Below are 72,089 nucleotides of genomic sequence, written 5' to 3'. Positions count from 1 at the left end.
TAGACACCGAAGCAGTCATAAAAAGCAAAGTTTATGAAGCCACCAATTGATTCAAGCAAACAAAATTTTTTTTAATCATAAATTGCAATACTCAGACTATTGTGTTGAAAAATAATAATATAGTAATTGTGGTGTTTCCATTGGCCCATGGACACAAGTCACAAAAAAAGAGTTTACATGACTTTCAATTGTTATGTACCCCAGTAAAGTGTTAACCTACAATGTTATCTATGTTTACATTGCTACTCCGCAAAACCCTTCTTTGTCGAGTAGGAGGGCAATCATTCACCTCAATGTTTTCATTCATTCCAAGAAAAGTACATCCACCAAGCTCACAAAATTTGAGTTGTTCGACTATCACCTCTTTCCTTTTGCCCCTGGTCATCTTCATTCATATCCACAGTCTATCATGGTCTATCTTCTTCATACCTTTCTGATTGAATATTGCAAATAAGCCTGTGATTGCAGTATAGGTACACCAATTTCCCGAGTCGATTGCTGAGAAGCCGATTACAAATAGTTGAATGCACATAGTTATAGGTACTCCAATTTTTCTTAGAACTTGAATTAGCAGCACATTGTGCAAGAACCCTAACTGCCAATCGACGTAATGTAGGAGCCGAAGCACCGTTCATGAGCCACCATCTCCATGCCGGCTGTTCCGATGCAAGGTTCTACACAAACTCTCAACTAACAAGGCCATCCTTTAACCTATAGTTTGTCAGATTGGCAACTGCTTGGGCTTGATCATCTAGATTGGTGTACAAAATTACTGACCACGTTGGATGGGGGGAAAGGAGAAGGCACCCGGAACCCAAGTAATCTGCCTCTCTATAGCCCAGGACAATCATTGCACCCCGATCCACTAGAGTTCACCTTCAAAACTCACACAATAGATAGCAATCCACACCGGTACGTTTACGATCGTGCGGCAACACACACCACTCTCTTACATATGCAGAGGCCCGAGGAGGCATACACATCTCCAACATCGACACCAGATTGTCTGAACAAAGAAAAGAGAAGGAGGGGGAAGGGGGGGAAGAAACGGCACAAGAAATCGGTATGATTTGCTTCAATTATGGCAAAGAAACATCATCTACAGCACCATCAAAACTTGCTACAACTGGATTGGCATGGAAACCTCGAGCAACAAGAATACAAAACGGAAATTTTGGCTTCGCTGTTTGTGCACCTCTCCTCGTTGACAACGGCAAGCAAAAGTCCTTTGATGTCGCCTTCGTCGATGTCGCCTATCTTTGAGCTTTGTCTCGAGTTCATCCAAAAAAATCTTTTCTCTTTGACTCCTCCTGCCCAACAGCCCCTCATTGAGCCCTCTTTGTGCCTAGAAATCCGACTTCTCCTTCTCCTCAAGGTAACCTCACCTCCTTCGTCTATTCTTCTTGCCGAAAAAAAGACCCCTCAAAGCTGCAAAAGACTAGCCCCTTATTGGGTGTGTGAGAGATGCTTTTCTATTTTTGGCTCTCCCTTTCTATTTTTGGCTTTGCATGGAGTGTGAAAGACCGCCCATCCTTCGGCCCCTTTACTTTCACCCCAAGCATTCCATATGACCAATCCCTCCAAGTGGGGCACGGACGGTGCCATCGGTGCTCCCACTCCCTCTCTCATAAAAGGTTTTCCCCGAGGGGCATGTGAACCCACCACCACGGGAGCTTTCCATGCCAGCATTTCTTGCACTCTAGCAGAGCAATCAACATGCCAACACAATGCTGCCTATGAGCGCTAATCATGCAATCGACATGCCAACACAATGCTGCCTACGGCCTCAAAATTGCCACCAGAACAATGCCAACCAAGATCGCCATGGCTACAGCTCTTGAGAAGCTCCCTCACCACCTTATGATGCCAATGAAGAGGCTACGCTCCAATATACATACCCTTTAATCCTCATGCCCGTTTACTCATGTGGGATTTCCCATTCCGCCACATGTCATCCCCTTGTGTGGCCACCCTTCAAGTTCCAAAAAGTTAAACACAAAATCTCTAAAAAGTCCCCATTTTTTGCCCCAACTTCAGACAACAACCAACTATCGCTCATGGTCCCTTTGCCAACCTGTAAAACCATGCTTGTGCACCTGGTCTGCGACTTTGGCCCGTGCAAGCACCACCCCATTCCAATCTTGCCGGGCCTCCCAACGGTTGCACTCAAAACTGAGAAAATTTTGTTTGGCATCACACCACCGTCACTTTGCCCAAAATTCAACTCGCAGGAACTTGCCCATCCGGAATCCGTTTGAGACATTGTAGCTTCTTATGACCTTCATTTGCTGCATAGAACACATAAAAACCCTAGCAAAGCTGCAAACTCATCAGATTGTACATCTCCCAAGACGGCCAACTCGACACAAACCGGGCCCAATCAAAAATTTGACTGCTGATAACTCGACATTCGAGACTCAGATTGCCAATCTAAAAAGACCAACATGCTCCATAAACTGAGCTCTACACACCCATAGCTCCAAACTAGCTTGGACCACCTTGAATCACTTAGTCTATCCGTCTCACATTTGCAACCATCTCCAACTTCAAAGCCCCGTATCTTGCATACCGTGACTCTGTTTGATGCATTGTCTGGACTTTCTCCTTCAACACTTAGATCTCTACATTCTCAAGCCAAAAACCATCATCTTAATCCCCTTTCATCTGTCACCCTATCATGTCCTATCTGGAGCCTTTTTTGTCTAGAAAACCACATAAAGCATACATCTCCGCTGTCACTTGCCTGCTTAGGCTATTCCCATCTGCTCTAGCCATTTTCCATGCATCTGTTAGCTTACATTCACCGCATGTGCCCTCTGCTAGGGTCAACACACTTTGGCTGCACCAACGTCATAGAAGTCTTTAATCACTTTCTCATCTAATTCATCACAATCCATGTTTCAGTACTTTGGATCAAGCAAAAAAGCAACACTATGGAGTGGACTATATGCACTTACCCATCGAGCATCTACATGCTTATTTAAGATATCCCTTTTGGCCTTATTAAAAAGTGCTCTCCAGGGCTTTATCAAACAATTTGCAACCTCTAAAGGAGAGTTCAAGCTCTCCTGAACATTATACCAACCCATGTAAACCTTTCTTATATTGGATAACTTAAGATCAAATTGATGCAAGGATATCATCACAGGTCTCATCACCAAGTATGTGTCACCAACATCAGACCAGAAGTTTATGTAGTCAATAAGCACTTTCAAGGACTACACCTTTTTTTTTACTCTTTTTGGTTGCTCTGCTTCCCACTCATAGAAGCCAGCACAAACAAATGTCTCCAAAACAGCATATTCGTTTTGCAAAAGTCTTTCCAAATTATAGAAGTTAGTGCAAAGTATTGTTTCACGTGGAAGCTTCAATATTGTGGACACACGTTGTCGATACATGTTTGGCACACATTGTCTCTTCAAAATAAACTTCACTACCTTCCTTGCTTTATATATAATGGTTTTCAACCAATCACTCTTGTATTTTTTGTACCAATACTACAACACAAGATTCAAGTTATTTGCATTGCAACCAAATGTGTGCAAGCTAGAAAAGCGCTCCTCCAATAGCCGACCAGCTGCTCTATAATTTTTGGCATTATCCATGGTCACCTATACTACATTGGGATGCCAACTTGATTAATTGTCTTTGTTATTACATCAGCTATATAGCTCCCTAACTTTATCTCACCCAAGCAGTCAACCCCTTTAATAAAGCACTCCCCTTGAAGACTAAATAGCATCACATTAATTAGCAGCCTACGTTGGACATTTGACCATCCATCACTGACTATAGTGCATCCTCTTTGATCAATCAATTTTAAGGTCAATATATCAACTTCCTTTTGGTGTCTACAAAGAATTTATTTAAGAACATCGTGTGCATCTGGTGATATGATGGGAGTAGAAAATTTAGCAACATACTTACCAATATTCTTTCATGCATGCTTCAATCGCTCTCGTGTGACCATCAACATAGAACCCCTTGTAAAATAGATAGGTTTTGCAAGAGCAGATTGTGTCTCTTCAAGAGCTCTTGGTCAAAAGATTTTCTCTAGACTTACTTGCCTCATTCTATGCATTCCAAACTGGTACTCGGGCGATCCATATTGAGTGCTAGCTCCTTGTGTGTGTATGTGTGTGCTGGCCAGCATGGAGGGTGCACCACTATTTTGTCTGCCTTGTGTCGAGGAAACACTGCCTTGGTGCTCTAAATTTAACCGGGTTGGAGTTGGTATTCTAGGTTTCTTTGCATTTAGTACACCTCTTAATAACTCTCTTAAACATTTTTTAGCACTCTCATGACCTACGCCATTACATATGCCTCCATTTGACATGCTAGTTGTTCCATTCCGTGATCCAAGGAAGTGTTCCCTGATGCAAGGTGCACGTCTTGATTTTTCTTTGCCACATAATTTGTAGCACCAATCTACAAATGATCTTACATTCTCAGCAAATTGCCACTCATGCCCTGGAACCTTACCACCGGCCTTGTGCTTCCCTTTACCATTGTTTGATCCTTCACCACGGGTGACTAGAAGTAGCCGCATTTGATAATTTGGGAGCAAGCATTAGCATCCATGACAAGTACAGCCACGTGTGCATTCATACAATCATAGAAATATAGTTTTTTTAAATTATATTTAATTGAACAATTGTATAATAAAGTAAAATTATATATATATATATATATATGATATAACAAGAAGAAGTGAAATCAATGGTAATGAGGAGCCTTCTATTCTAGCAATAGAAATAGGTAGACAAGAACGCTGGTGTAGTGATGAGGAGCACTCCATTCCAACCATAGGAATGAGCCTTAGGCACTTGCACCATCTAAACCCTTCATCAAGATGCTCATTATCCAAACTTGTTCCAGATGGAAAGACACCCAGGGATGGTAACCAAACATAACAAAAAAGTACGCCAATGCAATGATAAGAAGCATTCCATTCCAACAATAAAAATGAGCCCTAGGCACTTGCACCATCTAAACCCTTCACAAGGATGCTCCCTATCCAAATCTATTTCCAAGCAGCGAATAGACACCCAGGGGACGTAAATAAATGTAACAGACAAGTACGTCAATGTAGTGAAGATCACTCCATTCCATCTATAGAAATGAGCTATGCTCATTTTATGTCTCAGTAGCCCACCGACTCTGACTATGCCAAAGAGTGTTTTTTGCACCCTGACGACTTGACTTAGTACAAACATTTATTCAGGTAAAAGTCAGCTTGAATCTTCAAAAAGAGGATTAGTGAAGGACCAAGCTGGCATTGAATGTTTCTTTTGCCATACCTATTTTATCTTCTTTGAATTTGCATTTGCGTTGGTAGGGTTGTCTTTCTTTGACTGCAAAGCCTCCATTGTTTGTGTGATTCTCCAATTGGTCCTATTGTCAGCGTAAGGAGTCTTTGAGGTTGTTGTATGCCTCTGTTGGCTATTGGCATATGGATTTTGACTCGGTTCATTGGAAGACTTAGGAATCCAAATCTCTTGAGGACCTTTGTAGCTCCTTTGTTGACTTTGCTTAGCTCTAGGTCTTGTTGAGTTCTTGAGATCTTCATGCAGGTCTGGTGTAGTTGCAATTAGCTTGTGTTTGACTGGTAGCCAAATCTTTGTATAACCTGTGTAGAATCCTTGTCCAAGAGAAAGATTCTTTGAGATTCGTCATTGTTCTGTATCCTCTTGAAAGTTGTGGTAGACTTTAGCATCGTTTGATGTTTTTCTGTTGTATACCTACTTCTTAGGTATCCTAGGATATTGTCGAGGTTGATACCTTGTGGGCCTTCTTTCTTGGGAGGGACTTGACGCTACTTCATATGCCCTTACCTGAGGTTTTGGTATCCATATCTGTATGTTACCTCTATAGTACTCATGTTCCTTTAAGCTCCATTTTGATGCTATCCATCCCATGTGTTTGTTTTTCTGTGTTGATTTCCTATCTTTAATCCAAACCGGATCATTGAGACTTTGACTAAACTACTCAAAACAAACACTTGCTTGACTATCATTTGCTTTCTTGAGTACTTTGGCTAAAATATCTTTGTTTTTATGGGTGTCTTCCTAGAGGTTCCAGTTGCGTCAGCAAACTGACTTGACGTTTTGAAAGTTTGACTTGCTTGAAGAAACTGATTCACAAGGGTTCTTTGATGTAGAGTCATATGTTGTCACACCTTTTCTGCTAATTGGTGGAAGGTCCACTTTGGCTTTACCTTTGTCTGCAAGATTTGTCATTGATTCTTGTGACTTTAGCAACTCTGAATCTAGCATTAATGGTATTTGTATTTTTTTCTTGCTAAAACTCTTTGTGGACTTTAAGAAAGACTTTGATATGATTCAACATAGCAATTTCTGGAGAAGGATGGAAGAACTCCAAGTACTAAGTGAGTTTATGCTTGCAATTTCTCGAATCTATGAGAAGGTGATGTGTCAATTTCACATGGGAAGAGGAACTTTAGAAATTTTTGCAAGCATTATTGGGGTTAAACAAGGATGTACGTTGTCACCAACTCTCTTTGGTCTATGCGTCGATCAATTAGAACAAATGGTACTTGACTTTATGCAAGAGGAAGGCATAGACCAAAGAGAGTTGTCACCAACTCTCTTTGGTCTATGCCTTGATCAATTAGAACAAATGGTACTTGACTTTATGCAAGAGAAAGGCATTGAAAAAGTCACTATTTGCAATGAATTAATCATGCTTTTGTTGTATGTAGATGATGTAGTGCTTCTAGCACATACTTTAGAGGATGCAAAAAAGCTTATGGTTGTCCTTGAGAACTTTTGCTAGCATAGTGGGCTGATTGTGAATAAAACAAAAACAAAGGTTATGCTTGTGAAAACCGACCATAAGGAGAAGCCATGCATTGTGTACAACAATGAGACACTTGAAGTTGTTGAGAGCTTTAAGTACCTTGGTCTTGAGGTTCCGGCCAATCACAAGTGGCATGAATGTGCTATGTGTCATTTGCAAGACAAAAAAAGAGCATAGTATGCATTTGAGAATATGTGTAATGTGGTAAACATCAATTGTTAGGTTCTCAAGTGGTACCTTTTTGACACTTTGGTGGCACCGATCTTCTTTACGAAGTTGAAATGTGGGGCAAGAGCATCTCAAAGACTACCTGGAAAGAGTTAGAGAATGTCCAAAATAATTTTCTTACAAACTTTCTCCAAGTTAAGACACAAACACCATATATGCTCCTATTTCTCGAGTCGGGATCTCTTCCAATTGAGTTTATGGGCATGGAAAGGGTTGTGGAGTATGCATCAAAACCCCTCACATTGACTTCCTACAATTGCTTGGGAAGTGAGAAAAAATGTTCAAAAGATGCATAAAAGCAAGATCTTGAGCACGGGATGGATGCAGGATAGAAAGAGGTGGTTTGGAAGATGGGATGCATTACACTTGCTACATATGATGCCTCAAAAGACTCCCAAGTGAATGAAGATTTTCTACAAAACCAATGTATTACAGGTTGGGAGAAACCTGGTGGGTCATGCTTCATACATTACACCATCCATATTGCCCCCAATTACAGAACCATGTTCTTTGCTAAAAAAGGAAACCATACCCAACCTTACATGTTTGAGCCTATCCCCTTGTCAACAATACGCACTATTGCAGCCATTCAGCTTAGCTCCCACTTCCTTCAATGCAAGACAGGGCGTCGGGGAAATGGAGAAGAGCCAAATCGAGTGTGCACATTATGCTCACTGTAAGTTCAAGAGTCTCACCACCACACACTACTAGAGTGCTCAGTTTTTGGTCACATCCTAACTTGCTTCCCTCACATTTTCCACCATGACTTAGACCTACAGACTTTTCTCTCCCAGCCACAGTGTGGACTCTCCATTATGACTCTTTGAGAATCACTCATCCAGCCACACACATACTACATCACATGTAACTTTGGTCCCATAGGTCATATTTCACCTCCGAGGACCATAATAAAATCTCTCTCTCTCTCTCTCTCTCTCTCTCTCTCTCTCTCTCTCTCTCTCTCTCTCTCTCTCTCTCTCTCTCTCTCTCTCTCTCCCCCTATACTCTCTCTTCCCTATACTCTCTCCCTATCATGTCACATCTCTTGCCTCCTTTCTTCCTCTTGCTCTCTCTCTATATCTACCCATGATCTCTCTATCTCTCATCCTCTCTCACCTCTCTATTTCTCTTTGTGCCCATGCAAAAGATCACAAGAATTGCATATAAAGGGAGAACCATTTAACAGAAGGGAGATTGAACAATATTTATTTGTTGAAGGACGAGAGGAAACTTTGCATGAAGATGGGTGGTACAAGAATTGAATTGCAAATTTTTTTCCAATTGCATCGACAAGTATGCAAGGCTTCCCTTGTTCCAATATGAACACTTAAATTAAGTCTCATAATTCAAATTTACAACACTCACAAAAATTATATAGATTTTTCAAGAGATTTCTATCCATAAATATAGCTAGCAGCCAATCTTGGGAGAGTTCATAGTATTGGAATACTTACTTAGAGAATGACATAATTTTAGACTATGTGGGCGTGCTTAAAGAGTTTGGGATAAAGTAGCAAAAGTAGCTTTACTCTCACCCAAAGTGGTGAAACATGGGAGATAACTTTTTTGTGGTTTGGGATGGTAGCCACCGAGCGAAATCCCATATTAATTTTTAGAGCAATGCCCACACCAAAGAGGAAGAGGTTTTGTGTGTTCATTTTCATGTGATAAATTTAAAGCTTTTAGAAATGACAAATATATTGGTCAAATTACAATGATCAACAAGTAAATAGCCAACGTACTCCTACACTTTGTGTGTTTCATTGACCTAGTTTAGTAATGTATCTATGTTTTTTAAGCTTCCTTGGTGTTTAGAGCAGTTAAGGTGAGTATCCCTTAAGCACCACCCATAATAGTTTCATGATGCAATGCCTACGGCTTGCAAAGCCCACCTCTATCATGGATTTTTTGCTAGAGCCTGAGTTGCAATATTAAGCACAAAAATACATGAATACAAAGATACTGCAAGGTCAAAATTGATCAAAATGGGGGCAAATATGAGTTATTTTCATTGCCAATTGCCATGGAAGATAGGTAATGCTTTATGAAATCTGCTTTAAAAAATCATTTTATTGTTTTTCGTTAATGTTTACAATTTATTGAATGAGCTTATGAAGAAATCTTAGCATTCAAGTAAAGAAAAGGTCCCACATAAATAGAGCATTGAGTACAAAGAATTGTAGGATCTTTGTGATGACAACAAAGAGAAGTATCTTTCTAATGTGGAGAAAAATTCACACAAAGAGCCTACAATTATGTGAACATAGACAATCCCATCCATGGCCTACCATCGTTAAGCCTATGAGTTTGGTACACCAAATGGTATGATAAGGCCAATAGATTCACTATCAACAAAATCATCGAGCTTGCAAGGACATCACTTTTGCCGAAAGAGGAAGGATTCTTCTTTTGTCACTACCCAATAGAATTAGGCTTGTTAAAAGTAGAGTTACTATAGAAAACAAGGAATTTACCATTTTGTAGCAAGTAAAGGAGTCACTAAAATAAGAGTTACTATAAAATTAAGGGTTTTTACCATTTTGTAGTAAGGGGAGGAGGCACTAGAAATGGTTTCAGTTTCTCACATGTACATGACTTTCAAAGAGTGGCTATCACTTCATATCTATTGGTTTCACCTGTTTGAGACGGTTCGTTTGATTAAGAGTGCCAATGAGGATGGAAACCCCATTTGGACTCAAGTCCATGAAAAGATAAGTAGCGATGCTAGTTGGATGAGTACCTTGTACAAATGTGTCGAGAGAATTTTGATGACTCATTCATGGTGAGTTACTTGAAAATGAAAGCTAGCTTGCCTATAAAAGACCAACCTCATATAGAGTGAAGCATGCAACACCTATTGTACAAGTCCATGATATATTTGAATCATGGTTGATGGTAGAAGAATCAAGATACTTTTATGTTGAGGTTGCTATGATTATGAGTCTTTGGAGTTGCATTTGGTGGATCAATGGCCTTGAGGTAGGATTATGGATAAATGAGAATCCTAGTCAAGCAAAAAGTTGAGTGAGTAAGAGGAGATCCACATGTACACCATGTAGCAAATCAAGCTTATCATAGGGAAAGATCAAGCTTATCATAGTGAAAGATTATTGGTGCCCTTGACCTTGGTTCATTGACTACTCCAAAGGCATTACCCACCAAATGAACTCAATAATAAAAAAGATACAAGTCTTGATGTAGATTGAGAATGTATTGTAGCAACAATGGAATGTTTCTTTCCTTCTCATGTTTAAGATAGGAGAAAGGAGTGGAGGTCAAGGTTCCTAGCCTTGCAATGAAGAAGGTAAGGGAAAATAAGTGATTATGGCTCTCTTCCTAAAATTTGTTGACAAGCCTCCAACTAAGAAACGAAAAGGTACATAGATTTCAAAGAAACCAATGAAGAAGAGAGCATCTGATTGAGGAGAGCACACACCATTTGGAGAAACTGATTTGAGCACCTTCAATGTAGGCTAGCTACTGTTTTGGAAAAACCTAAGTTACTACCAATGTGGTCAACGTACAGTTCAAGTTACTAGGGACAAATGTTGTGAAACCCTACCACTTACCACCGGCATGCAATGTTGGAATGATTTGTAGATTATAAGCTGGTTGATAGATATTTAGTGTCTATAATGGCTCCTAACACAACCACAAATCCTTTGGCAAGTCATACATACCCAACCCAAGATTTATATTGGGTGATTTGACTACAACTTCTAGCTTTGAAAACCTTCAAGGAGCATGTCCTTGAAAGTTGGTTATGTATCTAGATCTAAGATCTTCTTCTCTTTTTCCTTGTCTTTTTTCACATCAAATTCTTCAAAGAGGCCATCTCATCTTTACATCTTTTCATGTGATAATATTTTTCCGCATTTGTGGCCTTAAATTTAAAAATCATTGCTTGTATTTGTACTTTCTCTTCTTTTAGCCAATCTTGCAATCTAAATGCTTCCACTTTGCTGGCCATAGAGGCTCTTGAGTGGGAAGCCACTCTAGTGTACATTGGATATGGCAGCATGTCAGAGAGGGTTGTTTGGATGGAAGCATGCATTATTTCCAAACTCCTCATCTGCTTCGACATTTCTTCTATCTTGATTGAAAGTTTATATTTCTCTCATTGATATTTTCTTTTTCTTCCTATTTATACTTTATTTCCTTGAAAAGTGATTAATTTTTTGACATAGTTCAACAAGAATGTAGCCTTTTCTTTCTCTACTTATAAGTGGTTTTTTAGAAAATCTGACTCCTCTCACTGAATTTTGTTAGGGTAGCTGGAAATCATTCTTATGGTTTTTACCTTGGGGTATGCAGATGTTTCTGTGGTGGGGGGAGAGAGAGAGAGAGAGAGAGAGAGAGAGAGAGAGAGAGAGAGAGAGAGAGAGAGAGAGAGAGAGAGAGAGAGAGAGAGAGAGAGAGAGAGAGAGATAGAAAAGGCAACAACGAGGGTTGCACAAAGGAAAGAAACCACTAAATTTAGAAAGAAAAGAGAGGTTGTATGTGTGAGGCATAAATAGAGAGTGAGAGAGTGTAGCATAATGTGTGTAATGACAATTGTGGAGATAGGCAAGAGGGAACATGCACTTAGGTAGCCAAAACACATACTCTACTTGTGAGCTTCATGCATTCCATGTGAGGTTTAAATTAAATGAAATAATTTTAGTTTTTTGGTATTTGTGGCCTACCATTAAGATGGGCACACCACTAAGCGCTCATTTTGAAATTTGTCGAGGCAAATCCAACGTGCTTGTTGCCATTGTGTTGGTCTTTGAAGTGAGATTTCACGATCAAGATCATGGTTCCCTTGGGGGGTGCTTGGTGATTAGGTACCTGATGCAATGATGGTAGGGATCTGGGTGGAAACTCTTTCAGAGGTCACTCTTTTCTGTGTTGTGCCACTAGTGCCACAAGAATACTGCAAGCCATTTCTTCCTCTCTCTCTCTCTCTCTCTCTCTCTCTCTCTCTCTCTATGAAGCTATAATGATCTCTTCCTCTCCTTCTCTCACATCTTCCTTGTGTTATGTGCCAACCTCCTACCATGCGTCCTAGCCGCATTCCAAGCTAGGTGGTTCCCCTATTGTGTACCTCCCATGATGAGACTATTGTCGATAGCCTTGGTGTAGAGATCATTAGGTCTATTTCATGCTTCCACCTCTCATTTGGTGCCCCCACTGTGAGGAGGGATTTGCAAAGACCTTCAGTCAACAAAGAGTAGCAATACATGCCATCAATCATGAACGAGTGGCTACAAGATTTTTTAGATTGGAGGACTAAAGAAGAGGATATTGTAGAAGCACTGAAGGCCTTCATTGAAGTGATACTGTCAGGTTGTAGCGTCATCGATATCCAAGAGGTCCCATCTTGCATTTCTCATGCTAATTGCAAATCCAGAGCATTAAGAGGGAGGGATACGAAATGTCATCTCACTGTTGTCAACCAGAGCATTTTGTCAATGAGTGCCAACAGAAGAAGTGAAGAAACAACGGTGAGTTTTGCTTTTGAGAACCGCCTCAACACTCTCACATCAGTTAGATTTTGTGTAGCACCAAGTGTTTCCTCTCAACTGTCAGAGAAGATTTTTCAACTACATCAACAACAAAGTCCAATCCATAAAGCCTAAAGCATTTGGTGGAAGCAAGCGGGCCTATGCTCTCTCTAGGCTTAGAGTACAACCACCCAGCCTTCACCGCTGCATGCAAAATGGAAAGCCGATTGAGGTAGAATCTTCTCGCCTAGTCTGTTTTGAACCCAATATGGGGGATTTATGTGGACTTCAACAAGAGGTAAAGACTTGTGGTGAAGGTGTCACCTTGTCAAACTTAAGGTATACAACTCCAGTCTTTGAAGCCTTGCCCTACACCCAAGATGCATCGGATATGGCTATTGGTGTTGTCCTCATGCACGAAAGAGTTAGGGGATGGTTCAGACATGTCTACTATGCTAGTAGGGTGTTAACATCAGCTGAAAGGAATAAGGGGAGTTAGATATCAATGGAGTATTGATGTCAGAAGGGGATGTGCAGGTACTTAGGCAACAATTGAAGAGTACAATGCAAGAGGCATGGACAGCAATGAAGGATATATTGACCACTCTCTTGAAGCACCCCTATGAAATGGTCAGAATTGGTTTTGTCAGTACACATGAAGTTGACTTGATGATGGAGGTAGAACAGCTCAAGAAGGAAAGAGAACATTGGATTGAGCAAGTCCAAGAACTTAAAGCAAAACAGAAGGAGAAGGTGGTAGTTGAAGAGGAGCAACAGAAATCAAACTTAGCTGAATGTTCAGAAAAACCATTGCAGGAGATGAAAGAGCAAGAATTAGAGCAGAAAGTGAATACTGAGAAATAGAATTACATGACATTAAGTTAGTAGATTTTACAATTCAAGTTGATGACAATTCTCAGCAGGTGGAGCTTTGTTTTGATGCAGTTGGTTGCAGGTGGGGATGTTTTTGAAGCTACTAAGAAGTGAATACAGCTTTAGAATGTATAATCTGAGTAGCATATGTAATATTTGAAGCTGTTTTGGTCATACTTTGTTTTGGATCAAGGGATATGTGAATCCGTGTCCAATTTCTTCAAAATCCACCAGTGGGATGTGCCATGTGTTGAAAGGGTAATAGAATTGTCATAGTAGTGCTCAATCGGATTATGTCATGCTGTTCAAAATTAGACTTGGTCAGAATATGGTTAGGTCGGATTTTGCTCATTCAGATAAGTATGCCAAGAACATTCAATTAGAAAGTTGTAACTCTTTTTATGGTGAAAGTCGTGGGTAACAAACACACAAGAGTCAAGATGTAACTAAGATTTTTTATCAATGGAGTTTTCTTACTGTGTCTGATCTTCTTCTCTTTGCTTTGACTTTGCTCTCTCTAAGTTGTCTGACTGTGTTCTCTGATGAGTCTGATTATGGAGTGAAGTTTGATTCTCTGTTGAGAGTATGTTTGTTGAGAGAGATGATTGTGTTGTTGAACCCCAGCAGCAGGATGCCTAATGTACCAAGTTGTTCCCATTGGCAAGATGGGCTTGCACTATTGCAAAGGTGCCATTACATAGATAGTATAACAAGGTCATGATGAAAGGTATTAATGGGGAAACACACTCACATTCTGTGCATTGTATTTCCAAGCTCATCGAGCTCCCATTTATATTGCAATTTCTTCTCTTTTACAATGTGTCGTTCTCTCTATTTACCTCTTTAGTTTATTATACTTTGGTACTAGAGCATCTTTAGCTCATTAGGGACAAAAATGTCTCAGAAACTTTTGTGTAAGTAATTGGTTAACTTGTTAATTAGCAGAGATATTGACAATCAAAACGGATCCAAATTTTGTTGTTTTGGTTATTTAAAGCATATCTATGCTATTTAAAGTGTATCTAGGTACATATGTCTAAATATTCAAAAAGATATCATTTCCAAACCATTCCTTCTAAGCTCACATCGAACTTTGTTCTCACTCACTTGACTTGGCGGCAAATAGCTTTTTTCACTTTTGAATGATTCAATCCCTCCTTTTTATCTCTTACTCTCTTATGACCTTTTAGAGTGCTCTACTCACTTTCATGAGATTTATCTTGTCTCTTCTAATGCTAATAGTTGTTCTACTATGTTATCTCCAATATAATTTTTGTGTGATCTTTACTACTTACAATATACATCTTCCAGTAGTGATAATTGCAAGTTTCACTTGAACATTCATCCCAGCCAAGAATATGCTACTACGTAGAGTTTCTATCAAAGACCACCACATGAAGTCAAGAAAATGCAAATGAAGCACAAAAACTTTGCAACAACGAGGGGAAGAAACACATTGATGTATGGATAGATGGTAGCTTGTATCCACCGGATCCCAGCATTGGAAGGTATCCATCTTTTCACACACCTCATGATTTGATGAGATTTGTTGGAGATGGGGTCGGTGGCTTACTAGGGTATAGTTCTAGGTTGTCTCAGCTACACATTAATCATATACATTACATTCAATACCTCCAAACTTCTTTTTCTTTGAATGCAACAAGAATTTTAGAACTTAAAAACCAAATAGCCTCTCTAAAACAAGAAAATCATTACTTGAAGCTTTAGAAGAAACTTTAATAAGATTACGAGCACGAGTAAAATGAATGAGAGATGTGGTAAACTTGACAGAAGGATCTAGACAAAGCAAAAAAAGGTTAAAATTTACTACAGAACATGTGCTAGCCTCTTAGGATTTGATATGTCTAATGCTCAGGAAAGGGTGAGATTCTTGAAAGAGCTAATGAACAAGAGTAACATTTTGAAACTTTTGAAACTTCCCAAAATTTGAATCAAAAAACAAATGGTAATTCAAAATTTACTGAAAGATATGGATTTATTGGTCCAAGTTTCTCAAATGCAAGAAGTTTGTGACACGATGGGAGTAAGTAGAAGGGGTTATAGGGCCATCTCTAAAACTTGATTCCAAGTCCTTAAGTATTACAACATTAAAGCTTTTGAGTTGCCTAGGCCTCACAATGTTAGGAAATTAATGACTCTCCTAAATGAAGAAATACACAAACATTCTGGAGAATACTATCATATAGAGGGAACGATGCCATACAAAAAAAAATTAAAAAAAAATCTTCTTTTGAGTACAATATTTTTAATAACATCTGGATGAGCAATGCAAGAAGTAGATTGTGAAGGAAAACTTATATTTGTTATGAAATTGGATGTGGCTCAAGTTCACAAATGTCAAAAAATTTGGAAAGAGTACATATATCCTTTATATAGAGAATTGGACTATAGCCAGGGTAAGCTATGTTCCCCATACCACAAAACTCAATAAAAAATGAAGCTATGGTGATTGGAGCAGCTCAAATACTAGTAGAGAACCATGACATCCCTTCTATTATACAGGACCAAAATGAAGGTAAACAACTCCATGTAGATGGCATGGGTGACTTCATTGTAGAATGGCACTTAAGTGCCGACCTTAAGGAACTGAATTGCATGTTTGGTGTATGTGGAGGTGCCAATACCAAGTATCCTATGTTTGTATTTCATAGCAAGCATTGGGACAAAAGGATGGCTTGTAAAACATGAGGTTGGGAAACCACCATCAAGGAGTAATGTGAACGTCATCAACTACTATGATTTGGGATCCAATCCTAGCAATAGACTTAAAAAATGTACATATATGTTCAATGCATTCAAAGACTAGAATCTTGTACAAATTTCTTTGACTCCATCTTGATTATGCATATTCTATTAAGCCAAGTATACTTGCAGACAAGTGGATAGAAAAATGTGAAGCTTTGCTCTCTCAAATGGGTTTCCATGGTGGTCAAGTGCATCTAAAAAAATATCCTACTCTTTTTAAAGGGACGGGTGATGTTTTGCAAGATGTTTCAATGGGAGGATCAAAATCCAGAAGATTTTTGAGCAACCATGATAGCAAACAAGTTGACCAACCATGATAGCAAACAAGTTGAGGCTATGTGGAATTGCTAAAAGGATCTCTGTGTCATAACAACCAATCTCAAAAGTAGACCACATGTAGCCAACAAACACATGGAAGTGTAGAAGAATCTATACAATTTTTTGAAAGTCTTGAAACAACAAGTTAGCTCAACTACTTATGCAAATAAATTTAAGAAGGAAATAAATCTTTTAATAACTGATATCCCAGATGCTAAGGGAGAAAAAGACATCACATATTTCTTGGTGAGTGTTCAATTACTTCTTAAAGTCAGGATAAACCTTCATATTGCATCCCATGAGTTCAACTAGCTTTTTATTTTATTTTTAAAATATTTTGTACCTGCATGGACCATTTTGCAAAACAAGGACGCCTTGCAACATGGAATACTCAAGGAATGGAAAAATCTCACTATCAAGCAAGGACTTCATTTTCAGATGTACGAGAAAGGGAGGGGGGCAAAGAAGAAGCAATGCACTAAAGGAATTATTTAGTTGGTTCTATAGGAGGCAATTACAAAGGATGAGATCAGAAAACCATGCTGCTCAACCACAAATGGAAACTTATGCTTCACTTTGAAACTTTGTACCTCTTTCTAAAATGATCCAAATTCAAGAAATATATCTTTACACAAAATATTGTCAATTTTTACATCAATTTTTTATTCTTTTGGTATCATTGGCATATCACTCCGATATCTCAAAAAATATCTAATTCTATAGCCTCCAAGGAGGTTGACATTTATCTCCTCAGCTGCAGCTGCATAGCTAGAGTAGCAGAGAAAGTATCTTGTACTTGACACATTGAATCATGAAGCATACCCAGATATTCTAACCGTTGCAGTTCTCTCAAGTAGAAGGACCTTGATTTCATTCATTTGAAGGGGAGTGAACCCCATAAGTGTGACAATATCGTCAAGGCAAATATTGGTAACTCAGGATCTTTAGAATATTGCATGTGAAAATCACAAAAGTTGGCATTATCCAATGTAGGCAAGTAGTGCATAAGGGAGGAGGAATCCCTTCTAGAAGTGCCCTTTGTTGATTTCCCTCTGAAGCCTTTAGCTCTCCCAAGAAAATTGTCATTGTCAAAGAGTTCAATCTACAAAACAAAAATAATAAATAAATAACAAAAACTTGAAAAAAAAAAGATTGTAGGAAGGGAGATCAAGGTGAACTTGAACCTACCTTTTGCAACTCATCCTTGGCATGATCTAGTCATCTCTCTTTTGTCAATGTCCTTTTCTACCTCCTTTAATTTAAAATCTCTGCCAAAAGATTGGATACCAAGAAACAATCCTCATCTTTAAGAGTAGGTTTCTTCTCTTCCACTCTTTTCATGCTAGGAGCAAGAAGAAATAAGTTATCGTATGTCTATAAATCAAGTGTCCAAAACTCCTCCTTCAACTCTTATTCTGTATCAATAAAGTCTTCGGCCACCTTAGAAGCTTCAAAAATGTTTGCAATATAGTAGTCTTCCCTTATATTGAGCTGACATTGAATATGGTGGGAAGGGATATACTCTTTTCCGTTGATAAAAAAGAAGGCAAGTCTTGGAATAGTAAGAGAGGTCTCATATATCTCTACCTCCTCTCTGGGATCATCAATGATAGTACTAGCTTTAAATTGAGCAACATCAAAATTTGAAATCTCGTGCTATGCTTGATGGCCCCTTGTTTTCTATTAGTAAATCTTTGATTGATGTCTGCTTGCAGTGCTACCAAACTTATCGTTGGTCACATGAGTACCATAAACAAGGATTACAATATAGAATCTTTCAAGTACTACAATCAAAAAGTACCTTTACAAACAAACTCAGCATCTTGTGGATGGAGGGTTCTTTATAATGCATGGAGATATCTTGAGTATGACTACACTCATTGTAAGTGTACATCACATGTGCCATTGATTTGTTTTGACCTTCTAACTTATGTACTCATATTATTTAGTTATGTTTTCTATTTGATATAGCGCATGAATATCCAAAGTCTTCGGCCACATGGGTGGAAGGGAAGGTTGTTTCTATGGTCTTGGAAAGAGAAATAAACCCAAATGATCCATACTCTCCTATGGCACCAAACCCAGATGATCCAGACACTCCTATGCCATCACAGAAAAGTAGAGCCACCAAGGGTGTAGATGCAAAGAAAAGGGGGTACAAGAAGAAGAGCCATGCAAAGAGCCCTAAAAAGAGGAGCCATGCAAATAAGAGCCCTGCAAAGAAGAGCCATACAAAGAACCCTGCAAAGAAGAGCCCTGCAAAGAGGACCCCTGCAAAGAAAATCCATGCCAAGAAGAGGAGCTCTACCAAGTAGAAGAGTCCTTGATTGATTATTCCACAAAAGTTATGTGCACTTTTGTTCAATTTTTCATGTATTTAATCAGTATTAGGAATGTCTAAATCTAATCCACAATAATAATATGTGTTTCACTAAAGTAACAAGCTGACATTTGCATATTAAAACCAAAAGTTAAAAAAATCTAAGTTGTGAAAAAGTTCTTTCATTCAAAGAATAATTTACAATTTGTTAGTTATAATATGTATAAAAATGAAAGGAAAATTTACAACTAAAAAAAAATGTTTAAATTCAAAAGGTTGAAAAGAGAGTCATTAGATCCTTAAATGAAGGGACCCATATACAAACTAAACAAAGACAAAAAAATTATTCATGTGAGCATTAAAACCTTAAACCAAATTACAATGATAGCAAGACTCATTTACATTATAAAAGAAAGATATATTCTTCATAAAGCTTTTCTTGAAAGAAGAAAACAAAGAAGTCAAGTGAAAATCAAAAGAAGGGATCAAGTTACAATGATGAAAAGACCCATATACGTTAATAAAAAAAGATATAGTATTTATAGAACCTTTCTTTTCAACTAAAGAGGACATGTGTCCACCATCTGCAACCTCCCCATCAATGACTAAATGTACGCTTTGTTGTACATGTTGAAGTTGGGAACTTGCATGTGCACTATGTACAAGCCTCAAAAGGATGCAAACACACATATAGAAGAGCCTAGCAAGCTCAAAGGGACAGGGGTGTGTCACTCACAGCTCAATGCTTTTATTGTGAAGGATCATGTGCTGCAAAGAAGAAGGAGCCGTTGTCGATGCCACGCTCAACCGCCTCGCCGCTGCAATGCTCTCTCTCTCTCTCTCTCTCTCTCTCTCTCTCTCTCAAGCATACACACACACACACACACACACACACACACACACCTATGAGCACACAAAGGAGAAGGAGATAGAGATGGAGCAAGAGCATTTCTTAGCTTACACCTCAAAGAATGAGGATTTTTAGGTCAAATGGACCTTTTATAAGAGTTTAGCCCATTCATACATGGGCGTCCACAGTGGTCAGTCATTGCAAAACTACTGTAAAATAAGATAACTAGTGCACCTCTCATCGGCGATCACCTATACACCTATTGAACTACAAGCCCGGTCCATGACTCAATCAAATAATTAATATGCATCTGTTGAAGGTGATAGGGTGTCCGTGAGGGTTAACATGTCCCCCTTCCTGATGTAGATTCCATCCTCAAAAGCTATTAAGATGAAGCCCGTTTGTCGAGGTGGAAGAGCATCCAAGATTGAATGTCCTTAGCCCTCTTCAATCACTACTACAAAATCAACAAAAATTGGCATAGTAGCTACATTCTCATATACAATTAAAAAGCATATGTAGTTGTAGACAGACAAATTGATTGGAAACAAAATATTTAATAATTTGTCATCAATAAACATTAGACTGTAATATAATCAAACACATAAACAGTTGTAAAAGGTCAAAAAATAAAGAATTCTGCGGTCGCTAATTTAACAGCCGAAAGGCACTAGAGGTCAACTATTAATACCATGGGCAAGCTTCTCAATTTTCTATGGTCAATTAAGTTGTTTAATTGGAAGAGCCAAGTATTTCATGTCTGAGGGCTGACTAGAGGCTATACCTAGAAGACCTTGTAGTTAAGCTACAATAAAAGGAATTTCTCATGAAATCATCACCTGACTTATTTCATTTTCTTTGACCCCCCAAGTGTTTTCACATTGATTCAATTTTGATGTGTGTGCTTATTTTGTATGCCTTGGGTTTTTTGCTTTTCAAGGAAAAACGCCCACACTGAAAACCTCTAGGGTTCTAGTACCATAGGTGATACATATGAGGGAAGTACCAAATCAAGGTAAGATTTCTCTTCTAGATTAAAATTTTACATTGTGGTATTTTTAATTTTTTTGTTTGTTCGTTTTCAGCATTTTAATTTTGTAACTTTGGGGGATCATATAACATTGTTATCCTCCCCAAGCTCATCACACTAGTTAACTCCCTTTAAAATACTTCAGCTAAAGGTCAATAGGGACTAAGCCCAGTAAAAATCCCTAGTACATTGCACAAAATGCTACCTAAATTGGATTAAGAACCTAAAGTAGCCATTAATTATTAGGAAGTCATTCCCCATGGTATTAAGAGAAGATCTCTAACTCCTAACTTGGTCAAACTAGCTTAGTCAGACTGCTTGATTTGAAACCTCAAGAAGGGATTATGATAGAGAATTATATAGAATCTAATGTTTAATCTGACCAAGTGTGTGGAATATTGTGCTACCAATCACATATAAAGCAGACAAACATGGATGCAAAAACAAAGACACGGGACAATGCAAATAGTCAAGAAACACCTGTTTGTGTTGATGATCGCGCTTGATTTGAAGAGTGAACAAGAAAAAGATTCCATGAAGTTAAAAATACTAACAATAGCAACATGTTTCTGTACACACTACGTAACACAAAGAATACCTCTAGGAGGCACATCAGTGGGAAGAGGCACCAACCCTTATTGAACACAGTCAAACAGCATAAGGAACCCTAACCTAATTATTTTCACTCCCCCTAGAGAGTCAAGGGAATAGGATATTGTAGAGATTGGGAGGAACCCTAAGGCTAAACCCCTATCCCTGTCATCGTCGAGAAAAACAAAGTCATAATTCTTGACATCATACGTGCCATCCGTGTAATCATGTAAATTGTCTTCATCATTAGAGGCACCAATGTTTACTAAGAAGGTCACTAGACGTCTATAGTCATCTTGGTCAAAAGGGTAGGCTTGTGCAATGGGAGAGACACTCTCTACTAAGTATGGATCAATCGTGGTCAAGTGACATATTAGCCATTCTAACTCCTCAAAATTCCTCTCACATGCTAGCGTATCTACCAAATCCCATTCACAGGAAAGCACCAAAAAGACTATGTGAACACTTGTGAAAAGTAAAGAGGGTACCTCTCACCCAAGGTAGGAGGGAATGACTCTAGCAATTTAGTCATATCTGTACACACAAATAGATGATGGTTAGAGTGCAAATATTGTAAGAGTCATGCTAAAAGGTTGTGTCCTTGTGCATAATGTGTTTTTATAATTTTGTGTCATATAGGGAACTTGTAGGTTTCCAGATTTTTGTTTGGTGTCTCTTGCTCTTTTACTTTTCTACTTTGGTTTTTGTGAGTATAAGGCTTTATATATACATTCCCTAAGATTGAAGATTGAGAGGTCATGGAGGAAGGTTAAGAGGGGAGCAAGTAAATGATGGATGTCAGCAAACACTCCCCCCTTCCTTGTGGTGAACTTACAACGGGAGGTGAAAACTCTTTCTTGTTTGTATGGATATGTACAATGGTAGGTGGAGGTTGTATCAAAGCTTTTATTTCCATATATAAACTACATGAAGAGCAAGAAGCTTCATTTTTTTTTTCTATGGTTGAACTAAGCAAAACAAGCCTTTCTGGAAAAAATAAGATACTTGTAAAATTTCTCATCTTTTGGTCACACCAAGCCTCCAAAGTTGATGGACCAGTACATTTTTATCAAAACAGTCATTTCTTACGTTTTGTTGCATAAAAATAAGATTAGGGATTTTTGTAGGACTTGAGATAAATTCCCTAGTTAACTTCAATGGGTTGGTGATCAGAACATATGATTGCTTCTCACTCACTTTTTTTCTTTTTGCCAAAAGAAATAGGTACAAAAAAGTTGAATTTTTACCATTCTGCAAGACTATCATCAAAGTTTCTATAGTCATGCTCAATACAAATAATATATGGATGTTTTCTTAGTTCCCTATTGTCCTTTAGGTTCATAAGGAGCCATGGAGCATGTCAAAAGAATAATACATCTCTTACCAAGGGGAATCTTGGGGACAAAGATGAAGTGCTAAATACAACAAACATGAAAAAACTGGGTTCAACATTATGAGTTGTAGAATCCCATAGAAACTATTCAATATCTAACCAAATTTGATCCTTATGACTAGATATGGTTACTACCTACAAAATGCATGTAGTTGTCACAAGAAACTAACAATATTGAAAAAGCTATACTTGATATACTTGAATGTTTTGTTTTCTTCTATAATTGAAAAAATCAACCGTCGTTGTCTACTATGCAAAATAGGGTATTAGGTGCCCCAAAACTCAAGGAATATTAGTTTTATGTTACAATATGCGACATAGAAAATCAAAATTCATTTGGATATCATGAAAGCCACCAAAAAAATCATAGAAGAGCTAAAATTGGCTAAAAAACAAGATTTGACAATTTTTTGTAATTTGGTCATAACTTACAACTTTAACATTTATTTCTCCCTACAAGCATCAGGACATGTTGAGGACTACTAAAGATAGTTCTCTAGCATTATAGACCTCACAAACATGAATTCTAGAGTGGTATAGTTGAAAAAAGTTGAAAAAGCCAAAAACAGGACCCATTTTTTCACACAGTTTACGTTGTGAAATGTTGTGCAAGGACAAGGTTAAAGATGGAATTGATATTCTAAAAAAATGTCGAGTTTTTTTCAGCTCATGAGACAACTTTCTAGATAGATAGAACCTCAAAATCCATTTTGAAACTCTTGACATAATTCAAGGAAAATGGTCACTTAACAGGACATAAAAGTGTCCGAGGACATAAAAGTGTCCCATTACCAACCTAGTGTTAATAGTCTTTTTGACAAGAATAAAGTGTGCTTGCTTGCTAAACATGTTGACTATTGTCCATATTATTGTATTCGCATGGATAGACTTGGATAATCCAAAGATAAAATCCATGGATATACTCTCCCATGGTGAATTTGGGATAGGCAATGGCTGGAGTAATCCAGGTTGCTTCCCTCTATCATACTTGGCCTTTTGGCATATAACACATTTTGAAACATGCTCTTGTATGGCCACTTTCATGGTAGGCCAATAGAAATAAGTTTCTACTCCTCTAAGACTAGGTTGAGTGCCTCTATGCCCCACATAGGAAGGAGCATGAGATTCATACATGAATTTCTCACGAAGGGAGTCGGTAACACATAGCCTATTGTTGTGGAGAAGATAACCATCTTGCAAGGTGAATGGTTCCTCTTTCTCCCCCAAAGCAAGGGCTGATATTATATCTCTAAAGTCAAGGTGAGTAGCATACTCATCTATCATAGAAGATAGATCATTGTGAGTTTCTATAGATACTACATTAACTTTTGGTTGACATGAGTGCATTAGCCACTTGATTGTGCTTACCAGCAATGTGAGCAATATGAAAATTAAACTGCAAAAGAAAGTTTTCCCACCTCATTTGTTTGTCAGAGAGCTTGGTTTGTGTCATGAAGTACTTGAGATTTCGGTGGTTTGTTTGTAAAATGAATGGAGTCCCAAGAGATAGTGCTTCCATGTGTCTAGGGCATGTAGAATAGCTAAAAGATCTTTCTCATAAATGCCCAAGACTCGCTCATCCGTATTGAGCCTTCGTCTCTCATATGCAATGGCATGCCCTTCTTGAAGCAAGACTGCTCCATGGCAATCACCACAAGCATCACATTGGATAGCTTTGAGAGATCCAAAAGCATGAGGACTGATTGGGAGGTAAGATTATCTTTGAGCTTGTCAAAAGATTTTTCTTCCTTAATAGTCCATGAATACTTAACGTTCATCTTTGTTCAGTCATGTAATGGCCCTGCTATTTGAGAAATTTTTTCTATGAATTTTCTATAGTATGCACACATACCAATAAATCTTCTTAGCTCATGTAGATTCCTTGGATTAGTCCATGGTTTTATTACCTCTAACTTTGATGGATGCATATGAATATCATCTTGAGATCTAATAGGACCTAAGTATTGAATCTCTTGAATTTGTTTTTCTTTTGGTTGAGAAAAAGCTTGTTCTCCCTCAATGCTGAGAAAATTCATTTGGAGATGTTGCTTCTGTTCCTCCAAGGACTTGGAGTAGGTGATGATATCATCTACTCCAGTGAATTTGCGGTAGGGTCTAAATATTTTCTTCATTAATCAATTGAACGTGTCTATTGCATTAGTCAAGCCAAAAGGCATGACTAGATATTCATAAAGACCAAACGTTGTACAAAACGTGGTCTTTAAGATATTTACATCCACTATCCTTATTTGATGGTAGCGACTTTTAAGGTCAATCGTACTGAAGTAGGTAGAGCCTTGTAGCTTATCAAATAGATCTTCTACTCAAGGCATGAGGGGTTTGTTTTTGAAAGTGATATGGTTTAGTGCTCATAGTCCACACACATACGATATGTACCATCTTTCTTTTGCACTAAGAGGACTGGAGAGCCATTCTTTTGAGCTTCTTGAGCTTTTGTGACTTTTTCCATGCAGGGTATGATTTGTGATGTCCTTTTCTCTTGTATTCTCTAGGAGAATAGCCATAGATTTTGTCAGAAGAAGAGGAAGGTGAACAAGAAGGAGAAGAGGGTGACCTCTTTCTTGACCTTTTCTTCCTTTGTTTCCTCTCTTGCCTTTTGTAGTGACAAGGAGAAGGACTTAGTGGTTTGATCGTCTCCTCTTGGGAGGAGTCGGTAATCTTATAGACCACCGCCTTTGTGGAGCCACATCTTCAGAGGAATTTAAAGTTTCATTACTTTCTTGTTCTTTGGATTCCTCCTCTCGTATCGGAGAGAGTCTTCTTTTGGGGTTCTCTTCAAGAGGCCTCCTAAGCTCTCTCTACTCTTCAAGAGGCCTCCTAAGCTCTCTCTACTCTTCAAGAGGAAGGGAAATCCCATAAGCACAAAGTTGTTAGGTAACTTCGGCTTGCAAAGCAGGGTTGCCCATAGCTTGATGCAACCTAGTAACAAGATTATTGAAAAACATGGGGGCATCATCATTAACACCTTCATGTGAAAAATAAAATTTATCAATTTTGATTCTACTTTCTTGGTTATTGTCAGCCATGTTAACAAAACTTTATTACTTGCTTAGTGTATGCTTTGGCAATTCAAAACGTTAGTTACTACTCCTCTTAGCCTTTGAAAATCCACACTTAAATATCTACAATCATGGCTCAAATTGGCTAATTATAGAGAGTAGTAGAGTGGGTCTGATATTTCACAGTTGCTGAGAGATAGCTCCTTTCAAAGTTCTTATGGCTCAAAAATGGTAAATCCATAGGAAAGTCTCAAAAGACTGCATTATTAAGGCCAAATCTCCGGAGGTGTGCACCATATCCCACATAGTGAGCTCAACAAAATCAATAATAGATCCCAGTCCCACTTACCCTAATATAATTAAAAAAATCAACCATTTTTAGTCTACTTAAGGACCTCTCTTCTAAGGCAAGAAAAGAGAAACCAAATGCTCTAATATCAATGTAATGGAAATGGCCTATGAACTTTGAGATTAGTGGAACTAGGAAATTAGATAAAGCACTTTTGTGAGATTACTTTGTGAGCATAGAGAGTGAACATAATTGATGGTAGCAACATAAACATGGTACTTAGTTAACTTGGCATGAACAATACTTTTTGAGAGAGAGAGAGAGAGAGAGAGAGAGAGAGAGAGAGAGTCTAGAGAACATGACAACAATTGAGGACCGGATTTATGTGGAGCCGGTCCAATAGGCATTTGTAATATAGTTTCTCCCATGAAGAGAGACTTGGTACAATACAATGTTTGTGTTCATTGTGACCTAGGTGATGCAATGAAGTGGAAAGATTCATGTATCACAAGCATAACATAAAATTTGTAGAAAAAAGAATTAATTATCCCAAGCCTGAGTCTCAAGGCCTAAAACACCTTCGAAGGTGGAGAGAGATAGTGGGGAATGAGGTAGGGAAGAGGAAGAAGAAACATTTCATAGGAGAAAGGCTTAGTTCCTCATTTATCATAATTCTTTTTGCTAGCATACATAATAGCATAGTAATCAAGATGGAGAAGATGGCAAGCTTAAGCATTGAAGCATAGCTCTTGGTTGGATTTGCATTCCATAGCCAAGAGTGTTGCTATATGGTCTCAACTTCTCTACTAGCTTGGAGAAGGAAATGGAGCTCTTGCACTTTGCACTACACACAATGAGGGTGTGTGTGAGTGTGTGTGGGAGAGTATAACCCACAAGAATCCCCCTAGACTCCTTGGGCGACCCCCTCTTGTAGCTCAAGGCTGAAGCTCATTGGACCCCTACAAAACTGGTCAATCACATGCAGGATGCATTACAAGCAACAAGGTTATTCTTGAGACAAGTGTCCCCCTTTCCCCTTTTGGAGAGAGGACTTGATAAACGCAAAAACAATTAGTTAAATCTACTAAATTATCATTGGATCGCTTTGGGAGGCCAACCAATAGACTTTAGGCACACCATGAGGGCACTATGAGGAGGAAATTGACAAGTGTCCTATATGCTTTCTTTGTACCAATATTACCTTGTGTGTGTGTGTGTGTGTGTGTGTGTGTGTGTGTGTTCATGTGTTCTCTCTCATCCCCCTAGCTTTAGGGCCTACCTCCTCTCTAGTAGGGATGGGATTTGACTTTTGCACACCCTACCCTCAAGCACCTTAGTCAACAAGAAGCACAAAGCACCTCAAGATTGGGTAGTGTTCCCACAAGCACCTCAAGCTCCCTAGTCGGCAAGCACGAACAACACATCAAGCACCTTAGTTAGCATGCACGCCAAGCATCTTAGTGGTCAAGGACGATAAGCACCTCAAGCTTGGGCCGGGTTTCCACCTCAAGCTCAGCCCAAGCTTACGTAAGGTCAAAGGACTTGTAACACTAACCTTTGGAGCTCTTCAATGAAGCTAACCCTAAGGTATTTTAAGCTCCATTGGTTAGCTTTTCTCTTTGAGAGACCATTTCTCATTTGTAACCCTTTACCATTGGCCCCATGTTGAGATAGATCTGTAAGCACATGTCTATATTCTAACCCTTTTTCCCGTTTATTCTCCCACACTAAATGATCAGTTTAATACAAGAAAATCATTTAGATTGGTTAGATATTAGATTTTATGACATTATTTCTCTTGAAATCATAGTCATCGTCGACTATGAGGTAGAGGAGATAAAGCCGCTAGTCATTAGTCAATGTTGCTTAGCGGGTAGAGGATCCCTGTTTACCCTATGACATCTTTCCAAGATGGATGACTAGGTCTCCTAATCCATTTGGCGCTTAGGATACATAGCTACCGCAAGCATGTCTGTTCTTAACTCCATTTCATTGTCCCAAGTAGAGTGACAAATTCTACTTGGTGTTTGAGAGACGTCCTCATCACAAACATGATTCTATGCATGTATACTATTTAAATTTGTGCACAATAAAAAGAGAACTAGTCTTATAACACAAAAAAATCGGTCATTTAAAAGAAATTTGTATATTTGCTTACTCTAATGTGGTATTGTTAGCAATGACAATGTTCATACTATTCATAAGCTGTATTCCTTGCATCCATCTAGAATCTTCAAAAGGATAAGTTTTGAGCTTAATAAGATATCTTCGGATAAACTTACCATGTCATAGTACCTTGTCTTCATGCCAAAGGATAGCTTCGAGTTGTAGCACCTCTTCTTGGTCTTCAATTCGGGAGGGTCTTCAATAATTGGTTCACTTGGTGGCTCCCCTTTGTACGGCTTAAGTAGGCTCACATGAAAAGCATTGTGTATGAGCCAATGGTTGGGCAACTTGAGTTGGTAAGCCATCTCATTGATAGCCTTCAAGATTTGGAAAGGATATAGTATCTTTTTGCTAGCTAAGCATAAAACTTTTGATGGCCCGTAGGATTTTTTCCTATCGTTTGCCTCAATCAAGCCTTAGGAGAGTTAAGTAAGACCCAATAATTTTCTTTGAATGTTAAGGCCCTTCTGTGCTTGTCAGCATCAGCTTTTTGCCTTTGTTGAGAGATGGATATAGCCTCCTTAATCTTTTGAAAATATTCTTGTTGGTCACGGCTATACTCATCGGTAGAAAATATATTCCCATGTACTTTGAGTAGCAAGGGACTTTTAGGTCTTCCCTCAATTATTTCAAAAGGTTCTTTTCCCATAGAATTATGTACAGTAGTATTGTATGCATCCTCTATAGGAGGTAAGTACTTTTCCCATTGTGAGTGTTGATCTACTTCGATAACATAAGTCTTTAGTAGATCAAACATCCTAAGATTGGCTATCTCACTTTGGCCATCCGTTTGTGGGTGATAGGCCAAAGAGAAATTCAATCTTGTACCTAGATTTTCAAAGAGACCTTTCCAAAAATTGCTGGTCATTCTAGAATCTCTGATTGACATGATGGATGTTGGTAATCCATGGTGTCTTAAAATCTATGATATGAAAAGAGTTGCCATTTGGTGTGCCTTAATAGTCTTTTTGACAAGAATAAGTGTGCTTGCTTGCTAAACATGTTGACTATTGTACATATTCTTGTATTCGCATGGATAGAGTTGGGTAATCCAAAGATAAAATCCATGGATATACTCTCCCATGGTGAATTTGGGATAGGCAATGGCTGGAGTAATCCAGGTTGCTTCCCTCTATCATACTTGGCCTTTTGGCATATAACACATTTTGAAACATGCTCTTGTATGTCCACTTTCATGGTAGGCCAATAGAAATAAGTTTCTACTCCTCTAAGAGTAGGTTGAGTGCCTCTATGCCCCACATAGGAAGGAGCATAGGATTCATACATGAATTTCTCACGAAGGGAGTCGGTAACACATAGCCTATTGTTGTGGAGACGATAACCATCCTGCAAGGTGAATGGTTGCTCTTTCTCCCCCAAATCAAGGGCTTACATTATATCTCTAAAGTCAAGGTGATTAGCATACTCATCTATCATAGAAGATAGATCATTGTGGGTTTCTATAGATACTGCATTAACTTTTGGTTGACATGAGTGCATCAGCCACTTGATTGCGCTTACTATCAATGTGAGCAATATGAAAATTAAACTGCAAAAGAAAGTTTTCCCACTTCATTTGTTTGTCAGAGAGCTTGGTTTGTGTCATGAAGTACTTGAGATTTCGGTGGTTTGTTTGTAAAATGAATGGAGTCCCAAGAGATAGTGCTTCCATGTGTCTAGGGCATGTAGAATAGCTAAAAGATCTTTCTCATAAATTCCCAAGACTCGCTCATCCGTATTGAGCCTTCGGCTCTCATATGCAATGGCATGCCCTTCTTGAAGCAAGACTGCTCCATGGCAATCACCACAAGCATCACATTGGACCCCAAATAGCTTTGAGAGATCCAAAAGCATGAGGACTGATTGGGAGGTAAGATTATCTTTGAGCTTGTCAAAAGATTTTTCCTCCTTAATAGTCCATGAATACTTAACGTTCATCTTTGTTCAGTCATGTAATGGCCCTGCTATTTGAGAAATTTTTTCTATGAATTTTCTATAGTATGCACACATACCAATAAATCTTCTTAGCTCATGTAGATTCCTTGGATTAGTCCATGGTTTTATTACCTCTAACTTTGATGGATGCATATGAATATCATCTTGAGATCTAATAGGACCTAAGTATTGAATCTCTTGAATTTGTTTTTCTTTTGGTTGAGAAAAAGCTTGTTCTCCCTCAATGCTCAGAAAATTCATTTGGAGATGTTGCTTCTGTTCCTCCAAGGACTTGGAGTAGGTGATGATATCATCTACTCCAGTGAATTTGTGGTAGGGTCTAAATATTTTCTTCATTAATCAATTGAACGTGTCTATTGCATTAGTCAAGCCAAAAGGCATGACTAGATATTCATAAAGACCAAACGTTGTACAAAACGTGGTCTTTAAGATATTTACATCCACTATCCTTATTTGATGGTAGCCACTTTTAAGGTCAATCGTACTGAAGTAGGTAGAGCCTTGTAGCTTATCAAATAGATCTTCTACTCAAGGCATGAGCGGTTTGTTTTTGAAAGTGATATGGTTTAGTGCTCATAGTCCACACACATACGATATGTACCATCTTTCTTTTGCACTAAGAGGACTGGAGAGCCATTCTTTTGAGCTTCTTGAGCTTTTGTGACTTTTTCCATGCAGGGTATGATTTGTGATGTCCTCCTCTCTTGTATTCTCTAGGAGAATAGCCATAGATTTTGTCAGAAGAAGAGGAACGTGAAGAAGAAGGAGAAGAGGGTGACCTTTTTCTTGCCCTTTTCTTCCTTTCTTTCCTCTCTTGCCTTTCGGAGTGACAAGGAGAAGGACTTAGTGGTTTGATCGTCTCCTCTTCGGAGGAGTCGGTAATCTTATAGACCACCGCCTTTGTGGAGCCACATCTTCAGAGGAATTTAAAGTTTCATTACTTTCTTGTTCTTTGGATTCCTCCTCTCGTATAGGAGAGAGTCTTATTCTGGGGTTCTCTTCAAGAGGCCTCCTAAGCTCTCTCTACTATTCAAGAGGAAGGGAAATCCCATAAGCACAAAGTTGTTAGGTAACTTCGGCTTGCAAAGCAGGGTTGCCCATAGCTTGATGCAACCTAGTAACAAGATTATTGAAAAACATGGGGGCATCATCATTAACACCTTCATGTGCAAAATAAAATTTATCAATGTTCATTCTACTTTCTTGGTTATTGTCATCCATGTTAACAAAACTTGATTACTTGCTTAGTGTATGCTTTGGCAATTCAAAACCTTAGTTACTACTCCTCTTAGCCTTTGAAAATCCACACTTAAGTATCTACACTCATGGCTCAAATTGGCTAATTATAGAGAGTAGTGGAGTGGGTCTGATATTTCAGAGTTGCTGAGAGATAGCTCCTTTCAAAGTTCTTATGGCTCAATAATGGTAAATCCATAGGAAAGTCTCAAAAGACTGCATTATTAAGACCAAATCTCCGGAGGTGTGCACCATATCCCACATAGGGAGCTCAACAAAATTGATAATAGATCCCAGTCCCAGTTACCCTAATATAATTAACAAAATCAACCATTTATAGTCTACTTAAGGACCTCTCTTCTTAAGCAAGAAAAGAGAAACCAAATGCTCTGATATCAATGTAATGGAAATGGCCTATGAACTTTGAGATTAGTGGAACTAGGAAATTAGATAAAGCACTTTTGTGAGATTACTTTGTGAGCTTAGAGAGTGAACATAATTGATGGTAGCAACATAAACATGGTACTTAGTTAACCTGGCATGAACAATATTTTTGCAAGAGAGAGAGTTTAGAGAACATGACAACAGTTGAGGACCGGATTTATGTGGAGCTGGTCCCCCCTCCAATAAGCATTTGTATTATAGTTTCTCCCATGAAGAGAGACTTGGTAAAATAAATCTTTGTGTTTCTTGTGACCTAGGTGATGCAATGAAGATGGAAAGATTCATGCATCACGAGAATAACATAAAGTTTGTAGAAAGCATTAAATATCCCAAGGCCTCAAACATCTTTGATGTTGAAGAGAGCTAGCATGGAATGAGGGTAGGGAAGAGGAAGAAGAAACATTTATTAGGAGAAATAATTAGTTCCTCAGTTATCATCACTATTCTTGATAGCATACATAATAGCAAAGTAATGAAGATGGAGAAGATGTCAAGCTTAAGCATTGAAGCATAGCTCTTGGTTGGATTTGCATTCCATAGCCAAGAGTGTTGGTGTAGGCTCTCAACTTCTCTACTAGCTTGGAGAAGGAGATGCAGCTCTTGAACTTTGCACTACACACAATGAGTGTGTGTGGTGGGAGAGTATACCCCCCAAGCATGCCCCTAGCTTCCTTGTTTGAACCCCTCTTGTAGCTCAAGCTTGAAGCTCAATTCAAGTTTGGCCAATCACACGCAAGATGCATTACAAGTAACAAGGGTAGTCTTGGGACAAGTGTCCCCCTTTCTCCTTTGAGAGAGAGGACTTGATAAATGCAAAAACAGTTAAGAAAAACTACTAAATTATCATTGGACCCCTTGGGAGGCCAACCAATAAACTTTAGGCACACCATGAGAGAAACATGAGGGGGAACTTGTTAGGAAATAAGACGTAGCTAAATAGATAATTGAGTAGATTACTTAATGGAGAGAGACAGATTTATATACACGAGATTATAGAGGAGAGAGAGAGAGAGAGAGAGAGAGAGAGAGAGAGAGAGAGAGTACACACGATATACGTGGTTCACCCAATGTGGGCTACGTCCACGGGAAAGAAGCCACTCAATGGCTTTAGTACTTCAAAACAAGAAGTAGTTTACAAAGGGATTATACCCTTAATGGAGCTCCCGCCTTGCTTCACTCTCACCACCTCACACTCACCTTATTGCATCAACTTCACACTATGAAATGTGTGTAGAAATGGCCTCCTTTTATAGGCCAAAAGGGCTGCCCTCTCTTATGAGAGACAGCCATGTGTAGCCGCCCTTGTGCGAATAAGTCCAAATCGGACCCTCCAATCCGCCCATGTGTGGCCGCCCTTGAGAAGACAAGTCCGCTTTTGAATTCGGCCACCGGCCATTGACTTCCGACCACCGGCCAACCGACCGGTTGTTTTCCGACCACCTTCCGGCCGCGGTCCGGCCATAATATTCCTGCGAAAAAAAAAGTCTCGGGGGCCTCCGCCCCCGAGGCCTTTAAAGTTGCCCCTGATTCTTGTCCGTGAAAATTTTGGTTTCCGGTGAGTGATTTTCCTTCACGCACGATGGCTTCTCCTCATAATGGGGGCCTTACAAATGTGCGCTTTTACCACATAAAATTACAAGGGTAAATCAGGCTCCATACTTAACAATCTCCCACTTGGAGACTGATCTCCAAACCAGACCTGTGACTGCTTTCCATTCTGGCTTCTTATCCTTGAATGCCGATTGAAGATGAGCAAAAGTTCAACTTCTCCTTGTTGACCACCTTTGTAAACATGTCTGCAGGATTTTCACTTGTATGCACCTTTCCTAGCTTTCGTTGTCCCACTTTTAAAAGAGTGCGTATGAAGTGATATCTCACCTCAATGTGCTTTGTCCTTGAATGAAAGGCTGAGTTCTTCGCAAGATGGATAGCGCTTTGGCTATCACTGTACAAGACAGAATTGTCTTGTTTGAATCCAAGCTCTTCTAAGAATCTGTGAAGCCACAGAATTTCTTTGCTTGCCTCCGTCATTGCTGCATACTCTGCTTCCGTGGTAGAAAGTGAAACCACTTTCTGCAGCTTTGAAGCCCAGCTTACTGCTGTGCCTCCAACCGTGAACACATAGCCAGTAGTGCTCCTTCAAGTATCTTTGTCACCTGCCATATCTGCATGAGCATACCCTTCTAGAAAAATATCATTTTCTCCTTACCTTTTACTTCATACCCCTTTGGTTGAAGCATGTAGATTTCCTCCTCTAAGTCACCGTGAGGGAATGCTGTATTTACATCCATTTGCTCGAGATTTAGATAATGAGCAGCCACAAGGCTTAAGACAAGCCTAATTGAGTTCATTTTTACAACAGGAGAAAATATTTCATTGAAGTCAATACCTTTCTTTTGAGAAAAACCTTTTACCACAAGCCTAGACTTGTACCTTTTCTTCCCACCTTCTTCTTCCTTTAGCTTGTACACCCATTTGTTTTGAAGTGCCCGCTTACCTTTAGGCAACTCAACCAACTCCCATGTTTGGTTGCGATGTAGTGAGTCCATCTCCACTTGCATGCTCTTCGTCCATTCTTCTTTGGATTCATGTTGCATAGCTTCTTCATATGATTCCGGCTCTCCAGAATCTGAGATCAAGAGATGGTTGAAGGAAGGAACAAACCTTTCTGGAGGTCTACTTGCTCTTGTAGATCTTCGGGGAATAGGTTGAGGCTCCTCATTTGGTTGACGTTGTTGCACATTGTTACCGTTTGCAGTCCTTGAGTCTTCACCGTCCTCAAGCTCCATGTACTCATCACCTGTTTCTTTTGTTTGTTTTCTTTCCAAGTAATCTTTGTACATATTTTGTTCGTTAAAAATTACATCCCTACTCCTTAAGATTTTACCATCTTCAAGATTCCATAGGCGATACCCAAAGTCTCCTTCTCCATAGCCAATGAAGAAACACTTTTTGGACTTTGCATCTAACTTTGATGTTAGGCTTCTATCTATGTGCATGAAAGCCTCACACCCAAACACTTTGAGAAATGCATAATTCACCGGTTTACGTGTCCATGCCTCTTCTGGAACTCCCCCATCCAATGCCGTTGAGGGTGACCGATTGATTAAGTACACAGACGTACTTACAGCTTCCGCCCAAAGCTCAAGCGGTAGGCCTGCATGTAGCCGCATGCTTCGTGCTCGTTCCATGATTGTCCTGTTCATCCTTTCCGAAATCCCATTTTGTTGAGGTGTCCTTGGGGTTGTCCTTTGCCTCTGAATGCCATTGCTAGCACAAAAGCTTTCAAAATCTTGGCTGCAATATTCGCCTCCATTGTCGGATCTGAGGCATTTAACCTTGGTACCTGTTTCATTCTCCACAAAGGCTTTCCACCTTTGAAATATGGAAAATACATCGGATTTATTCTTCATGACATAAACCCATGTTTTTCTAGTCGCATCGTCTATGAATGTTACATAGTACAATGAGCCACCAAGTGATGGTGTACTTGCAGGACCCCAAACACCAGAATGAACCAACTCAAGTTTTTTATTTTTTTTTTCATTTCTTGATTTTTGAAATTTTACCCTCTTTTGTTTACCATAAACACAATCTTCACAGAACTCTAAGTCCACTTCTTTCAAACCTGGTAGAAGCTTCTTTGTTTGAAGGATTTGCATTCCTTTGGCACTCATATGTCCAAGTCGGTAGTGCCACACCACACTGTCAACTTCTGTAGTTGTTGCACAAGCTGAAGGTTGCGTGCTAACAGTACACAAGTAAAGTGTACCAACTTTTTCTCCCTTGGCAACCACCAAAGATCCCTTTGAGATCTTCCACCCTTTGTTTCCGAATGCAATGTTGTGACCTTCATCGTCCAATTGTCCTGTAGAGATCAAATTTTTGCGAAGAGAAGGAACATGCCTAACATCTTTAAGCTTCCATTCATTTTCGTTAGCAGTTTTGACAGAAACTGTACCTTTGCTGACAATCTCACAAGCTTCGTCATCTCCCAAGTATACATACCCAAAATTACCTTTGGTGTAGTCTTGGAAATGTTGCTTGTGTGGTGTCGCATGGAATGAAGCCCCGGAATCTACTATCCAGGAATTAGACACATTGTCTAATGAGAGAATTAGAGCATCTTGCTCTACTTTACCTGCCACATTGGCCTCCGATGTTGGCTTGTTGTCTTGAGACTCTGTCTCCTTCTTCTTCTTGGACCAACAATCCTTCTTGACGTGGCCCTTCTTGCCGCAGTTCCAACATTCAAGAATTGACTTTGTGCGTGACTTGCTCCGCCTTGAGCGATCACGATCCTTTTGGTTTTTGAACCTCTCCTTAAGCCTTCCTCTTGTTTCCACTGATAGTGCAGCACTTGATGATTCTCCTGTGCTTCTCCTTCGCATTTCCTCGCTTAGGAGAACACCCACAACATCATCAAACTTAAGAGTATTTGTGCCAGAGATAGAATTACTTACAGCCATCACAAGGCTGTCCCAACTATCCGGTAGAGATGATAGTATAAGGAGAGCTCGCACTTCGTCATCGAAATTGATTTTCACTGATCGAAGTTGACTTATGTTTGTGTTAAAGTCATTTAGGTGTTCTGCAACTGAACCATTCTCTGCCATCTTTAGATTGAATAAGTGCTTCATAAGAAATACCTTATTGGATGCCAATGGTTTCTCGTAGAAGTCGTCAAGTGACTTCATCAAGTCCTCCGTGGTCTTCATCTCCGAAACATTGAAGGCCACCGTTGACGCCAAGCTTAACCGGATTGTTCCCAGTGCCTTTCGATCCAGGACAATCCATGCTTCATCTGCCATTGTTGCGGGCTTCTTCGCAAGACCGCCTAGTGGCAAATAGAGGTCCTTCTGGTAGAGATAGTCTTCAATCTGCATCTTCCAATGTTGGTAGTTTTTGCCGTTGAACTTCTCAATCTTGAGCTTCCCTTCCTCCGCCATAACTCCCACTCAATTCAAGGAATCCTTTCCTTGAGATAATTTAGCTACGAGCAAACCTTGCTCTGATGCCAGTTGTTAGGAAATAAGACGTAGATAAATAGATAATTGAGTAGATTACTTAATGGAGAGAGTCAGATTTATATACACGAGATTATAGAGGAGAGAGAGAGAGAGAGAGAGTACACACGATATACGTGGTTCACCCAATGTGGGCTACGTCCACGGGAAAACAGCCACTCAATGGATTTAGTACTTCAAAACAATAAGTAGTTTACAAAGGAATTATACCCTTAATGGAGCTCCCGCCTTGATTCACTCTCACCACCTCACACTCACCTTGTTGCATCAACTTCACACTATGAAATGTGTGTAGAAATGGCCTCCTTTTAGAAGCCAAAAGGGCTTCCCTCTCTTATGAGAGACAGCCTTGTGTAGCTGCCCTTGTGCGAATAAGTCCAAATCGGACCCTCCAATCCGCCCATGTGTGGCCGCCCTTGAGAAGACAAGTCCGCTTTTGAATTAGGCCAGCGGCCATTGAATTCGGCCACCAACCACAGGCCATTGACTTCCGACCACCGGCCAACCGATCGGTTGTTTTCCGACCACTTTCCGGCCGCTGTCTGGCCATAATATTCCGGCGAAAAAAAAAGTCTCAGGGGCCTCCTCCCCCGAGGCCTTTAAAGTTGCCCCTGATTCTTATCCGTGAAAATTTCGGTTTCCGGTGAGTGATTTTCCTTCACGCACGATGGCTTCTCCTCATAATGGGGGCCTTACAAATGTGCGCTTTTACCACAAAAAATTACAAGGGTAAATCAGGCTCCATACTTAATAGAACTTGCCAAGTGTCCTATATGCTTTCTTTGTACCAATCTTGCCTTGTGTGAGTGTGCATGTGTGTGTTCTCTCTCATCCCCCTAGATTTAGGGATTGCCCCCTCTCTTGTAGGGATGGGATTTGAATTTTTCACACCTTACCCTCAAGCACCTGAGTCTCAGAAAGCATGAAAAGACACCTCAAGCTCCCTAGTCGGCAAGCATGACAAGCACAGCAAGCATCTTAGTCAGCAAACAAAACAAACGCCGCAAGCACCTTAGTCTTCAAGCAGCTTAGTATCAAGCATGACAAGCACCTCAAGATTGGGCCGGGTTTGTTAGCGGGTCACCGCGATGGACGTCTGCAACATAGCTCTTTTGTACTAATGTAATGTCAATATGAAAGGAAGTGACTCAGGATGGGGCACGGAGACTTAATGAGAGTGTCAATATCATCAAAGTAAACTCAAAGGTCTACTCATTCTACGACACAAGAAAATCAATCACTTCCTAGTCAGACAATTAGTATGCGTCTAATCTCACCACTCTAGGTCATCATGCCTTTTTGGCATCCAAACAAATCCGGAACACCATAAAACTTAAGGAGAGGTATCACAACACTTAAGGTCTCAATCCTACCAAGGTCTGTCACCATCTGAGAAGGTACATAAATCACGATCCATCACAAAAAAATGTGCAAAAAACTGAAACAGAAGTACTTGGAAAGGTCTTCCTCAAGCATAGAAACACTTCTCCATCGTCAAAACATCAAAAAACAACCATTTTAACCTTCAAACCAATGCGTCACAAATCACACCAGAATTGGAAATGATTATACATAGATTGTAGAGCAAGAGACAAGTAACGCAATGTTCTATTCAAAAACAAATTCTGATTACCAACTTAGGAGAAAATAAGATTACAAGATGAAGCAGCAAGAGGTCTCCACAATGCACGTTTTTTGCTCCTTCCAACTAATGATAAAACTCCCTCAAAACTAAGGGTTTTGACTTTTAGAAGTTAAGGGGGCTTTCCCACAACCATCCAGCCTCTTACAAGGGTGTAGACTCAGAGGAGCAAAAAGGGTATTGTCTAATTACCTCATGATTACAACTCGTCCTAGGCTGAATTACATGTCTTTCTTTGAAACAATAGAGTGTTTACAAGGTTTGGTGTGCATACGCCTGTATGTGCCTATATCCACCAAACATTCCCCCCTTCCTATTCATTGCATGTCCTCGTGCAAGGTGTCTATGAGCGAGTCTACTGCCTTCTTTTGAGCGTTGCAGTGAGATTTTTGAATTTCTGAGCTCGTGTTTCAATCTCAACTTTGGTGGCCATCTCTCTGAATGGATTATTGTTGAGGGTACTTTGGTAGGTGATGTGGTGGAGTGGCAGATCTTTTGTCATTGGATTGAATATGGAAGAGTCCACTTCAAAGAAGCTGTCATGAAAGCCTCTTCAAAGGTCTGCATGTAATGAGAAGTCAGAAACATGACTCTTGCATACAAGCCCATGATAACATTCCTGCTAGGTATTTCTGTCTCCATATTCCAACAGATCCCTATTCTGCCTTCCACATAAATATGCCAGGGACGTTCTACTGCCTCTATATCATTGAAAGTTGTAATGCATGTGATGAGCATTTTGGAAATCTTTACCAGCATCTGACGGGCAAGATTTGGGATCTCCTTCATCATGTGGATGACCCCTTTAAGAGTTTGATTCATGTAATGCTCGGATGGTGGGTTGTTATTGAGGGGCTTTGTAATTATTGGGTAGTTCAACACTGCCGTTCTTTTGCTTTTCCATATGTAAAAACTGTCCCAGGATCGCCATCTGCTGATGGGACAGTAGGTTGGGTCGATCCTGAGGTGCTAGGGAGTGTTCCTATAATATTTTTCGTCAGTTGGCCGCTGATCAAACCACTTTTTCTGCCAGAGGGGATGATTATCTATGATGGCCTGAATCTAAACGGCCATAATAGGAACCTCTCTATAGTCCCCTCTTCTATTTGGTTCAAGTTCGGGGAGCATCTTTAGCTTCCATAATCTCACTTCTTACCTCATCAATGGCAGTGTGATCATCTCGTGCCCAAGGTTTTTAACTACCTCATCTAGAGTGATCATGATGAGGGCAACCGATTCCAGCACTTTCAATTCATATTGCATATATGCCTTGTATGAAGGGTCCTTTACTTCTAAGATCCAGCACTGAATTTCATCCCTTGCCAACTCCGAAGTGGATGTCATGGCTGGATCTACAGAATCCTGCATGCCTTTTCCAGTGCTGGTAGTGGGTACCTCGGTTTGATGAGCTTCAAATGTTAAATGTTCGAATTCTCCTCCCTGCTCAAACTCCCCCAGGGCCTGCTGATATTTTGGCTGATCTTCTCTCAAAGATGATAATTCCCCTCTTGCCTCAGCCAGTTGCCTTTTAAAATCTTCAGTTTCTTCATCCTTGGCCTATTGTAGGGCCCTATGACCTGCCGTCATGATCAAGCTGTCATATTTCTCTTGTTTCAGGGCTTCTTTCAACTCTTTGATTTCCTGGCTCAAGGAAGTAGATCTTGCAGTCGTTGTTGAGGAGGGGGGTCTCTTGTATGGTTAGGAGTTGAGTTGGAGACCTACTAACCACCGCATACGAGCCTTGTACCTTCTCATTTTGCTATTTTTCCCTGGTTAGCTCCTCCTCGAGGTGTTGTTGCTCGATCTACAATGCGGAGTTTGCCTCGTTGAATTGTTGCACTTCCTTGTAATAGTACGCTGCATTCTCTTGTTCTCTATGCAACTCCAATTTTGTCTAGAGTTGTGCCTTCTTTAGTGCCTCAATTTCTTGATTTAACTGCAAAGATTCTGTTGCCGCTCTAGATGCTTCCTTTTTGTTGTCTTCTAACTCCAGCTCTCTTAGGTTGTAAAGAGCCCTCTAACATTGAAACTACAGCTTGATCTGCTCTAAGTGAGAATCAATGTCAAAGGACTTGACCAACTCCGCTCCTTCCTCCATGGACGGTTGTGAGTGTAGCGATCTTGGCCTATGCTGGTCTTTGTGGCCCTCATCCGATTGCTCAGCCACCTCAGCTTTCTTTTCTCTTTGTTTCGAATCTTTTATATCATTAGAGGTTTTGGCAGGCTTTGTGTGTGCAGACTCCATTTCTTGATCCGTTTGATTTGCCTCCACCCCTTGCTATAATAGTCCTGCACTTTCTCTATTCTCTTTCTTTGAAGTCTCTGGAAGGGATTCAGCGTCCCTGGGAGAACCAAGGTCTTGACCTTGTTGGTCCAGTGTCTCATGTTGTTCCTCTTCTTGCATGTGACTTTCCTCCTTTTTACGCTGACTAGATTTGTCAGATGATTCTAGATCATCGATGCATGGCTTCTTTGATTCTTCTCTTTGCCTTTGCTCCATCTTTCGCTTGAGCTCATTGTGAATGCACTACCGCATGGCACTGGCAATTTCCCTTTTTTCTGCCTCTTTTGTTGCTTGATTCTTTCCAAAGCCCTATGTTTGTCTGTGTAACAGTGGAATATTCTCGGCTTCATCCTCTTCCTTTTCATCATCTGCTTCTGTTCCTTGGGTTTGGTTCTAATCTTGCTTTTGTTGGTGGAGCTTTTCCCTCAATGCCTGAGCCTCTTCCATTGTCCTGCTGGCATGAGTAACGGGTATAGCCTCTCCGAAGTGCACAGCCTTTTTCTTCAGCCCGGTATATCCAAGTACGTATGGGTTGTCCTGCTCCTCCTTCGAGGACTGGTACTCCAAAGGAGTGTCTCTCGGGTGGGACACCTCTTCCTGGCTACTTTGAGCATCTAACTCGATCCTCGTTGTCAGAGTCCTTGAACGATGCACTTTGCCTTCTGTGTTTGACTTCTGGTTTCGGCCGTGTAGAGGGTCTTGCCACTGGTCTTACAACTCTTTTGGATCTATGGATCAGGTCAATCTGCGCTTTTGCAGGTGGTAGATCCTTGATCATTCCCAGTGCTTGGTAGGCTATACATGTGAGCATTGGTCCCCCGTTCATGTAAGCTTTACTTCATTGACTTCCCTTCAAGTTTGCTTCCACAATAGTGTCAAGAATATAGTTGCCAAAGTCACAATTGACCACCCTACCTTCAGCTAATTCCATCGCCATTACCACTGCCATATGTAACAAGGGTTTGGTATATCTAGGTGGCTTTTACACTTTGAAATGTTGTGAGATAAGACGCAATGGCAGTTCGCTTTCTGAGTAGATCAGGTCTTGATACGTCAGCTTGTGGCCTCATTGCTTCAAAAAGTCTTTGTCATTGTCTATTGCCTTTGTTTTTTGCAATAGATTGTGTGTCACTTGCGGTAAGTGGAGGGCTTCATTGATAATTTCCACTGTCATCTTTACCGTGACGACTGCCCCCACTACTAGCCAAGGGGTGTGTAGCGACGGCCTAAAATCTACGGGCGTCGCTTAAGCAATGACGAAGGCGATGCATAAGCAAAGTTGTGCCCGATGCATAAGCGACGGCCGATGCATAAGCATCGCAAATTTTTTTAAAAAAAAGTTGGCGTCTTTTATGGGACGACCAAGCCTTGCTTATGTGACGCCATAATTAAGCTTTGCTTATGCGACAGTAAATAACGATGGCCTTTGCGACGTTTGCAGACTGGATTACGTCCCTTAACGGACGCTCGGGAATTCTCAGTACCCGCGGGCTCCCAAAATTCGTTGGGCTTTTGAAACGAAGCTCCTTCTATGTTGCTTGGCGAACACCAGTCATGCAGTTTAGGTATGCTCTCCTCCCTCCCACGCCCTCTCTTGGCAATGTTCGTATGTGTGCGTGTGTGTGTGTGTGTGTGTGTGTGTGTGTGTGAGAGAGAGAGAGAGAGAGAGAGAGAGAGAGAGAGAGAAATTTTTATTAACATCTTCTAGAGTCCGAAGTCGGCGTGTGTGTGTGTGTGTGTGTGTGTGTGTGTGTGTGTGTGTGTGTGTGTGTGTGAGAGAGAGAGAGAGAGAGAGAGAGAGAGAGAGAGAGAGAGAGAGAGAGAGAGAGAGAGAGAGAGAGAGAGAGAAAGATTTATTAACGTCTTCTTCTAGAGGCCGAAGTCGGCCTATGAGACAGAACCATGTATATATGTGTACCCTATGGTAAGCAAAAAGGATAAAAGTGCTGAAAAAACTAAAGTAAAGTGGTACATACTGCTAGGAAAAAGGTGATACAAGGTTACAGTAATCTCCTCAAGGGTAGGGTGAGTACATGTGCATGTAAAATGAGGGGATGGAGCTCTATCTCTAATGGATGTGTAGCTATATACTCAGGAGATACAACCATAATATGCAAACTAGCTCCATCTGGTACCAAACTGGGGGTGTAGGATATCATGCATAGGTGGGTAGGGTGTGAAGAGTCCCTGTAGTATGGTTGCAGGGTCGAAGTAGACTTGCTGTATCGCTCTCTGTTTGGCCTGCTCATGGTGTGCCTGGATCTGGTCGATCTATCTTTGGTGTGCTCGTCGGGTCCAATATCCCACAATTCTAGGTCGTCTCCTAGCTCTAACCACCTCTGCCTGCTGTAGAGTGACCCTCTGTGTGTGGTAGTGATAGGGGGTGCTAGAGTCGCTCGATGAAAAAAATCTGTAAGCTGGGACTGTCTATCTCCAATGGGTGACTATAGCATCAGATCTCTATGTCTCTGAATCTCAAGAAGAAAGCGTCAAAGCTGTCTCTGGTCTCTGGACTCCATGAGCTCTTTGAGTGTAGGCTGTCCTAAAAACAAGGTAGTGTAGTGGCTCCGTATATCATGGTAGGATCGAGAGCTACAAACATAATGCTCCTCGCTCTCCACCTCTGCTCTACATATCCTGCATATCCTGTGCTCTCTAGGGATATGAGCTGCTTGCCCTACCTCAATCTCCATTCTGTGTGAAGAGACTCGAAGTTGTCCAATGGCTACTCTAGCGTTGTGGGGCATATAAACATCCATGTATTTAGTCCTTTCGATGAAGCCACCCTCTAGAATATTCATGGACTGATCCTTGTAGTACAACATCTTTGGTGGAAGATGCTGTCTAGGTGTGAACCATGTCTCCCTGATATATAGCTGCCAAACATCATGTTTGAGCACCTGATTCCTCTCCTCATGGGAAAGGCGAATGAGTGGTGAGTCGGGGTTGTACTGAAAGGGTGGTAGCTGCTGAATATCCAAACCATGGGTGTTGAACCACTATGTCACCTGTGCATACCATGATCCACTCTCTCCAGACTCAGCTAGCTGGCGGGATGCCTCAGGTGCTCCATGTGATGTCTATCTGGGGGAAGATGTCGCACTCGCTGGATAGAACATACTGTCTAAAAAAGAGCCTCTACTAGCATAGGCGGTGTGGCTAGCTCTGCTCTGATGATGTCATGTGGCACTGAGGGTTTCCCGTGTATCAAACGGGATAGCATAATAATATGTGGGTGCTCAACCTTGTGTCCAGAGAGAGAGAGAGAGAGAGAGAGAGAGAGAGAGAGAGAGAGAGAGAGAGAGAGAGAGAGAGAGAGAGAGAGAGAGAGAGATTGATGGAGACAGAGAGAGAGGGGCATTGCATGCGTGGAAGAAGAAAGTGGGGCATTGTGAGCGCTCTAGGAAAGCATTCGTAGAAGGAAAAGATTTCATAGTGAGTTCATTTAGTTGTTTGTGTAAAAGAAATCGTGAAACCACAGTGGTTCGTTGATACTGTTGTTTTAGAAGACTCCAAATCTCATGTGCTATTGGAGATTGCTGAACTAGTTGTAGTTGTTTGCCCCCGAGATGAAGGACGATCTCGATGCGTTCTTCAAGGTCCTTTTTATTACAAGCATCAATGCCTGCTTAGGTGGAAGGTGTCTTTCTTGCAACTGTTACAGAAGGGTTTGCCTCTGTTTCATCAATGACTTTCAAATTTCCTGCTTTTTCGAGAACCATTTGGAGTCGTAGACTCCATGGAAGATAGTACATCGTATCCCATAAGATAAGTTGGTGTCTGGGTATCTCGGCCTTGTCACAAGACATTCTCAATAAGTTGGAGAAGATGCTCTCTATAGAAGTAGTTACCTGCAAAGGAAATGGGAAATGGAAACGAGACGCCCCAAATGCAACCGCAACCGGAGGGGCTTGACTCACAGAAACGCTCCCAAAATGGGGAGTAAAAAAGGCTGATTATGGCTATTTTTGAGAGAGGGAGGGAGAGTCAAGAGAGAGCTAGTTGTATTATATATGTTTGTGTTAGTTTGACATATAGCTGTTTTAAAATGTACAGATACAATGAGTGACCCTGGTCGTAGTGTTAAGCTTACCATCATCAAGACTTTGCTACGGAGCACTGGACTTTCAGGAGAGGCGTTGACGGAGGCTATGTCCGATTATGTGGAGATGGATGCCGTAGGTTTAGATGACGCCATCGAGATTCTTGGGAGGTTTAGTATGCCCGTACGTCTGGGAGAGGGTACGTCCTCCTAGCCACATGTAGGAGCAGAGGATCACACAGAGCATTTCGGTAAGCTTTTGGAGTGATAAAATTGTAATGTCAGTCTTCTTTTGTGTAAAGTACTCTTAAAACTTGTTTCTTTTGCTATCTTTGCTTGCTTAGGACCCCTATCCCAGGTACATCACATCACGAGAGTCAGCGGCTTACTCTTGATGTACCTCCTCGTACTCAATTGACACCTGAGTCATAGGCTAGTGGCCGTTAGCCTCGGAGGTATTTCTTTTATGTCGATTATGGAATTAATATCAAGTAGTGTTTAAGAACTATCATCCTAACTACCGTATGTTTGTATTCATGTAGCTCGCGTCGTCGATAGAGTAGCATGCCACCAGAGATATCGACTCGCGAGAGACCGCCTCAGCCGCCAGTGCCCCCCTCAATGCCCCCGCCATTGCCGATGCACACTTGCACCGGCAATTTGGGCGTCACATGCAACATCCTGCCTGATGGGTCTATTCTCCCTCTTGGAGCCGGCTTACTCTTCAGACGTCGAATTGGAGATCTCTGCATGTCATATCTAAAGCAAGTTCATATTCCATGGGAGTAAGTATTAATTAACATCAAAAAGTATGATTTATAGTTTTTTATTTGAATTACTAATTGACTTTTTGATGCAATGTAGTGATCAACTTGAGGATGACAAGAAATATGTCATCAACTCACTCGAGGCGGAGTATGGGACAGGATGGAGCCACAAATGGTTGCTTAAGAGAATGTGCAAGCTCATGGCTCATCGACAAAACAATACACGGTATGCACGAGAGAGAGAGAGAGAGACAGAGAGAGAGAGAGAGAGAGAGAGAGAGAGAGAGAGAGAGAGAGAGAGAGAGAGAGAGAGAGAGAGAGAGAGAGAGAGAGAGAGAGAGAGAGAGAGAGAGAGAGAGAGAGAGAGAGGGAGGGAGAGAGAAAGAAAGCTTTATTAATGTCTTCTTCTAGAGGCCGAAGTCGGCCTATGAGACAAAACCATGTACATATGTGTATCCTCTGGTAACCAAAAAGGATTAAAGTGCTGAAAAACTAAAGTAAAGTGGTACATACTGCTAAAAAAAAGGTGATACAAGGCTAGAGTAATCTCCTCAAGGGTAGGGTGAGTTGCATGTAAAATGAGGGGATGGAGCTCTATCTCTAATGGATGCGTAGCTATATGATCAGCAGATACAACCATGATATGCAAACTAGCTCCATCTGGTACCAAACTGGGGGTGTAGGATATCATGCATAGGTGGGTAGGGTGTGAAGAATCCTTGTAGTATGGTGGCAGGGTCGGAGTAGACTCGCTGTATCACTCTCTGTCTGTCATGTTGATGGTGTGCCCGGATCTGGTGCATCTCCCTCTGGTGTGCTCGTCGGGTCCGGTATCCCACAACTCTAGGTCGTCTCCTAGCTCTAACCACCTCTTCCTACTGCAAAGTGACCCCTCTATGTGTGGTAGTAATAGGGGGTGCTGGAGTCGCTTGATGAAAAAAATCTGTAAGCTGGGATTGTCAATCTCCACTAGGTGACTGTAGCATCAGATCTCTATGTCTCTGCATCCCTAGAAGAAAACATCCAAGCTGTCTCTGGTCTCTGGACTCCATGAGCTCTCTCAGTGTAGGTTGTTCTGAAAACAAGGCAGTGTAGTGGCTCTATTCTGAGAGAGACACAGAGAGAGAGAGAGAGAGATCTAGTTTAAATATTTCAAACTGAGAGGTCCCAAACTCAGCCTACCTCGCAAGGATTGGCTTCTCCCCATCGGCACTACGCGTCTTGGACATTTATGGGTGTGCGTAGGTCGCTGAAAATCATTGTTTTTTGTGTTTTTCAGCGCTCTGCACTTGCTATTTTTTGGCGGACATCAGCGGATTTACTGGGTTTGTTGGATGACATCGACATTTCGGAGGCTTATACACTTCTCGAAAGTGTTTTGGAGGCATCTCGGGTTGTTTTCTCGAGCTGTTCTTAGGAGGAGTCCACTTGCGATTGCGTTTCTATGCCTATTCGATCTTGGAGTCTTGCATCTCTCATACGTGGTGTACCTTGCCCTCTAAGGAGGACACTAATCGGAGTTGCAAATTATACCTTACAGCTTCTCCATGTTCCCGGAGAGTGCCAAGTTGGACAGTGCCAAGTTGGACAGTGCCAACTGGTCCATATGGAAGACAAAGGTGCGTACTATATGTATGTACAACGAAGTTTGGGATTGGCTCGAGGATGCGGCACATGCGGTTATGCCTCACCTAGCGGAGGAGGACTATACACATGGAACGGCAGACGAGTGGCAAAAGATAGACCGCAAGGTGTTTACTTTCCTTTTGCTTAACCTTTCTAATTCTATCCTTCAGGAAGTCAAAACGGAGTCACACGCCCATGGTATTTGGAAGAGACTCTCAGATCTCTTCGTAGACAAGTCTATCGGCCGTATTATGCGATTGGAGAAGGAGCCCTACCAGTTGCAGTATAGCCAATTCAACTCTCTCTTAGGGTTGACCCACACGATGCAAGAGCTATGGGATGATTTGGTTGCGGTCTGAGGCGAGATGACCTCTACACGGATGGCGCAACAACTCCTATTCAAACTTCCAGACAGGTTCGACCCTTTCTACCAGAGTCTCATTCAGTCAAGGTGTACCACGCAACCCACTTGGGAGGAGGCTCTTTCCCAGCTCATGCAGATTGAGAGCCGAGCCGAGTTTTGTGCCGGAGGTGAAGGTGAGTGTTGGAGTCTCTTTGATTGCCTCACACGACCTTGCCTTGACCTCTTCACAGTCCGGTGCTTGGATTGTGGATAGCGGTGGGACCACTCACATGACTCCCATGTGGGAGTGGTTCAGTTTATTACCTTGGGTGATTCTCACTCGATTCCAGTGGCTGGGACTGGGAGGATTCCTATCTTCTGCTCTTCAGTAGACCCCAAGTATAGTGCGGTTGATTCGCTTTTCGTCCCCGACTTAGCCTTCAACCTTCTCTCGGTTTCCTCCTTGGACACATTGGGAGATTTTGCACTTCTGGGGATGGTAAGGTGATTATTATAGATGGTGCTATAGGTCCAATTCTTGCTAGAGGGGAGCGTGATGGCTGGTTATTCAAGCTCAAGGCTCTACTCTCACAAGGCGCGGTTTCATCTACACTTTGGCATGTTAGGTTTGGCCACCTTAGATATGCGATGTTATAGCACGCGGCTAGGCATTCCTTGGTGGAGGCGCTTCCATCAATTCGCTCTACATCGACGATCTGCAGGGCTTTCCAGAGACAACATCAAGCATTCAAGCTTCTGAAAGAGAATCTTACTACAGAGCCAGTCCTTATTTTGCTGGACTCGAGAAAGTCTTGTCAGGGGCAGTGTGATGCATGTGGCAGTAGTATTGGTGCAGTGCTTATGCAAGATGGACATGTTATGGCCTATGAGAGCAGGGTATTGAGAGGGCCAGAGAAGCTTATGCAGATTTACGCGAAGGAGTTGCTTGCCATTATTCATGCTCTAGAGTCATGGAAGCACTATCTTCTTGGAGCGGATTTTACTATGCAGACTGATCATCAGTCATTGCAATATTTTCTCACTCAGGCCAAGCTTTGTGAGAAGCATTTTTCATGGGCCAACTTCTTATCTATGTTTCATTTTCAGCTTGTGCACGTTGCGGGCAAGGAGAACGTTGTAGAAAATACCTTGTCTAGGCGCCCACATGTAGCGACCGAGTTGGATGAGATGCAAGATCATTACAATACAGATGCGGATTTTGCTGAGCCCTATGAAGCTCTTCTTCGTGGCGAACATCCTGATTCCTTTTTTGATGTTTCGTGGAAAGCTTTGTGTTTATCGAGACTGCTTTGACAGAAGGTTATGACAGAGATTCATGCACCACCCTATTGACCTGTATTGACCAAATTTTGGTAGCATAACAACTCCAAACTGGTCCCAAACAAGTTCCCAACCAAGAACTCACTTGCTTCAACAAAACCCCTCTAATTCCAACTCAAGAAGAGCAATTACAACTCTCTGGAATTGGTTTTTCATTTGTTTCCAACCCCAACGCTTCCCAAAAGTGTACTTTGACAATTGGACACTGTTCCCAATGTTCTAGGCATCCATACGACTGCAAAACAGTCCAAAAATGGCAATTTTTGGCCGTTGTATTTTCTGGTTATGGCCTGTTTTTGACGTGTTTTCACCTCTCTAGTGTCCTTGTACTGTTCTCTGTACCTTGGGCCATATGCCCCTTGATTCTAGCATGATTCCGAGCACAAAACAGCCCCCAAATAGCTCATAAGCAGCAGCCAAACAGTGCTGATTTTTGTACCTATTTGGCAAGGTAATTAACTTCACCTGTTCCTGTATAGGGAGGCTCTTGCATCAGCAATAGAGCATCAAAAATCACAAGATTGTACATGATCAATCTGATGAGCCAGTCAATAAGCTCAAGAGAAGCATAGATTCCGATTGCACTTCAGAGAAGGTGATTGGGTTTATCTTCGATTTGAGAAGGCGAGCGTGCCTCATGGAAGATTCATAACGCTTTCCATGTGAGTCTTCTTCGACAGTTTATGGGAGAATTGCGGGAATCAACCCGAGGACAGTCCACAACCCGAGGTTGATGAGCTCGACAAAGTATTACACCCTGAGCAGATTCTAACCCACAAGGAAAGGTGCCAGGGAGGTAGACTAGTCCGCTGTCGTATGTCTAGGTGGAGATATTAAGTTAAAAGATTGATCAAAGCCGTTATCTGTCTCTTTGACATATATGCCAAATGTGGTGCATTGAAGAAATCACGTAAAATGCTTGAGGAGTGTGCTTTTGTACGTTGTCTCTTGGAAGCCATTAAAGCACAGACTCAAAGTGAACGGAGGAGGCTAACTTGGTAGATACGCATATGATTTTAGAACTCTAGCTAGTTTTGTGGGAGGAATACCATCACATGATGGCACTTTGGGAGTAGGCCAAGAGCATGGTGGATACATTGGAGGGACGAGGACTTTTGCTGCTCCAATCCCCGACGACCTTACTCCTGTGGGACCAGCAAAAGATTACAAGGAAGGTGGCCAGTCAGTCAAGTTTAATACTTTCCATGGTGGGATGGATGAGGTAAAGGCCTTAGCCTTTATCCACTAGTTCGACAACACCTTTAATGGTGAGAATTTTGCAGAGGCTTCCAAACTTCGCAAAGTCGCTACTTTTCTGAAGGATGATACCTAGCCATGGTGGAATGGCCTTATGAACAACCGCATTCGGCCGAGGACTTGGGTGGATTTCAAGAGAACATTTGCAGCTATCTTTATGACTATGGCTTTTGAAGCGGATGTGATAGCAACTTGGAATACAATTTCATATCTTGGTTGCTCGACTATGGAATAGTACATATCAAAGTTTTGGAAGGCACAGTTGCCGATGACTTCGTTTCGGAATGTTACTCTTAAGGATCAAGTTGAGTGATTTGTTATAGGATTGCCAAAGATACTCGGGAATCATTGTATCAAGTTCCAGGTTCGCACTATACATCAGCTAACATTGGTCGACAGGCTTTCTCTATGTATACCAAGACAGCCCAGACTATGGCTGATCTTGATGAACCAGAACCAGAACCAGAGATCGTCTTCGAGTAGATCCCGTCCATCTACAGGTTTAGTACCTGATATTCTGGGATCAAGGGATGTGGATGCGAGTTCAGAGTTGTAGAGCATGGGGTCATGTCCGGGATCATCAATTGCTTGTTTTCTTCGATCCGGGGGTAAGGGCCAGTTTTATTACACCAGAGCTAGCTGAGAAGATGGGAGTAAAGACGAATGAGATGGGGCTTGCATATACATCTACTATGACTATTCGTTTCTTCGCAGAGATAGCAGAACCTTTGCATGATGCAAGATGGACATGTTATTGCCTATAAGAGCAAGGTATTGAGAGGGCCAAAGCAGCATATGTAGATTTACAAGAAGGAGTTGCTTGGCGTTATTCATGCTCTAGAGTCATGGAAGCACTATCTTCTTGGAGCGGATTTTACTATGCAGACTGATCATCAGTCATTGCGATATTTTCTCACTCACGCCAAGCTTTGTGATAAGCATTTGTCATGGGCCAACTTCTTGTCTATGCTTCATTTTGAGCTTGTGCATGTTGCGGGCAAGAAGAACGTGGTAGCAGAGATACCTTGTCTAGGCGTCCACATGTAGCGGCCGAGTTGGATGAGATGCGAGATCATTACAATACCGATGCGGATTTTGTTGAGCCCTATGACGCTCTTGTTCGTGGCGAACATCTTGATTCATTTTCTGATGTTTCGTGGAAATCTTTGCGTTTGTCGACTTCTTCGACAGAAGGTTATGACAAAGAGTCATGCACCACCCTATTGACCTGTATTGACCAAATTTTGGCAGCATAACAACTTCAAACTGGTCCCAAACAAGTTTCCAACCAAGAACTCACTTTCTTTGACAAAAACCCTCTAATTCCAACTCAAAAAGAGAAATTACAGCTCTCTAGATTTCTGGTTTTTCACTTGTTTCCAGCCCCAACCATTCCCAAAAGTGTACTCTGACAATTGGGCACTGTTCCCAATGTTCTAGGAATCCATACGGATGCCAAACAGTCCAAAAACAGCAGTCATTGAGAAAATTCTGAATGTATTGTGCATCACTGTGTTTGCATTCTTGTCAGCTTGGGAGTCAATCTTCTAGTATGTTGTTTGGTGGTTCACCATGAAGGTACCCTTGATAGCCTCACTATTAAGGTACCCTTGCCACCCACCCTTATTAGTATGATTTTCAAAAGAATAAAAATCTTGACATACAATAAATTGCTTTGAAATAAAATCTTACCCAACATAAGTTGAGTCGTGAGTTGACGTCTAATAAGACTAGTAGTCCTCATCGTCATCTCTGAGATTAATTGTCAATAGAATCTCGTCTTAATTATCCTTGTGGAGTTCCTCAAACTCCTCCACTGTTAAATATGTGTTTACATTCATTTCCATTGTCCGCTCGACATCCATCATGTCTTCCTCTTCAGTGTCTATAGTGTCAGAGCACGAATCATTTTCGTTCTTATCATGTACAATGCCATCATGATCTGCAAGGAAAATTCTACAATTCTCTGAAGTCGATGTGTCTAGATTCGGGGAAGGAACAATTTCTTCTTTATTTTCTTCCTCAAGATCAACGCTATCAAACAAGTGTCGACCCCTGGGTTGGACATGCACAACTTGCCACCATGGATGAGAAGAAGAATGCTTGTTCAACATGAGGTGGCAGAATGTAAAGCTGTTTTGTTGCACGCATTAACTTTGAGGAGTCGACGGACCAAAATCTGGATGGTTCTCGTCTCATTGTGGCATTATTGCCTTTATACTTGGCACAAAACCAATCCACCTTCAAAATCACATGTCAAAATGCACGAATCAAAACTTTAGACTTATGCATAGCTTCAAGAAACTACATGTTATTGATTCATGAAGAGAGATTTCATTTTACCTGCTTGAAGACACGATACGATACTTCATAAATACCGACAATGGTTCCCACATAACCAAGTTCACTGTCTGCAAGATTTGTGTCTCTTGAACTGGCACGTGATAATTGCTTGAAAGAGGCAACAACACAAGAATCCTGAGTTAGACGTAAGTCGTCAATGTCTTTTATCCGAAGATGTTGCCCATAAGCCCACATGTTGGTATACATTCGAGCCTAGAACAATAAATAAATTATATAAGAAAAAAGAGAACATTGAAGCTTATTTAGTTCAATTTTTGAAACCCAAGAAGTTACCTTTCTTTCACACCCGATCATATACTCTCGTTGTTCCCTTGAGATTGACTCATGATCACTAATTGCACGTTGCATACGGGTGTATAACCAATCCATGAAAGAAGATACATTCTTCTTGTTATTTACATTGGTTTGACATCTAGATCTTCTCTTTTTATGTCTGCCAACTCGTTGGTTTGCAAGCTCCTCTTCATACTCATCAATAAATTGTTGCATGCATTCACTATTATAGACAATGAAAGTAGAAATATCCAAATTATCTTGGACGCTAAGTCGAAAAGAGACTCCCTTACCAGACAGTACCTCGTCTGACATGATAGAAGAAGACTCATTTGTCCATGCACGCGGAGCTTCAGAGTCTGTTTGTTCAAGATATTCTGAAACGTAATACATGCATTCTTCAAGCATCCATCCCTCTGCCATTGAACCCTTAGGTCTTGCTTTTTGACGTACATAACCTTTGAGTACGCCCATAAATCTTTCGGCCCAAAACATCCATCGAGTAGAAACAACACCGGCGAGCTCTATCTCGTCCACTAGATGGACCAGAAGATGGACTTGAATATCAAAAAAGGATGTTGGAAGTTCCTTCTCCATCAAACAAAGAATCTCTATACATTCACGCTTCTTTTGTGGAATTATTTGTTTGTCGATCTCTTTAGATGTAATCCATCTATCAGTAAGTTATCAAGAAGGCATTAGAGAATAATTCAAATAAGTTATCAACTAAAAATTCTCATTGAAAATTAAAGAGCCATAAATATATACCTTGCAAGCGATCCAAGACAATAAATTACATCTCAAACTTCTTGGGTAGTGCACCCATCAATATTAAGGGGTAGAACATGCTGCATACATGATTCATCCAATCAAGAAAATATACAAGAAACTAACTATTTACAAAGATCGTTGTAGATTTACCTTCATAAAGTTGTGCCAATCATGTGTTTTTAAACCAGACAAGCTCTTGTCATCTAAAGTGAACATGTTTCTACAAGATGCTCCATATCCCGTAGGTGTACGAATTGACTGAATCTTCATGTTAACTGCCTGCAACTCTTCTGCCGTAAGTACCCATGGAGCAGGCTCATAAGTTGTCTCATTTCGAGTTTCATCATAAAGTGGCCATAGATTGGGCTTTGAGTTTTGATCTTTTAAGTCATGTCTTGCTGCCTTTGTGTCTTTTAAGCCAATGAGGTGTTGCCATAATGAATGACCAACATTCTTGAATATGTGTATCGGATCAAGAAGATGACATATCTTCAAATCCTTCCAATATTCCAAAGTATACCATATCGAAGGACTTTGAGCTAAGGAACGTTTTCCTCTGCCTCGCGCCTTCACACCATTATCATCGTCGTCGCTTATGATCTCAAACTCCGGATCAATAGCGGGTCCAACAGTCCACTTTAGATACCAATCCTTTGGTGTCATTGGTATTGGACATCTTCCTTCTTCTACCAAACCATTAAAATGTATGGCTTGCTTTCTGTTTCGTAGATGATGATCTTTAGGTAAAAAACGTCTATGTCGAAGATATATATTTTTGTTGAGATTTTTGCTATAAATCGATTTTAACCAATCATCACAAACAGGACAAGCTTTATAGCCCTTCGTGCATATCCCTGCATGAAAAAAATAATGAAGGTGATTAGTGCATTAAAAATCCTAGAATATGAGATAATTTATATATAAAAGCGCATTTACCTGAGCAAAATCCATATCGTGGAAAATCGTGGATAGTCCATGCTAAAATTCCACGAAAAGTAAATTTTCTCTGATCAATGCTTCTAGACATATCAACGACATCAATCCCTCTCCACAATTCTTGAAGATCATCGATAAGAGGAGCTAAATAAACATTCAAGTCTTTAACTTGTCGTTTTCCGGGAATCAAGAGTGAGAGCATTAAATGTTCTTTCTTGATGCTGAGATATGGGGGTAGGTTATAATTGATAACTACCACCAGCCATGTAGACCATTTACTTGATTCATAGAAAATGGATTCACACCATCCACTGCTACACCCATCTTTAAATTGCGTGGTTCTTTTGCAAAATCTGGCCATAGCGTTTCAATATGCTCAAATGCAAGAGTATCCATTGGAATTCGCATTACTCCATCTTTGCTGTTGTGCTCTGCTCCCCATATCATAATCCTAGCTAGTTCGGGACTTTAAAACATATGTTTTATATGTGGAGCGAGGGGAAAATGTCTCAACACCTTTCTAGGGACCTTACCTTTCTTCTGTTTATAACAAGACGTTTGACATTTTGGACACGACATATTGTCCTTGTACTCACCTCTATATAAAATGCAATCGTTGGGACATGCATGTATAGAAGAATGGTCAAGTCCAAGACTACTTATCATCCTTTTCATCTCATCATGTGATGTAGGAAGGATATTGCTTGTCGGCAAGAACTTCTGAGAGAGTAGTCTGCAAGTTGAACAAAAACTATGATCAATAAAAATCACAAAAGTTTAGAATTCTAGCAAAAAAATATGTTGTATTCGTACATACTTCAATAGTGATGAAGGAGATACATTACTCCATCCAAAACGATTCTTAAGATTAAGTATAAGTAAGCTTGCACTTAGTCGTGTTAGCTGGCTTCCTGTGTAGATATGCTTTAGAGCTTCTTCTCGAAGGTAGTTCTCATTTTTATGAATATTTGTACTATCATTTTGATACCAATCCTCAATAAAATCAGCCATGCCATCGTCATTATCAAATATATCATCACATCCATTAAAATCCTTTGAATATTGTTCTTTAAGTCTTGCATACGTGTGAGGATCACTTCTGCGTAGGATCCTCATGCACTCTATAGACATGTGAGATACGTCATGTGGATGTTGGTTTGCGACATTATCAATGTCATAATTCGGAATCTGCATAGGCAAAGCAGATTGTATCATTAGCATGTTTAGATAGGCACACACATATAAGTAGCACTTTTCCTTATAATTGAAATTGCACTTTGTTACACATGTACAAACATTAAAATAAAAGACAAGACGATCATCACAATAAATCCGAGATAAAAGAAACAAGATGTAAATTAAAGTGTAAAATTAGGATACAAGAGTCCAAAATAACATTAATAATTTGTATACAATGAAGTTTTTAATCATAATTCGTTAAGGGTGCTCGCGGAGGTCTACGCCATCCATAGTTTATTAACAATTCATCACCAGCCCGTAATGGTCTGATAGCATTGACAACAATATATCGTGGTACAACCCTACTCATATGTCCTGGTTCATGACTATTCTCACACTCCACAAATGTGCAATTGGTTCTTGCACTCATCCCTCGACTATTGTTGATTAAACCTGTTATGTTTCCTTGAGAGTAAGGTCTTCCATCAACATAGAGTCTTTGTCCTTCTGCATGTATAATCCCTCTATCAGAAAGAGAGGCTGCATTGAGACATAAACCGTATGTGCTCATGCTCTGGATGTAACGAGCAAGCCGATGCCATGGACCCCATCCATATATAGGTCCACAAAAAGACATAAGGGTGACCTCTGAATGAGGGGGAACGTGCAAATCCTGTGCAATAAAGAGGCCTCGTCCTGCTCCACTGATGGTGGACGGAGCAATCATGTAGCGATTGCCCCAAAAGCTAAAAACAACTCCATCTAAAGGAAGTGATCCTCCCTGCCATCCTCCGTATCGCCTTTGATCGTACCTCTGTACTAGATCTTGCAAATGAGTAGGCAAGAGGTGATCTCCACTCGTCTCAGCGTCCAAAGCAAGAGGTAGAGGCTGCCGAGAAACCTCGAGCTACAGTTCATAAATGACTTGTCCGTGTCGTGTGCGAGGGACATGTGCACCACTAATAGTGAAGTCATCCTCCTCATCAATTGAAGGAACCTACATATATAATAGGTTCTATTACATATCAATTTTTTGTTAATAAAATTTCAATATGAAAATAAGAGAGATCAGTCACATACCATAGGTCGATGTCGCTCCTCAGGAGGTGGTGCTCACTCAAAAGTACCATAACTCATCTAATGTTGAAAACACTCCCGTCTAGGTCTCCGATATGTGCCACAACAATGAGTGCACCAACATATAATAGACTTGTTGTAGTACAAATCATCATAAACGGGTTCATTTGCATCCCGATCACGAGTAGTTGAGGGTGGCGGTGTACCCTCTGACTGATCTGAATCTAATTTGCATTTAACATAAAAACAAGAGACATTTATCAAATGAACAAAATAAGAACTCAATAAAAGTAGCATAACGTTGAAATCTAACAAGTCTTACAGTATACTCTAACGCGTATTCTAATGAAAAAATAAGCAGACGCTACTGTTTGGTGGAGACAAACAAGAGGAAGGTGTCTATTTGCATGGAGATATGGCAGAACTACCGCAAGGAGATGCGCTTACGCATCACTTTTATTCAGCAGAAGGTGTGTGTTTTTGCCAATATATACTAGAATTATTAGAAAATTATCTATTATACGATTCTCTAATGTATGTTATTTTATATAATCAAATCTACATAGGAGGCAACACGAAAGAGAGTGACTAGTGGTCACACATCTAGACTAGGCCGGATGGGACGAGACGGATTCGTGGCCACATTTGTGAGTATAGAACCTTCAAATTTGAACTTTCAAAGCTAATATTAGCGAATGAAGTTTACAACAAGTCTTTGGTTCTGTCTTACTGCAGACCAAAGACTATGGTCGTCCACCTACGATGCAAGAGATAGAATACGCTACGTACTACGGCTATCGGGCTTTGTGCACGACGCTTTCTGAGAGACCAAATCCACTTGTGAGTATGATTGTTTATTTTGTACTTTGTTTTCATGCAGATTGTAACATGTTGCTATTTGATTTCACTACTAATATAGGAGCAACATGGCGAGGCAGATCCAGCAGAGGTGGCTCGACAGGAGGTAGAGGGGCGACGCCGAGAGGCTGAGAGGAGCGGCGATCCGGTCAGTGATGACAGACCTAGGGACGTGGTTGGAGATATCCACAGTCGTAGTGCCACGGGTGATGCTGATGGAGATGACACTGCTGGTCACCACACGAATGCTAGTGATTGTTCTGGTAGTGAGCACAGCTCATATAGTGATAGAGACTAGGGATTTGTTTGTTGTATATTTGAGGATGCAGATGAGACTTGTTTTGTATATGCGGCTGATGAGAGTAGATATTTGTTTTGTATATGCGCTGATGAGACTCGTTTTGTATATGCGTTTTGTATATGAGCTGATGGAGATGAGACACTTGTTCTATATGTAAAAACCACGAGAGTATATATTTTTTTGGATCCCTAACTCAATTCAATCTTGTTGCTTGAACCCAATCTTGATTTTTTTGTCGTGCAAAATCTCTTGAAAATTTTAAGTCCTATATAAGCACATTGAAACCAAGGTTCTAGGTGCTCCAACTATGTCCATACCATGTCTTTCAACAATTCTAGTTGATCTACGTGCAAAGTTTGAGGATTTTAATGTGTTTGTCTCAAAATGTCAATATCAAAATTTTGTCATAATTTTCTACAAGGTCTATTCAATTTTATTTTAGCTTGTAAAGTCAATGTTTTGAAAACATCAACTGTAGTCTTACAAGGGTCCACTTGATGAGTGTAATTCTTGACCATGATAGCTTCCAAAATGCAAGATTATATTTTTTAAAGATCCCCTAGTTGACATGTTTGATCACATTAAGAGGGTTTTCTTAAATGCATTGTCTAATGCAAGTAGCATTTAATATAAATTTTTCAAAAAGGGACACCTAAGTGTCCTGTTTTGGTACCAAACTAGTGTTGAAACGTAGTTTATTTGTTTTTACATTAAGAAAAACAAAACGTGGCTGGTCGATGAGTCATTTTTCAAGTTTACAAATATTTTTCTATGTCACACTCTAATATTAACAAGCTTTTGATTTCCATAGTTTCTACACAGATATGAGAATATACGATACTTATCAGATTCTACGTATCATGTACAAAGTTGGGTACCAAGTACAAAGTACCAAAGTATCGGGTCTGAACTATGAGGTATCAAATTCTACGTACCAAATCAGAATATATGCTACGTACCAAGTACCAGATATTAGAACATACGCGGCGCATCAAATTCTACGTACCATGTACCAAACCACAAAGTACCAAGTACCAAATCTAACACTAAAATATTTTCTTTGTTTTTTTGTTAATTTATTGATCCATGTACTTCAAAAGTGCACCAAAAATTAGCACCGTAGTTTATTTGTTTTTACATTAAGAAAAACAAAACGTTGTCGAGAAATTTGCGGTCTTGCCAGAAAAGCACCGGGCTTATGGCTATGAGAGTTTGTGAGAGAACTCAACAAAAAGTATATGAAGGAGTTAAACCATAGAAGCCATGAAGACTAGGGTTTGGAAAGAAGTGCAATCAAAGAAGACTCACTCTTTCTCTCTTGCACTCACACACACAAAGAAAGAACACAAAAGAGAATGTCAAAACAATACGAAGATGAAAACATCAAGGCTATGGTCATATCGTATCATGGGTAATATGAAAGGGTGAATGGATGAGTTAATGGCATTCAATCTTGGCTGACCAAATAGGCTACGAATTGTTCTTTGGAATTGTAGTTTTGTGCTTACCATAATATATATATTTTGTCTAGTGATTGGGATTAATTGTGTGTACAAATCCTCTTGGTTCATAGCAAGATAACTACGCTTACGTCAAAAGAAAAGTTATAGTCTATGAGAGGTAGTATGATGGGATTCGGTGATAGAAGTATTTCATTAAGCCTTTCTGGGCCAAAGAGAAACACTATACGTTGTTGGAAGTGTATTTTATGGCTAATCCATACGTTAATTCTAATAGATCGTATAGAGTGAAAGTGATAGAAATGATCATCATGTGGGTTATTCATCTAGGATAGTATGTGAGAAATGTAGATATGAGAGAAGTGAAGAGATGAGAAGTTTCCCTCCCAAGCCCTATTCTTGCCCGAATAAGGATACTGCGGGGAGAGATGTACCTGTAGCAAGGAGAACCTAAAATTTGTAGAGAGGATGAATTACTAAGAATGAGAGAGATAGGCTTGGTTAAGGAGATGAGATTAGATACATATATATAAAAAAGAAAACAACAAGAAATCAAGAAAACATCAATGTAGAACACATCTTACTTGACAAACCCTTCGGCACCATTATTGATGGAGAGAGAAGAAGAGAGGAGAATTCAACGTTGATTGATACGCCAAGTCCAAGACCTTATTTGATTAGAGTTGATCTTCCAAGGATAGCGTACAAGAATGGCTAGTCTTCCTCTAGGAGAAAGTGTAGGCTTGGGCTTATATTAATGGCTAAGTACAATTAGGCATTACTACTCACTCCCTCAAGAATTCCTCTCATCAATGGCTTGAATGCTTGAGTGCTTTTCAATGAAGAAAAGGTCCCCTTTTATAGGTGAAGGGAACCCCCAAGGGTTTACACAAGAAGAGAGGAGCCAGTGTGAACAGGAATTGGAAAAGTTGGAAATGAGCTGTCCCTGCATGATGTGGGCCTGGGGTCCAGTATTTTGATCATATCTCCTCAACCGTGGCTCCAAATAAAAAAGTAAAAATATGGGTAGAAAATTCAGCTCATTAACTACGACTTTCATTTTAAAATTTTTTTCCAATTTGGATTGGAACCTTGTGTAAAAAATTCATCAAAATAGGGTCCATTTCTGGCAGCAAAAGTCTTCCTGTGGTCCCCTTATCCTAGACTTTCATTTGATTCCAAAGGACACCTCATGCCATATGAAAGCATGAAATTGCTCCTTGACAAAGTTTTGTAATCATGCTTACAATAATGCATTAAAATAAGTGTATCTTTGAAATCATTCCACTTAGTGTCCCACTAGGATTTGATTCCCTCCTAGTAGCTATTTAAAAAGAAATATAAGAAAAATATGAAAAATACATAGAATATATATATATTGGATTTTACCTTAGATATAGGATCTAACTAGGGTGTGAGATGATAATGAGATATTTTAAATAAAGAATCAATGCTTTTTCCCCAAGTTAAAGAGGCGGAGCTATTGATGCTTTTCCCATAGTATTTTCTGATGGTGGTAAAGTAAGAATAGGTTACCCTTGAGAAAAATAATAGGATGAGATAGAAAGCTTATTATTATACCTAAATATGCATATGTACATTATAGGAAAGATAATTATGTATCTAAAAAATTACAAGATAGATCTTGTAGCATGCGTTCCCACTATGTACGTGTCACAACACGACATCCACCCCCTCTAAACCTGCACATCCTCCGGTATGTGCCACATTATTTCTTTGTAAGATCAGTCCTCTTGTACATCTTCCTTGCTTTCTTCTTCACTGGATGATTCTAAAGATTCATCTTCACTTTGATCTTTACCTATGGTTTGCTCTTCTTCCTCATCAACATCTTCTGGATCATTGTCTCCTCTTCTCTTAAACATTTTGATCCTTTTTCCTGCAATGGGAATCTTTACTTCTGTACCATCTAGTTCAGACAAGCTGTAAGTAGCATTTTCATGTACATGCTTTACAACATACGGTCCAAACCATCTTTTTGAAAACTTACGCATGACTGTGTGCTGGTTATCAAGGCTACTATCATACACCAAAACCCAGTCACCTTTGTCAATTGCTTTGCTCCTGATTCGATGTCGCTTATCAAAGTAGTCCTTGTTTTTCAACCTTGCATTTTTGAGTCGTTCTTTTGCAGCTTCAATGTCTCTAGGTCTTCTCTCTAGTTGTCTTATACGCAATGCAAGGAGATCTTCCCTGCTAAGCCCCTCTTGACAAGGTAGTATATTCCATGTGGGAATTGTATCTTCAATCGGCATCACTGGCTTTTGACCATACATTAGCTCCGCAGGCATGTAGCCAGTTACTGAGCTATGTGTTGTACGATCAGCCCATAAAGCATATGGTAACAATTTTGGCCACTCACCAACTCTTCCTTCGCAAGCCTTAGCCAAAGCTTTGATGATAGGAGGATGCCCTCTTTCACTCTTTCCATTGCCTTCAGGGTTGTAAGCTATGGTAAGAGAAAGCTTGATTCCTAATCCGGTAAAGAACTCCCTTGCTTCCTCAGCATCCAACTCACCTCTATATGTAGTGATCTTTCCCACACAGCCATAACGGAAAATCACCTCATCAAGAAGGAATTTGCACACAGCTTCTGTGGTTTTAGCTCTTAATGCTCTTCCTTCAACCTGGTTAGTTAGGTCCTCTCGTGCAAGAACCAAGTATCTCATCTGCCAGAGTCCTAAAGGCATTGTGACTAGATCCACAACCCATTTATAGTGCATGGCTAGTGGATATGTAGGGTGCAATCCATCACGATGTCCGAAATTTGAATACATTTGACAAGTTACACATGACTCTACAAATTGAGATACATCTTTATAAATACCCTTCCACCAGTATTTTTCTTTCAACTTGGAGAAGGTTTCCCACACACCTCTGTGTCCAGCCCATAGACTCTCATCTTACATGAGCTTTACTTGAGTCACTTTTTTACATATAACCCATTGTGGTGTAGAACCCTTTTGTTTAGGATGCTTCCACAAGTAACCATCCCTCAAAAAGTACCCATATGCTTTCCGGCGTATCCTCTTGAATTTTTGTTCAGACCAATCATCCTATTTTGCTAGAGTACTCAAGTAGCTTCCAATAAGAAGCCAATCACCTTCATAAAGCTCTTTCAAGAATGATTCAAATAGATTAGTCATGCAGAAATTGTTACCTTTGACATGAGAGATAGAATAGAATTTTGTGCCTACATCATCTCCCTCATCAATCATTTGTGACTCATCTTCATACCTTGCCCTTGATAGTATATCTTCCACTGTATTGTCTTTACCTGCAATGTGCTTAAACTCGGGATTTAAGGACTTAATGTAGGTGTTACCATATACACGTGGTAGTGATGTGTGTGAACACACTAGGACCGCCGGGGCATTTTTTCCCTCTTTAGGAGGTTTTTTCCCCCGTGCATTGTATATACGCCCATCACTCTAGGGCTATCGATCTTTCCATTACACACTAAGTAACACACTCTATATTGTGTGCCTTGAGCTTCCTTCGTCTTCTCCAAGCTGTGTGCGTTTCTCTGCAACCCTAATTCCAACAATTGGTATCAGAGCAGGTCACGTCCTCCCGGGGTTAGTCGCCAGCTGCTCCAACACACGCCTGCTCACTTTCTCCGATTTCAGTGAGCTTTGGCGAGTGTTCGCAGGTCGACAAATATTTTTGGAGCACTCAAAGAGCTTGGTCTACTCAGAATTTTGATTTGGGCTCATTTCGGCCTCCGTTTCCACTACAGGCAGTACTGCACATGCTATTTTGTCATTTTGTGCAGAATTTGTATCAATGCCATTTTTTGCATAACAGGTGCCTTATAGTCTTCTACGGTCTCTGCTATATAGCATAGGTTGTTCCCGCTCCATTTCTCCTATTTTCGGGCAGTTTTCACATCAAGTGCAACATTTACCATGGCTGACAACAACAACACAGATGTGTTCAAGATGTTTGCTGCTGAGGACAGGTTTGATGGGGACAACTACCCTATGTGGGCTTATATGATGCAACATGTTCTGGTGTCAAAAGGTGTCTGGAACATTGTGTAGGGCATTAATGTACGTCCTGGTTCTGAGGATGTAGGCGATGTTGAGGATGTTGCAGGTCTTGCTGGAAGGATTGCAGCTGTTAGAGTTGTTTTGCCTATGGCAGAACAAGCTCGTTGGGATGTTAAGGATGCACATGCACATTCATTGATTGTATTGTCTGTGAAGCGCACCATTGTTCCTCACATCCGTTCAGCAAAATCTGCAAAACAGGCTTGGAATATTCTAGCAGGTCTTTATGCAAGCCGCAATGAGGCTAAAATTGCTTTGCTGCGTAAAGAGCTGGAGTTGAAGATTATGCATGAGGAAGATGATATGGACACTTTCCTTGCTAGTGTTAAGGATATTAATGAGCAGCTTATTTCTGGAGGTGAAGTCATTTCAGACAGTTCCCTTGTGCAGACTGTTCTTGATGCCTTACTAGATTCCTACTAGACTTTTGCTAGTACTTGGAGACTTATGACCCAAGGAAATCCTGAATTTGTCAAGTTTGATGCATTATGCACATTGCTATTGCAAGAGTCACTTTCCAGAAAAAACAGGACTAGACAGTGTGCAGTTGAACAGGCTTTTATTGCTTCTCAAAGAAAGGGTGGTAACAGCAATGCAGCCACTTCTTATGGTTCTGCTGCGAGTGGAAAAAGTTATGTTCCTAATGCTTCTGTTGGAAGCACTTCGTCTGGAAATTCTGGTGATAAGGGCAAAAAGAGGATGCGTTGCCATTATTGTAAATCTAATGATCACTTGATCAAGTCGTGTCCTAAGCTGAAGGCCAAAGAGGCTAAGAAGAAAGAGGGTGGTTCCACTGCAAATGTTGGTTCCACTACAAATGCAGCCATTGTTGAGTCTTCTGTGAAAGGAGACTGTGTTGCTGATGTTGATGCAGAATGGGCGTTTAGCGCAGAGTGCACTTACAATCCTGCTGTCCATGATGCATGCTTGTCAGTTGCTGCAGATTCACATGTGTTGTATTTCGACAGTGGTGTTTCAAAGCACATTACCTCACATCGTGAATTGTTTACCTCTCTCGAGTCTGTCCCTCATGGGAATTCAGTCACTTGTGCCAACAATGCCTCTTATCCAGTTCAAGGAGTTGTAAAGATTGTGCTCACTGCTGCTAATGGCAGTTCCTTCACACTTGTTGATGCACTTTATGTACCTGGGATCAAGAAGAATCTCTTGTCTGTATCCGCACTTGCTAGACTTGGACTTGCAGTCAAATTTGTGGATGACAGATGTACAGTTCATGATCTCAGTTTTGGTGATGAAATTGTTGCATCTGGGCTTTTGTGCCATGGGCGGTATAAGCTCACTTTGTATGACAAGTGTGGACAAAATTTTTCAAATGCTGTTGCAGATTCAAGGGCTATTTCAGATGCAAAACTTTGGCATGCACGTTTTGGTCATCTGAATTTTGCCAGTTTGCTGCGTTTGCAGAAATCTGATATGGTTGCTTCTTTGCCACCTCTTGAAGCACCTGTCAAACATGTTTGTGAAGGCTGTATTTTGGGTAAGATGCAGCGTTCTAAGTTTCCAAAGCATGGTTCAGTTCGGGCCACATGCAGGTTGTAGCTTGTGCATAGTAATGTTTGTGGGCCCATGCAAACTCCATCCTTCGGCAATTACCTGTACTTCGTGACTTTCATTGATGATTACTCCAGGCATGCATGGGTATTTCCGCTTAAAGAGAAGTCCGAAGTTTTTATGTACTTCAAACAATTTCTGGCTATGGCTGAAAATGTCTCGAAATATACTATGGGCACCCTCCATTCCGATCGAGGGGGGGAGTATATGTCTCATGAATTTAATGCATTTCTGGCTAGTCGTGGGATAAAACACCAATGTACAGTGCCTTATACACCTCAGCAAAATGGTGTTGCTGAGAGGGAAAACAGGTCACTTACGAAAATGGCACGATGTATGGTCAAAAGTCAAGCTTTGCCACATTCTTTTTGGCTTGAGGCCATCATGTGTGCCACTTATGTACTTAACAGGTGTCCTCAAAAGCTTTGCAGTCTATTACTCCATATGAAGCATGGCATGATAGAAAACCTTCTATTGAGCAGATGCGTGTTTTTGGCTGTTTGGCATATGCTTTGGTGCCACAAGTGCAGCGCATAAAATTGGATGATAAGGCTGTCAGAAAGACCATGTTAGGTATTTTGGTAAAAATCTCACATTATGGGAATCTCCAAATCGACTAAATTCATGTAATTTGAGAATTTTCCACTTAAAGTGGGAAAAATTGAGGTGTGTGGTTAGTAAATAAAGTGAAAATCTCATAGGATTGTGGTGTTGATAAACACCAAAAGTCAAGAGGATGTACAACACATGGATTTGAATAATAACTATAAATTACATAAAACAAAGGAAGATACAAAAAAGATTTTGTTTACAAACTGACTAGTATAGTCACAATAGAAGCTCCACATAATTCTACTCCACATTTGATACCATATCTGAACTTTGATCCAAGTGTGGTTGATGTGCACGAGTGAGGCCTTCTTTGGCTTTTAGAGCATGCCTTTATGGAATCTTTATTCTAGAAAATGGTCCTTCTTTGTTGGGTCTCCAGGACCAAACAATTGCATCTACAGTTTCCCACACTTGTGGGTCCTTATAGTTGACAGCCCAATAACCCTTCCAACAATTACTGCAAGCTTGAGTATCTGTCATCCCACTTTTTCTCACGCAAGGTGCCCAATATAGAATCAAGAGTTTTCAGTAGTTTGGTGATGTAGGCTCATTATCAATGTCAGATAAAGCCATTGCAAGCCACACTGGATAGATTTCTGTGTCACTCGGAACAAGCATAAGAAAGTCACGTTGGTGCACATCAGACATAGGGTCAAACTCTTCCCTTGGCCTATCTCGTTGAGGCCCACAAAAATGATCGTTCAACTCTTCAAGGCCTAGGAATCTTTCTACTCCTTGTTGAAAATTCATTGTAGTGCTTTGTAGGTGAGAATATTCTTGAGTTTTTGGCCAAAACATTTCATACAAGACTCCCTCTGATATGATTGCTTTTCCAATCTCTTCAATTACCTTAATCCAATAATCTATCACGGGTTTATAATATCGCGGAATACTTGAACCATTCCCTAAATTTTTCCAAAATTTTATATAGTTCTTTAGCCCCAAAATGACTTCTTCGTGGGCCTTGACATACTCCGCCATTTGTACTAGACGTGGATCTCCATGTGGTAACATTGGCTTGCCTTCTGTGTCTGTTTTCCAAAGGCGAATACTTCCACTCCAACTTGATACACCTACATGTGCCTTATATTGTATCATTGGTGTCCCATCCTGCATAAAGAACCTGAACTGAAGCGGTTTGGAATGTCCAACAAGTATGTCTTGTCCATCACAAAGATAGCCATCACAATATTTCTTGAAATCGGGGATCTTTGTGAGAAAAAATGGAGCTGGAGATGAAGATGATCTGTTTCATAATGTATCCATCAAATGTGGCAAAGTATAGGTTTGTGTAACTCTCAGCTTCTCTGAAAACCTACTAAAAATGGCCTCTATGTCCTCATGTGTATGCCCAACCATTAAAAATCCCAGCTGGATGGTTTTGAAAACACTCCTTGCAACAAGCATTGACAAATAGGCAAATACGTATCGATTTTTGTTTTCCCCTGCACAATTATCCAATTGTAGCAACAAGTTCTTTGGCAATCTGCGAAATGTTGACCCCAATTCCTCTTCTGCAATTTCTGACGACTGCACAATGGGCTCTTTTCCATCACTCAAGTTATGGTAGTCCAAAGCATCCCTTGAGTTCAAAGCATGTAGTAGTGAAATATTTCTCCTTGGAAGTCCATTTGTTACTAGATCACCAAGAGGATGCTTATCTATCCTCTCTAGGTTATGTAAACAATTAGCAATTGAGCCAATTGTAAGATTTGGATCAGCTGGCCACAAACCATTCAAGACAAAGTGTCCGTAATGACCTTCTCCATGTCCATGAGTGATCATGCCAATCAATGCCACCTACAGATTATATCCTGAATCCACACCCTTGGGAACAATGCATAATCTAGGAATGGCAGTCTTCTTTTGATCCACCTTATCATGGATTATGCATACATATTTTTGTGGTTGAGTTTCTGAATACGTGCGCCATGCATAATATAGGCTTCTGCAACTCTTTTGTTGTGCCATGTGAACTTCTCTCTCCCTCAAGAGAAGAGATCTCTCTTCAAGAGAAGGTTTAGCTTCTAACCTTGCCTTGATTGAGCTACAAATATTGCACTTAGAGAACTCACTCGTCTTTGTTAAAGTGACATGTGGGTACTCTTTGTTCCAAATTCTACCAAAAGAAGATTGGGATAGCTTCTTCTCATAGCCCATTTGGTCAAGTGTCGTGTTGATTTCACATAAAATATCCACTTGTTTGTATGTTTATGGAATCACCAATTGAGTCTCTCTTGAGCCATCTAGCAGTGTTCTACTTCTATGTGGCATCTTCTCAGAGTTGTTTTCCACAAACTAGTGCTCTTGCTAAACTAGTATGTTGAAGTCCCCTTCTCAATGTACATGTGTTCCCATGTACATATTGGCCCACACCATTTTCAAAGTTCTCCTTGTATCGATAAAATGATTTCTTTGGTATTCCATGTAGCTCATACCATGCTCTACAACAAACAATAGATCCATTTAGCCTGAATTGGTATCGTGACTTCTCATCTTTCTGATAACATATAGAAAGAACATCATAAACATTCTTTCTAAATTGGTGCGTGATTTTTGAGACTCTCCCCAAAACTATTGTCGTAACCTTGTCACCATATCACGATCTGCAAACTGGCAAAATTTTTGTGCACAACAATCAATGCATGATACCCTTTGAATTGATTTGTTTGAAAGGTAAAAAGTCGAAGCTGGTGCTGCTTTTGATTTTTGAGTCCTGTTCATGAAAGTGTATCGTCTCTTCCTTGACAACTGGACAACATTACTCCCATCAAGTTTTTTTCCAACATTGTCATCGTTGGATACATCTTCATATGTAGCATGCATGCCATCAACAGGAACAAATCGTTGTAATGGGCTCCCATTCAACATTGTTGTCTGCTTGATGGGCCACTTTAGCAAAGTGATGCTACCCACTTCAACCACATCATCAATGCTTGCATTTTCTCTTTCAATACCCACACCCACACAATCAGGACCAAGTTCCTGAAAGTTGACATAATCATGTGGAAATACATATAAGATGGTCCCTTCATTCATGGTTTGCATCATTGTGTCATCTTTTAAAAGGACCCTCTGATTTCTCCAAGACTCTCGAATCATTTCTTCAAATTATGGGCTTGTCATAGGTATTGCATCTGTAACTAGAGGATCAGAATGATCATGTTCTTCATCATCATTGTAGCTTTCCTGTGGATCAATTAAGTTCCCATTTAATACAAAAGATTGCAAAAGAAGATTTGACCATCGAACAACACTCCATAATGAGCCTTGGAGAGATGAAGTATCCATTGTAGGAAAAGGTAGGACCACATCCTTCAAGCATTCCTCTACTAGTATGGAGACATTTCCTTGCCCTATCTTTGTACCACCACAAGTGGAATCTGGATCTGTTCTACACACACAGCCAATACCAACAAATTCATTGTCAAGTATCATACGTACTTTCTCCCCAGATTCAAAGTCCATCCTGTAAGTGAAAAAGATTACATTGTTAAATCCATAGTTATAGAAAAATACTCTTCAAACAAAAAATCATGCTACAACATGGAAAAGGTTTGCATAGGTTGGACAAGTGGTGAACCTTGAGACCAAATCCTCCTTGCTATATTAATGGAAGCAAGGTTGGAAATTATGGTGGATCTTGAAACCAAAGCATCCTTGCTATATTAGAGCATAGGTTGGACAAGTGGTGGACCTAGTTGTAATACCCACTGCCACCTATCAACTACTATAGGACTATGCTTTCCAATGTCCAAGTATCCCTTGAGGCTTTCAAGGTTGAACACGTGGTGGACCTTGAAACGAAAATCCCCTTTCTATATCAGAGCATAGCTTGGACAAGTGGTGGACCTAGTTATAATGACCAATATCCAAGGTGAAACACCTTAGGAACTTGCTACCTTGCTTGCCAATGTTTACGTAGCCCCTCATTTATTTAATGGAAGTAAGGTTGGACAAGTGGTGGACCTTGAAACCAAAGCCTCTTTGCTATATGAGAGCATAGGTTGGACCTAGTTGTAATACCCACTGCCACCTATCAACTACTATAGGACTATGCTTTCCAATGTCCAAGTATCCCTATAGTCTTTCAAGGTTGAACACGTGGTGGACCTTGAAATGAAAATCCCCTTTCTATATCAGAGCATAGCTTGGACAAGTGGTGGACCTAGTTATAATGCCCAATATCCAAGGTGAAACACCTTAGGACCTTGCTACCTTGCTTGCCAATGTTTACGTAGCCCCTCATTTCTTTAATGGAAGCAAGGTTGGACAAGTGGTGGACCTTGAAACCAAAGCCTCTTTGCTATATGAGAGCATAGGTTGGACCTAGTTGTAATACCCACTGCCACCTATCAACTACTATAGGATTATGCTTTCCAATGTCCAAGTATCCCTTGAGTCTTGCAAGGTTGAACACGTGGTGGACCTTGAAATGAAAATCCCCTTTCTATATCAGAGCATAGCTTGGACAAATGGTGGACCTAGTTATAATGCCCAATATCCAAGGTGAAATACCTTATGACCTTTCTACCTTGCTTGCCAATGTTTACGTAGCCCCTCATTTCTTTAATGGAAGCAAGGTTGGACAAGTGGTGGACCTTGAAACCAAAGCCTCTTTGCTATATGAGAGCATAGGTTGGACCTAGTTGTTATACCCACTTCCACCTATCAACTACTATAGGACTGTGCTTTCCAATGTCCTAGTATCCCTTGAGTCTTTCAAGGTTGAACACGTGGTGGATTATTGAAACCAAAATCCCCTTTCTATATCAGAGCATATCTTGGACAATTGGTGGACCTAGTTATAATGCCCCTCCTTTCTTTAATGGAAGAAAGGTTGGAAAAGTGGTGAATCTTGAAACCCAAACCCTTTGGCTATATATAGAGGATAGCTTGGACAAGTGGTGGGCTTAGTTGTAGTATCCAATGTCCATGGTCCAAGGTGAACTATGTAAAGACCTTACTTCCAAAAACAAAGTCGTACAAGTGGTTCTCCTTCAAACCAAAACCTCCTTAGTGTATTAGAACATAGCTTGGAGAAGTGGTGGACTTAGTTGTAATGGTGAATGTCCAAAGCAAACTATTATAGGACCTTGCTTCCCAAATCAAGTTTGGACAAGTGGTGGATCTTGAAACCAAAACCCCCTTACTGTATTAGAGCATAGCTTAGATAAGTGGTGGACCTAGCTGCCATGGAAAATGTTCAATGTGAACTGCTACAGGACCTTGCTATTAAATGTCTAAGTAGAGCTAGCTTCTTTAATGGAATCAAGGTTGGGAAAGTGGTGCATCTTGAAACCAAAAGCCCTTTATTGTATTAGAGCATAGCTTGGACAAGTGAGGGACCTAGTTTTAATGTGTGATGTCCAAAGAAAAGTATTACAAGACCTTGCTTTCCAATATTTGAATTGGTCAAGGGGTTAAAACTAAGTATAAAACTTTGACCATTTTCTTCTCGAATTGCCAAAAATCTAGTTTTAGACACCCCTAAATGAAAATGGTTTAGGGTGGCCTTAAACAACGTTTTTTCAAAGACTTGAACAAAAGGGTTGCCGAAGAGTAATGAAAATTTATTATGGCTTGATGTGCCTGAGTATGTGAAAACAAGCCTAGGTTTTCCACGAGGCAAAAGGTGACATAATAAGAACATTGGAAACTTAGGATTGACCATGTGGCCTAAACTTTGGCAAGTGAAGTGGTGGCCAAGTTTTGTGGCACAGTGTGCACTTAGTCCTATATGTGTTGACCACTTGGCTAAATCTAGGACCATAAGGCCAAACCTTTGGCACCTTAAATATAGTATGGGACATAATCTAGAACTGCTATAGTAAATTAGTAGTATAGTTAATATGTTAATATTTGTATTATATTTAAGTATATGCTAAATATAATTTATGTTCAAAATTTCACTAATGAAGAATGTTCCCATTTAGCACTCCAGATGCGGGGTCTTAGGGCAATGCCACAATGGGGTGACAAGGCAATGCTTCCACGTGAGGTTTGGGGGTAGCGCTGTTGATGGGGATGTGGAATATAGCGCTCTCGATGGCGGGGCTTGGGAGGCTGATTTTGGGATATTGTTCCGGGCGGGGTCCGGGGCAGTGCCCAAAGATTTTTTTAAAAAAAGTGAATTCATAGTATAGAGTTACGCATGTTTTGCATATTTTCAACCATGATTTCTTTAATTTTGGCCGTGTGAATTGGTTAATGTTTTATATTGCTTTTGTTTTTTTTAATCCTATGATAAAACATGGACTTGTAGCATACGTGGAATTCTAATAAACCCTATCAAGATTAGGCACAGAGAGAGCGCACGAGCAACGCACACAGAGAAAGCAGGCGAGTAGCAAACACACAGAAAGCGCACACAGATTGCACACATTTGGAGTATACGCGCACGTAGAGGAGCAAGCCTGACATCGTACACAACACACAGGTGGAGCGCACAGGATTGAAAGTTCACGCACAAGATAAAGAAATAGCAGCGTATGCAACG

The 72,089-nt window shown here is 40.4% G+C and overlaps 2 protein-coding genes and 1 pseudogene across 2 annotated transcripts; 2 read left to right on the top strand and 1 right to left on the bottom strand.

Annotated features, from left to right (window-relative positions):
- The first annotated feature begins 45,419 nt into the window (after positions 1-45,419).
- Positions 45,420-57,870, top strand: LOC147437041 (uncharacterized). The gene is made up of 6 exons (XM_086485828.1): positions 45,420-45,565; positions 45,645-45,773; positions 57,076-57,184; positions 57,281-57,361; positions 57,450-57,554; positions 57,634-57,870. Exons 1-6 carry the CDS (start codon positions 45,420-45,422, stop codon positions 57,868-57,870), a joined length of 807 nt encoding a protein of 268 aa, XP_086341954.1.
- On the top strand, positions 46,779-47,321 carry LOC147437043 (uncharacterized; annotated as a pseudogene).
- On the bottom strand, positions 55,882-56,583 carry LOC147437042 (uncharacterized). Its single transcript, XM_086485870.1, has one exon. It carries the CDS (start codon positions 56,362-56,364, stop codon positions 55,882-55,884), a length of 483 nt encoding a protein of 160 aa, XP_086341996.1. The 5' UTR covers positions 56,365-56,583.
- Positions 57,871-72,089: the final 14,219 nt, after the last annotated feature.

The sequence above is a fragment of the Adiantum capillus-veneris genome, chromosome 17, assembly GCF_014529385.1.
Source record: "Adiantum capillus-veneris isolate H3 chromosome 17, ASM1452938v2, whole genome shotgun sequence".
In the NCBI taxonomy this organism is placed as follows: Eukaryota; Viridiplantae; Streptophyta; class Polypodiopsida; order Polypodiales; family Pteridaceae; genus Adiantum; species Adiantum capillus-veneris.
The sequence above is the reverse complement of the archived record's forward strand: the minus strand, read 5'-3'. Positions and strand labels throughout refer to the sequence as shown.

Coding starts and splice junctions, on each gene's coding strand:
- LOC147437041 (XM_086485828.1), top strand. CDS start 45,420: ATGCACACTTGCACCGGCAATTTGGGCGTCACATGCAACATCCTGCCT. Junction 45,566..45,644: donor CAAGTTCATATTCCATGGGA/GTAAGTATTAAT, acceptor GATGCAATGTAG/TGATCAACTTGAGGATGACA. Junction 57,555..57,633: donor CTGAGAGACCAAATCCACTT/GTGAGTATGATT, acceptor CTACTAATATAG/GAGCAACATGGCGAGGCAGA.
- LOC147437042 (XM_086485870.1), bottom strand. CDS start 56,364: ATGATTGCTCCGTCCACCATCAGTGGAGCAGGACGAGGCCTCTTTATT.